General features: G+C 40.9%; 2 protein-coding genes and 1 pseudogene across 3 annotated transcripts; all 3 read left to right on the forward strand.

Moving 5' to 3' along the window:
* Window positions 1-8,040: 8,040 nt before the first annotated feature.
* SGCB (sarcoglycan beta) lies at window positions 8,041-30,832 on the forward strand. The gene is made up of 6 exons (XM_060110027.1): window positions 8,041-8,143; window positions 14,757-14,966; window positions 22,140-22,325; window positions 22,986-23,177; window positions 23,510-23,641; window positions 27,026-30,832. Exons 1-6 carry the CDS (start codon window positions 8,081-8,083, stop codon window positions 27,227-27,229), a joined length of 987 nt encoding a protein of 328 aa, XP_059966010.1. The 5' UTR covers window positions 8,041-8,080; the 3' UTR covers window positions 27,230-30,832.
* A 2,658-nt stretch (window positions 30,833-33,490) lies between these two features.
* On the forward strand, window positions 33,491-54,259 carry LRRC66 (leucine rich repeat containing 66). Of its 2 annotated transcripts, none has more exons than XM_060110038.1 (4): window positions 33,491-34,337; window positions 44,007-44,176; window positions 50,801-50,990; window positions 52,256-54,259. In XM_060110038.1, the coding sequence occupies exons 1-4, from the start codon at window positions 33,842-33,844 to the stop codon at window positions 54,127-54,129; spliced, it is 2,730 nt and encodes a 909-aa protein (XP_059966021.1). In that variant the 5' UTR covers window positions 33,491-33,841; the 3' UTR covers window positions 54,130-54,259. The 2 variants fall into 2 exon arrangements, with proteins under 2 accessions (XP_059966021.1, XP_059966029.1); XM_060110046.1 differs by lacking the exon at window positions 33,491-34,337 and adding an exon at window positions 42,704-42,756.
* Window positions 46,785-47,403, forward strand: LOC132484498 (dr1-associated corepressor-like; annotated as a pseudogene).
* Window positions 54,260-64,230: the final 9,971 nt, after the last annotated feature.

Raw genomic sequence — 64,230 nt, forward strand, 5'->3', positions numbered from 1 at the left:
AACAAAGTTAACCAAAAACTTTACCACCTTCAGAAAAATGTTAGTCAAAATATCAATATTTAAGCCAACTCAAAACAGAACATGCTTTGACCAAATGTTCATATTACTAATTTAATAGACTTATAGATTCTTAGGATAAAATAGGTCTTTGAAATCACTTTACAATATGCTACCTGATGTTATTTATCTCTACAATACTGGAGCCCCACAGCTAGATTCAAGACCCTTCAGGCCTCCAGTCATTTCATACACTTCTTGGTTTCTGTAGAATTCTGGAGCTTGGTTGCCCATAGCAGGAACTTGATGCTTACTAACAACAAGCATAGTTCTTTTTTTTTTTTTTCCCTTTTTGCAGTACGCGGGCCTCTCACCGTTGTGGCCTCTCCCGTTGCAGAGCACAGGCTCCGGACGCACAGGCCCAGCGGCCATGGCTCACGGGCCCAGCTGCTCCACGGCACGTGGGATCTTCCCGGACCGGGGCACGAACCCGTGTCCCCTGCATCAGCAGGCGGACTCTCAACCACTGTGCCACCAGAGAAGCCCAAGCATAGTTCTTAAGGACTCAAAACAAAGGAAATGCATACTTATTCATTATTTATCCCCCCAAAACTTCCAAAAGAGGATCTGAGATGGCTTACAGTAAAAGGCTTGAGGAAAATATCATTGCTAGATTTAGAAATTTTTTAATGGAAAAAATATGCCCCCAATTTAAGCTTATGTACTAAGATTGAGCCTTATTTTACATTTATTTCTGGGCTTTGTAGTAGTCAAGGCAAAAAGGGAAATGGGTGGTATGATTAGTACTATTTGATTTTAGAAGTATACATACTAATTTTCTGAATGAAAACACATTTTTCTGGTACCAGTTCTAAAATATGTATATTCTTTTCCAAAGAGTATAGAACAACATAGATAAGCTGTCCTTAATAAACCTCCCCCCTCTTTTTTAGAAAATATAGAAACAAACTTAATTTGATTGTTTTTTGCAGTCACCTTTGATCAATGCTAAGGGGGTAACACTAGAATACATGCCATCAAACAGAGGGCCAAGCGATTGACACCCCATTTCTTAGCTCTCTGGTGATGTTACTTGATACAAGCTTAGAATTTCCATACATGTAGGAATAAGTGGATATACTCATAAGTGCCCTTAATGATGATCCCCTCCTCAGAGCTTTTTATGGGTGTAGGATGGTAATCAGTTTAAGAGAGAGCTAGAGTCTGGAATGCAAACAGTCGATGTTGCTGATTAAAGAAGAATCCATATGCTTCAAACTACAAGTATGCACTCAACAAGTTTGAGATTCTGCTTTAAAAGTCTATTTTATGTGTATATATGAAAGAAAATATCAGTTAAGTAAAGGTACTATTTGGAGAATCTTTTGATGCTCTAAATTTTGTTCCAATTCGATTATTTTAGGATATTATCAAGTAGGCAATTATTTGGGAAGAAAAAATAAAAATCAAATCTTTCTTTTTGGTACACTATCAGGTATCATGGAGAAGTTGAAAGAACAATGAACTTGGAACATGGATACTCTTGCTTTATCTCACACTCTTCCAGTTAGTGGCTTCTCACGACTTTACATAAGTCTTTAATCATTCTGAGCCTCGTGTTTTTTCCATTCTATATAAGGAAAAACATGGACTAGATGAGCTCTAAGATTGCTTACAGTTCTCACATTCTTTAATGCTATTTTTCCTTTTTTTTTTTCTTTTAACATATTGGTTATGGTTCGGATTGAGCAAATCTTGCCCTTTGTTTCAGTTTTTGGTTCACAGTTCAGTTGAGGTCAAGCCTTGATTCTGAGAGCATTAGCCAATCAGCAAAAGTTGAGCCTCTTTCTTGCATACAATTTAATCTGCAGACTTTCTGGAATAACTAATATACCTAACCTCCAGGAAATAAACAAGGGGGTTCACTATAGTTGCACTTTTAATTAATTTAAATCCAGCTCAAACTGACAAAACCTTCCTAACTCTTCCAACCCCACAAAGCTCATTACTCTCTTCTTTATACTTTCTCTCTCTAACTTTAGACATGTTGATACTGTTAAAGTTATCATACTATATTAAACTTATTTGTCTGCATCCTATATAAGCTTGTGAGCTTCTTAAAGAAAAGGGCAAAGGCTTATTTAGCTTAATATCCTCAGCACAGCAAGTGACACTTTCTAAGCCCTCTATAAATGTTCGTTAAACTGAATTGCTAACAAAAAGATACAGAAGTAAAAGAAAGAAAAGAGGAAAGAAGGTAGGAAGGAGATGATTGGCTGCTTCATATCTGATGTCATAATCCCAATGAGGTAGAAGAAAAGCAAATTTAATAGCCAGTTGGTTGTTCTTAGAGCATCATAATTCTACCACCCAGCCAGGAGCCATTTGATCTAGAGAAGTGTAAGAGTCAAACATCTGGGTGGAATAGGCTTTCTGAAAGTCCTTAATTGTGTCTGGTTCATATTTTACCTATATCAGTTAGATGGAAATATTTTTAATTTGGGATTTTAGGAAGCCAACAAAAGATTGACGGAACCCACCCTCAGTATAGTGAGAGCTGTGTGTGTTTTTCACGCTTGTATGTAAGAAACCTGTATGCAAGAAGCTACAAGGATATACAGTAGGATCCTCATCATAATTTCCAGTGCTCCCTCACTAGGGACAGTTGCAAACCCTTAGCCAATGTGGCTAAAGGCATAATCTGTTCTGCTCTGGCCAGGATTCTTTTTCAGGCACCCCAGTCCTCTTCTGTGTGTGCCATGCTATTCTTATCCTACAGCTGTCTGTGTCAGAATCTCAGTCCTTTGGGTCAGGGCCTATATTACTATTTGAAGAAAATCGTTTAGCCTTTGCTGACCCAATTGCATGAAGTTTCCTTTAAATTCAATTTGTATTGGTAGTATTGCCAAAGCACTTTGTCTCTACTCCTAGGTAGAAAACACTCACTTGTCCATTCACTCAGCATTCTGTAACCTGAATGCTCTGTGTTCTCATACTATCAACTTCATTTGGATCTTTTTGTTCTCTGCCACACTGGAAAGCAGCTTCCCCCTGCTGGACAGAAGCAGGGATGCTGTTTTCTGTGTAATACCAATAAGCATTCCCTACTCAGTGCAACAGTTCAGAATTTTTCTGTAAAATTATTTCATGCCCACTATTGATTAAACTACAAAAACGAGGAAAATTTTAATATATCACAACTGTATCACCTTAGCATGTAAATAAACTATTGATACTATAGAACATTTGTAGCAAATACAGATTAGAATGGGAGGGAAAGTAGATTTGGTGTTATTTTTGAGGGCTACAAGATACCCCTCCTATCTCAACCCAGGATTCCATCATTTTAGTTAGTTCAAAAAAGAAGGCATCCTTGCCCTCAATCTTTTCAGCTTTGCTCACTAGACACATGGCAAATCCTTGGCTCTGAGAAAATGGTCATTGAAGTTATGAGCTTAGGACACATTAAGCTGATGCAAAGGTGCAGTGGGTATAATCTACATTATAAGATACCCTTAAACACCTCAGGAGAGGGACATGGGACAGCATGAGAACAATCTCTAGGATGAAGGATGTTGAAATAGATCTTTTCAACACATTTGATAAGCATTTACTGAATTTCTAGTGTGACAGAAACACCTGCCTTAATCCTAAGGCAAAATTAGACTCAGTCCCTTCTCCCTAGTGTCTCACAATCTATTCAGGAGAGAGAGAAACAATCATAGTTCATTGTGACAAGTTACAATAGGGTAAATATAAAATTGTATGGAAACACTGACCTTCCTCTACTTCCTCCTCCATCCCCCTGAAGAAAGGAAATTGTAATGCATGTGCACATATCAGCAACACTTAGGTGCTAGTAATATTTTTTACCCAATAGAAAAAAATTAATCCAATAGTTACCCATCAAAGTTACTAAGTACATATGATGTACTTGGTTCCTAATATGTCCAGGATTTGGGGCAACACAGAAGTAGTAACACATTATCCCTGCATTTTAATGAGCTTACAGTCTCCCCAGGAGCACAGTCTATGTGCATGAAAAGTAAAATAACACAAGATAATGTGTTACTAAGTATCAAATGGGTGTCATAGCAAATTGGTGCAATACAGTTAAAAATAGAGAGTAAGGGCTACCCCTGGTGGCACATTGGTTAAGAATCTGCCTGCCAATGCAGGGGACACGGGTTTGAGCTCTGGTCTGGGAAGATCCCACACGCCACAGAGAAGCTAAGCCCGTGCGTCACAACTACTGAGCCTGCGTGCTGCAACTACTGAAGCCCGCACGCCTAGAGCCCGTGCTCCGCAGCAAGAGAAGCCACTGCAATGAGAAGCCCACGCACCACAACAAAGAGTAGCCCCACTCACCGCTACTAAAGAAAGCCAGCGCACAGCAATGAAAACCCAATGTAGCCCAAAATTAATTAATTAATTAATTAATTAATTAATTAATTTTTAAAAGAGCATAATAATGATTGGCTGTAATTGTCAGGCAGAGGTGGAACTGAGGTTGGTGCCTAAAGATGACTGGAATTTGGGGAGGTGTGAATTCATAGACCAGAAAGATGGCCAAATAAATAAATTTCAGCTTAGTGGCAGAAATGTGACAATAAAGGCGGGCTTGAGGATCACAGGCAGGGGCACGGAAATCAGCAATTCATGATGGGGAGGAAGATTAAAGAAGTCTTCCCAAAAGAAATATCCCTTGAGCTGAGTTTTAGTGGACAAGCTGAAGAATATCTAGATTAAAAAGAGAAATATCCACATATGCAAAGGCACAGAGACATTAAGAACTTGATATGTTCAGACAAATACTTAGGAACTGCAGATAGTGCACACGGCAGGAGTGAAGGATGAGTTTGTGGAAGGGGCAGGAAAGGAGGCTAAAAAGAGGTAGACAGGAACCAAAAAGTAAAGGACTATATATATATATACATATATATATTACTATAAAGAGTTTGATTTTTATCATGGAAGGTACTGGAGGGTTTTAAGCAACAGGGTGAGGAGAGACATGATCAGGTTTGTACTGTAGAAAGATCACGCTAGAAATAGTATAGAATGACTTTTGAGGTTTCTGACAGGATGGTGGTGTTATTCACTAAGAAAACACAGGAAAAGTAGATTGGGGGGAAGTTTTTGAGTTTAATTTTTGGATGGTTTCCTAAGGGCTGCCATAACAAATGATCACAAACTTGGTGGCTTCAAACAACAGAAACTGATTCTCTCACAGTTCTGAAAGTTAGAAGTTAGCAGGGTTGGTTCCTTCTGGAGCCTCTAAGGGAGAATGTGTCTCAGGCTGCCCTCCTAGTTGTGTTTTTTTTTTTTTTTTTTTTTTTTTTTGCAGTACGCGGGCCTCTCACTGCTGTGGCCTCTCCCGTTGCGGAGCACAGGCTCCAGACGCGCAGGCTCAGCGGCCATGGCTCACGGGCCCAGCCGCTCCGTGGCATGTGGGATCCTCCCGGACCGGGGCACGAACCCGTGTCCCCTGCATCGGCAGGCGGACTCTCAACCACTGCGCCACCAGGGAAGCCCTGCTCTCCTAGTTTTTGGTGACAAGTCTTGGCATCCCTTGCCTTGTAGACACATGGCTCCAATCTCTGCCTCTGTCTTCACATCATCTTCTCCCATGTGTGTGTCTCTGTCCTCACCTCTTCTTATAAGGACATCAGTCATTACATTTACAGCCTACTCTAAATCCAGAGTGATCACATCTTGAGATCCTTAACTTTATTACATCTGCAAAGACACTATTCCCAAAAAATGTCACATTCACAGGTACTGGAAATTAGGACTTGGATATATCTTTTGCGGGGGGAACACTATTTAACCCACTATAATGTGAATGAATGGATAACTGTCTCTATGTTCTGACTAGTACTCTAGCCTTGCGGAGCTCTGCTTTGCACTTCTAAATGCTAATAATATGTAACAGGCAAAAGGAAGTGCAGAATTAAAGGTTATGTGATATGGTAGAAAAAGCAAACACTTTAGTCAAGTGGACTTAGGTTCAATCCTGGCTCTTTAGTAGTTGAAAGCTTGGTTAGGTGTTTAACCTCTATAAGCCTTGATTTCTTCATTTGCAAAATGGGGATAACATGACCTATCTTGTAAGACTGCTGGGAGAATTGGACTTAAAATATTATTTCTGGAAAAAAAAAGCTTGAAGATAATGCATTTGGGACTGACCTACATTAAAGTTGTGGTCTTATGAGCGAATTTAAAGACTATACAGTAATTGGCATCAAGGAGAATAGTGAGGTGTCCTTTCACAGAGCTGGAGATCAGCAAGGAGGAATCCAAGAGAAGGTATTTTTTTTTTCAGATAGCCTAAGGGGAATTTGGCATTAGGAAAATCAGGTATCTCACTACCTAAGTGCCAGAGAGGTTGGCAAAATCAAGGCAGGGCTGCTGGTCTTAGAAACTGGGGTATCAGGCATATTTCTAAGACACTTATTAAGTTTTCTTACTGTGTTAGGCATTGGAGATAAAAGAGTGAGTGAGATACGGGCGTTCCAGATAGAGCTCCCTGTTTTTTAGATGAAATTAGACAGGTGAACAAAATAGAATACAATGCAATCTAAAGTGCATGTAGAAGACCAGGAGCAGAGTTAAGGGACAGACCAGCTAAAACTGCACATACGCCTGGGAAGGCTTTAAAGAGAATGCGACGTTTGAATGGATTTTTGGAGGACGTATAAGAGTGTGCTTGCCAGAAAAAAAGAGAAGGATTTTCCAAGCAGAGGGAAAAAAGGCAAAGCATAGGAAGTAAGGACTACAGGACCAGAATTGGAGACAGGAAATAAGGATCAGTCAAAAGCCCTGTTATCTGAATGGATAATTGGGACCACAGTCAAGACTATTCAAAGAGACTTACTGCTGACTCCTAAAGCATTGGGCTATAACTTATAGTCTTCCTGCCTAAGATGAGGTTTGTCCTAGAGACCCAGGCAGGAGTGAGCCTAGACATGCAAAACAATTGGTTCCAGCATTTGGGAAAGGATAGGCAGAGACTGATGACCAGGTAGGTACTGATATTAGCCAAAACCAGAGGAGAGAAGGGAAAAGATTACGAGAGACTTACCACGTGAGAGAGTGTCTAACTTAAACTTCACGGCAATCCTCCGAAGTAAAGTAGGCAGAGAGCGAAACAACGGCTCCAGTCATCGAAAAGCAAAACTGACCTAGTTCCCAGAGAAAGGAAAACTTGGCCAGCAGGTAGGTCTCTTTGGTGCTTCCTGCTGAGTTAGGCAGGCCTAGGGCCCAAAGGTGCTTAGGAGAACTGGTTTCGGCTTCCTGAGGAACAGTTCTTGGAACGGTTCTTGCACCTTGATTGCCACTGCCCTCTTTTTTTTTTTTTTTTTTTTAAATAAGAGGATTATTGGATTATATTGACTCGACTGGGAACAAGGAATGTGTACTCGAGTTACTTGTGTATCTGAGTGGCTTCCTGGTGTGCAGTAAATATCTGTTAAATCGGGTTCCCCAGGAGATACATCGACACTATCTCCAACCCACCTCCAATACTACAGAAAAAAGCATCAGACTTCACAGGCCCTGCAGAGCTAAGAAGCATCCCTTAAGTGATTGTATGTCTTCTTAAGGGGTCTCGGTTTTCAAGATTTTCGCTACCTAATCGGCAACTTGTTAACTTTTGCCACATTATCACCACCTCCTTCCTCGTCCACGAGTACTCTCCTCTCTCCAGGAAGATCCCGGCCCGTACAGCAAGGAGGACTCGGGATGGCACCAGCCCCTCGTGATGGGGAAGGGAGGGGAAAGGGAGAGGCGTCTTCCGTATTTTGAGGGCGCCCTTTTGGAGGAATCCAGAGGCAGCCCGGGGTCGCGTGCAATCCCGGTGCGTGGGAAAACGCGCCCGGAGGCCACCGCCTGGGCGCCAGGCCCCCGCGGCCGCCGCGGGCTCGGAACCTCCCTGCCCGGGCGGGGCGAGGTTGGAGGTGGGGAGGGGCGGTGAGGGGCTGGGGCCCCTCCCGCCCCTCCAGGGCGCAGGCGCAGGCGCGCGGGGTGCGGCCGCGGCGGGGAGGGCGGTGGCAGCGGCGGCGGCGGTGGCCAGCGGTGGAAGATGGCGGCATCGGCGGCGGCGGCGGCGGCGGCGACTGCTGCGGCGGTGGCGGCAGCCGAGCAGGTCTGTGAGCCCCGCCGCGGCCGGGCTCTGGAGGGCCAGCGGAGGCCGGGGTGCTGCCGGCGGGGCCCGCCTAGGGCCGGCGGGGATGACTCCGCGGGGTGGGGCGGGGCGGGAGGAGCTGTCCGCAGTCCGCGATGCTGGCAAAGGCCGGGCGGGAACCCAGGCAAGGGCCCCGGGGTGGAGAAGGGGGAGCCAGCCCCGGCCCTCGGCCTGGCCTGGCTGTCCGTCGGCGAGGTGAGGAGGGGTCGCTGTCCGGAGGGCCCGGGAGGCAGCCGTGGCAGCCGGGAGCCTGGGCCAGGACGTGCCGGGGACATGCCATGCTCGGTGGCCAGCGAAGATGCAGGCAAAAATAACCCCAGCCAGCGATCCAAGAGCCTCCCCTGACACCAGCCAAGAAACACTCAGCTGTTGCCTGGGTGTCAGCTTGCAGCCCCTTCGTGTGTGCCATCCCCGTATGCTGACATCCACGTTTCTCCTCCCGCTTTGGTTTTTGGAGACAGTCACCAATATAAAACTGTCTCCTATCCAGTTGGTTTAAAATCATTTTTGAAAATACTTTATCAAGTATTTCCTGATCTGCATTGTAAACGGGTAACTTAGAATAATAGTTTAAAAGGCTATTTTCTTACAAAAAGCAAGCTATACATAGGCACACATGCACACACACACATATATACATACCTGTAGTTACTAGGGTCATTTGTTATAATAAAAATAATTTTGATAGTCACTTTTTCCCCTTAATTGTTATTTCCTTTTAAAAAGAAACTGGTATTATAGTTTCTTTGGGAAAGTCTCATTCTTCAACACTGCTGAAAAAATACACAAGTCAAGTAGCCAACATTCTGTTTCCAGAACTGGAAAGATTTTCTTAGGCAATTAACAGCTTTTAGAGACATAGTAGACAGATATCACTGGAACAGTCATTCTGAGGGACATAAAAAATAAAAGACATGACATCTGCCTTCAAAGCTTAAAGTCAAACTGCCAGATAAATGCAGAAAAATCAGCTAAAGATGGTAGGCAAGCTACAGGTCCTAACAATAAAATAAAATCTAAAGGAATGAGTGAAATTGAAAGGAGACAAAGCTTCTTGAAGTTGTTGAGATTAAAATTGTCCCTTGGCGGGCTTACCTGGTGGCGCAGTGGTTGAGAGTCCGCCTGCCGATGCAGGGGACGCGGGTTCGTGCCCTGGTACGGGAAGATCCCACGTGCCGCAGAGCGGCTGGGCCCGTGAGCCACGGCCGCTGAGCCTGCGCGTCCGGAGCCTGTGCTCCGCAATGGGAGAGGCCAGAACAGTGAGAGGCCGCATACCGCAAAAAAAAAAAAAAAAAAAGTGTCCCTTGGCTTTCCTGATTTCCCTCCTGATTTATCAGTGCCCATTTTAGATGGTTCTTTTTTCATCTGCATCACCTGTTGATGCTCTTGAAGTTCCACTGAACTTCTGTTCTTGCTTTACACCTGCACTGGGCAATCTGATCCATTCCTCAATCTCTACTTCAGAGTTAGGCGTTTATGTCTCCAGCCTGAACTTAACTGAATTTTCCACAGGCACCCCAAACTCAAAAATGTTGGATTGGATCATATTCACCATTAAAAGGGTTATAGCCATCCATTCAATTTGGTTCACCTCGCCACAAATTTGGGAGCAGGGCGGGCTCAAGGGAACTGAGAAGGGACCCGCATTTGGTTTAATGCTCTGCTGTCCCAAGCTTGATATTTGAGCAAAGGGCCTCACATTTTCTTTTTGCTCTGGACCCCACAAATTATGCAGTGGGTCCTACTTGGTAGTCATCTTAGATGCCTCTAAGTCACACTCACATCCAGTCAATCACCAGGTCCTTTCAGTTCTACCTCTTAAGGCTTCTCCCCAATCTTCTCTTCATCTGCAGTGCCAAAGCTCAGTCAAGCCTTCATTTGGACTGTTAGAGAAACCTGTTGTTGAAATCTCCATCTCTAAACCCTTCTATTCCAGTTCATCTCTTTTTGGTTTGATTTTGCTATAATGCAGATCTGATTATATCAGTGACCTATTTGAAATCTTCAGTAGTTCCCCATTGCCTTCAGGATAAAATTCATCATTCTTGATGTGATATTTATGTCCACTCATTTTCTAGCCCCTAATGACATCTCACCTCAATTTTTGTCCCATTCCTATACTCATCCTCTTCACCATCCACATAAAGCTACCAAAATTAGTTTGCAGAGATGACTTATACTCAAAGTTCCCATGCTGTTCCCTCTGCCTGGAATGCCTTTCTCTGTACTTTGCTTGGCTAACTCCTGTTTGTCCTTCAAGATTCAGCTGAAGCCCCAACTTTTCTTAAAAACCTTCAACTGATGCCCCTGCTCGCTAAGTCGAGTGGCATTCCTCTTATGCACTCTTTCAGTATTGTGTGCATTGCTGTACGACAGCACTTGCCATGTTGAACTGCAATTGCTAGTGACCCTGTCTGTCTACTCTGCTGGCCTATAAGTAAGTTTGTTGAGGGTAGCTGCTCTGCCTTGCTCATCTTGGTAGTCTGGAGCCTCTGACATATAGTAACTCCAATAAATGGTAAGTGCATCAAATGAAATATAATACTGTACGTGAATTGGCAGAGAAAATTAAAGAATGCATCTCAGGAGGGTAAGTTTTGCCCTGTCTCTCTATTATGTAGACCTGTATTCAAACTCTGGCTAAGATTTTTAAATTGCCCACCTTTCAGCACTGTCATAAACCCATACTGTGTCTGTGAAAATTAGAAGCAAGCACACTTCCCCTAAGGTATTTTACTGCTTTCGGCTGTCGAAATGCATGTTCAACTCTAAAATGTTTGAGTGTCAATGCACCCTCATAGCTGTTGTACCTCATGCAGATATACAACCTACACAACTGTATTCAGCAACTTGTTTTGTGTTAAAGCTGTTGAGTAGATTGAATTATCTTCTACAGAGCCTTTCTTACCGCTTTGTAGAATTTAAACATTTTTGTCTGCCACATTACTCGCCATGATTATTCCTGTCTTTTTCCATTTGCCATAAGCCCTCAACCAGCCTGCTACCCCTGCCACCACAGTAAGATTCCAGCTGCCCTCTCCACTCTTTCTTGGCAGAGGACCTTGCCTTTTACATCCCCAGGGAAAAGAAGAATTTTTTTTTTTTTCTCCTCTTGGTGTGAACCATTTCAATGAGGTGGGAGCCCACCCTTTAAGACTGGTTTCTCCTGTACTATCACTTTTCTTTCCTATCTCCTGAACGATCTTATTTCCCTCATTATTCTGCCCTACTCTGAGATCTTTGACCTTTGCCCTTCTTGGCATCTTTCCCTCTGCCATCAAACATACAAGTCTTCCTGCAAATTGTTGTGAGGAGAGAATGAAGACATACTAACAACAACAAGAACAAGCACAGTTGTCCTCCGACAGTACCTAATTCTTTAGTCTTCTGTCTTAACGCTTCTGTCTTTCTGGGCTCGAAAATAAATGCATACATGCTGGCATCCTTTCAGGACTATTCCTACTTACCAATTTGCTGCTCAAAGTTCGTATTTGAAAGTCACAGAGGCACTTCTTGACAAATTCAGCAACACTGTACATCCGTAGTTTTCTTGTATTTCTCATTTTCCACTGTTCCTGCACATTTAAAGTTTTCCACGGGTACATCCTTGTCTCTTTATTCTCTTCCTCTATACTGTTTTTTACAGCAAACTGATGTGGTCTCATAGATTTAATTTACCTTGAAGGCGAAGACTCACAAATCTGTATTTCTAGTCCTGACCGACCTAATACCCCGTCCCATCCTTCCCATTGCCTTTAAGGCAGGTGGTTATTTCTCAATCAGTTCAAATACAACATGTGTAAAATCTTCTCCCTACTTCATTCCCCATATTTAAATAGTCACCATTCAGTAAACATGAGGGGCTTTTTTTTAACCTGCTACAAATTCACTTAACTCTTCTCTTGAAGTATATTTTAAATCTATTCTTTTTCATCCCACCTTAGTTTAGGCCCTCAATACTTCAGGCCTCCATTACCACAGCATCCCAACAGCCTACTTGCTGGTTTTCCTCTTTCCTGTGTCTCCTACAAATGCCCACACAATGAGCATCCTGAAACATGTGTCATTCATCTTCAGAGACTTCCAGTGACTCCCAAATAAGCAGACATAAAGACTAGAGTTTGTACCCAGATGTCCAAAAATTTTCACAGCCTATCCTCCATTTCCAACTTGATTCTGCCTTCTTTGCCAGATTTGACCCACCTACTCCTCCTGGTTTCCCTGACAACTCCAAGCCCTCCTGTCTCTTCTCCCATGAACTCCACAGGATGTATTGTCTAAACTATTGATTTTGGCATCTGAACATACAGAGCATTTTAATTACATTGCTAACTGTTTTGTGTACCCAAATCACAATTGTAATATCTGGAGGATAAGAATCTTGTCCTATATTTCTTTTGTATTCCTATTTATAGTATTAGTGTTTAAGCATAAAGTGCTTAATAAATGCCTATTCAATAAATTAATTTTCTCAGAGCTCCGAAAAATATGAAAATTGGACAGTATTCCATTCTACTCCTTCCTTTTGTGTTCCTGATATACCAGATTATTATGTAAAATGTCTTTCAACCATAGTCGAAAGTCGGAGGTTCTCAAACTCTTTGGTCTCAGGTTCTCTTTATACTCTTTTTTTTTTAAGATTTTTTTTTTTAGATGTGGACTATTTTTAAAGCTTTATTGAATTTGTTACAATATTGCTTCTCTTTTATGTTTTGGTCTCTTGGCGTGAGGCATGTGGGATCTTAGCTTCCCGACCAGGGAACAAATCCGCACCCCCTGCATTGGAAGGCAAAGTCCTGACCACTGGACCGTCAGGGAAGTCCCCTTCTTGATACTCTTAAAAATGACTGAGAATCCCCAAGAGCTTTTGTTTATGTGGGTTATATCTGTTGATACTTACCATATTAGAAATTAAAACTGAGAAATTTTGTAAACACAGGAATATACAAACACACATTCCGTTAGCTGTTAGAGCAATGGTGTCATCACATATGGTCATGTAGCCTCTGGAAGCTTCACTGTACAGTTGACCCTGGAATGACACAGGGGTTAGAGGCGCTGATCCCCACACAGTCAAAAGTTCATGTATAACTTTTGACTCCCCCAAAACCTAAACTAATAGAATGCTGTTGACCGGAAGCCTTACTGGTTACCTAAACAGTCAATTAACATGTATTTTGTATGTTATATTTGTTATATACTGTATTCTTACAATAAAGTAAGCTAGAGGAAAGAAAGTGTTATTAAGAAAATCATAGGAAGGACAAAATACATTTACAGTACTGTACTGTCTTTATCGATACCATAAATTTATGTCGTCTGTTTACAAGATGAATCATCTATCAGCACCTACATCAATATTGTCTTATAAGGTACAAAACACTGTAGGTGTTATACATATTACTAACACTGGACATCAAAAATGAAAAGATAATGTGGAAAAGAAATTCATATTTATTTATGTGCATAACGATTCATGCTTTGATAACGAAGAAGCAGCAGTATGGTTGCTTTACAGTAGCCTCATGTAATCAGTACAATTTCTTCACAGTAGCCTAACCTATACACTAATGAAAGGATCATAATAAAATTTTTTATGGCATAGAGTATCACAGTCATATTCATAATATCTTTTTTAAAAAACCAGTTACATGGGATGATAGGCTGATACACAATTTCTCCAGTTATGAGAGAGAGAAACTGTACAGTAATGTAATTCTTTGAAAGCAAAGTTATAAAACAGTAAGAAAACTAGCATTATTAATTTTATATTAAATATCACTAAACTTATGTATCTACATATATTTTATGCATTCATGACGCACCTTTTTCTTAATTTTTTTGATATTTCTAGGCTACACAGTTTATCTGCAAGTTTTTTCAAATTGTTGCAAATCTCCAAATTTTTTTCCAGTATATTTACTGAAAAAAATCCACCTATAGGTGGACCCATGCAGTTCAAATCCATGTTGTTCAAGTGTCATCTGCATATTCATGGGAGAAGAAGAGTAAAAAAAGAAAATAACATCTTAGTGTTATTTTGAAAATAATTTGCACCCTCCAGACACTTGAAAGAGTTCAGGGGACCCCTCCAGGGCTTCCCAGCCCGCATTTTGAAAACTGCTAGTCTAGGATAATGTTAACTTTAGCCATTTGGAGTGATAAATAAAGTGTATTAGCCTTTCTAAATTATTTTCATATAAATGAAAAACTATATACAATTAAACAAATCGTTAGAAATCATTAATTAAAACAAGATTACCCACTGTAGAATGTGTATGTTAACTCTTCCCCCAAATGAGCTAGCTGTTCAGTTTACTGACGGTAGGACTATTCAAAGCAGACAGTGGAAATATGTTATCAGATGGTCACACTGAAGGTTCTTCTCTGTGACCCTTCTCAGCACAGTCATGTCCTTACCTGGAGCCTGCAACTCAACATGACTTGAGGTTTATTGGTGGAAAATGTATCACTAACGAATTCAGCTTTCTTTAGTTATGAATTTGCACATAACAAATAAATGCATCAAAAAGAGAGGGTATAGCTGCTCCATTGTGTTGTATTTTGTTTTTAGCAAAGTTCCAATGGTCCTGTAAAGAAGTCCATGCGTGAGAAGGCTGTTGAAAGAAGGAATGTCAATAAAGAGCACAACAGTAACTTTAAAGCCGGGTATATTCCAATTGATGAAGATCGCCTGCATAAAACGGGACTGAGAGGGAGAAAGGGCAATTTAGCCATCTGTGTGATTATCCTCCTGTTTATTATGGCTGTCATCAATTTAATTGTGAGTATTTAGTACAGAATATTCTTTTCTTAGTTACCATGGGGAATTTTTCCTCTGTTTTTCAGTCAAATCATGGGCTCTCTTCCTATCATTTCTTTCAGGACCCTCTTTCTGCTTTTCTATACAGGCATACCTTGTTTTATTGCACTTAGCTTTATTGCACTTTGCAGATACTGCGTTTTTTACAAATTGAAGGTTTGTGGCAACCCTGCATCAAGCATATCTGTCGGTGCCATTTTCCCAACTGCATTTGCTCACTTCAGTCTCCATGTCACAGTTTGGTAATTCTCACAATATTTCAAGCTTTTTCAATATTAATATATTTGTTATGGTGATCTGTGATCCGTGATCTTTAATGTTACTATTGTAATTTTTGGGGGGTTGCCACTAACCACATCCATGTAAGATGGTGAATTTCATTGATAAATGTTGTGTACGTTCTGACTGCTCCATTGATTGGCTGTTCCCCATTTCGCTCCCTCTTCTCAGACCTCCCTATTCCCTGAGATAACCCTACAATGGCCTCTAAGTGTTCAAGTGAAAGGAGGAGTTGCAGTTGTCCCTCACTTTAAATCAAAAGTTAGAAATGTTTAAGCTTAGTGAGGAAGGCACGTGAAAAGCTGAGATCAGCTGAAAGCTAGGCCTCTTACGCCAAATACTTTGCCAAGTTGTGAATGCAAAGGAAAGGTTCTTGAAGGAAATTAAAAATCCTACTCTAGGGAACATATGAATGATAAGAAAGCAAAACAGTTTTATTGCTGATATGGAGAAAGGTTTACTGGTCTGGGTAGAAGATCAAACCAACTACAACATTCCCTTAAGTCAAAGACAAATCCAGAGCAACGCCCTAACTCTCTTCAATTCTGTGAAGGCTGAGAGAGGTGAGGAAGCTACAGAAGAAGTTCGAAGCTAACAGAAGTTGGTTCATGAGGTTTAAGGAAAGAAGCCGTCTCCATAACATCAAAGTACAAGGCGAAGCAGCAAGTGCTGATGTAGAAGCTGCAGCAACTTTTCCAGAAGATCTTGCTAAGATAAGTAATGAAGGTGGCTACACTAAACAACAAATTTTCCATGCAAACAAAACAACCTTCTATTAGAAGAAGATACCATCTTGGACTTTCATAGCTAGAGAGGAGAAGTCGGTGCCTGGCTTCAAAGTTTCAAAGAACAGGGTGACTCTCTGTTAGGGGCTAAGGCAGCCAGTGACTTTAAGTTGAATCCAGTGCTCATTTGCCATTTGGAAAATCCTAGGGCCCTTAAGAATTATGCTAAATCTACTTCTTCCTGGGCTCTATAAACGGAACAACAAAATCTGGATAACTGCACACCTGTTTACAACATAGTTTACTGAATATTTTAAGCCCACTGTTAAGATCTACTGCTCAGGAAAAAAAGATTTCTTTCAAAATATTACACCTCATGGACAATGCATTGGTCACCCAAGAGCTCTGATGGAGATGTACAATGAGATCAGTGGTGTTTTCATGCTTGCTAACACAACATCCGTTCTGCAGCCCACAGATCAAGCAATAATTTTGACTTTCAGGTCTTATTATTTAAGAAATACATTTTTTAAGGCTATAGATGCCATAGATTATGATTCCTCTGATGGACCTAGGTGAAGTAAGTTGAAAAGCCTCTGGAAAGGATTCATCATTCTAAATGCCATTAAGAACATTAGCAGTTCTTGGGAAGGGGTCAAAATATCAAAGTTAACAGGAGTTTGGAAGAAGTTGATTCCAACCCTATGGATGACTTTGAGGGGTTTAAGCCTTCAGTGGAGCAAGTAACTGCAGATGTGATAGAAATAGCAAGATAATTAGAATTAGAAGTGGAGCCTGAAGATGTGACTGAATTGCTACAATCTCATGATAAAACTTTAAAGGATAAGGATGGATCATCTTATGGGTGAGCAAAGAAAGTGGTTTCTTGAGATGGAATCTACTCCTGGTGGAGATGCTGTGAAGGTTATTGAAATGACATAAAGGATTTAGACTATTACATACACTTAGTTGATAAGGCAGTGGCCGGGGCTGCCTGAGCTGCTTCCAAGCCTTAAGAATGTTTGCATCTCGGGGCTTCCCTGGTGGCGCAGTGGTTGAGAGTCCGCCTGCCGATGCAGGGGACACGGGTTCGTGCCCCGGTCCGGGAAGATCCCACATGCCGCGGAGCGGCTGGACCCATGAGCCATGGCTGCTGAGCCTGCACGTCCGGAGCCTGTGCTCCACAACAGGAGAGGCCACAACAGTGAGAGGCCCGCATACCGCAAAAAAAAAAAAAAAAAAAGAATGTTTGCATCTCCATGAAGCCCTGCTATACCTAAGTTTACCAGGAGATTTGGGTCGGAGTGGGGTTGATGGGCTTCTTCGTTTATAAAATCAGGAGTGCTGATAAAAGAAGTAAAGCCTTGAAAGCTTCTAGTCCTACTCCTGCTCATGGTCATCATCAACCAGCTTTACTTGGATGGGACATCAGTCTGGCTGTATTGTGGGAATGTGGGACATCATGCACACTTGTAGCAGTGCCGCTGTCCTCGAGCATGAATAGACATACCTGTGAGATACCCGCAACAAAAAGAAAGAAATTAAATAAAGCAGTGGCAGGATTTGAGAGGATTGACTCCAATTTTGAGGGAAGTTCTACTGTGGCCGAAACACTATCAAACGGCATCACATGCTACAGAGAAACCGTTCATGGAAGGAAGAGTCAGTGCAGCAGACTTCATTGTGGTCTCACTTTAAGAAATGGCCCCAGCCACCTCAGCCTTCAGTGACCACCACCCTGGTCAGTCAGCAGCCGTCAGCATCAAGGGAAGACCCTCCACCAGCAAAGAGATCACAACTTGCTAAACGCTCAGGTGATGGTTAGCATTTTTTAGCAAAAAAGTATTTTCTAATTAAGGTATGTACATTGGTTTTTTGGGGTTTTGGTTTTTTGGCTTTTTCAGCTGCATCGCATGGCTTATACAGGACCTTAGTTCCCGAACCAGGGATCGAACCCCAGGACCCCAGCAGTGAGAGCGCCGAGTCCTAACCACTGGACTGCCAGGGAATTCCCTATACATAGTTTTTTTAGACATAATCCTGTTGCACACGTAATAGACTACAGTATAGTGTAGCCATAAGTTTTATATGCACTTGGAAACCAAAAAAGTTTGTGTGGACTTGCTGTATTGCAATATTCGCTTTATTGCTCTTATCTGGAACCAAACCCACAATTTCTCTGAAGTATGCCTGTATATGTTTTATCTCTTATTGAATTTTGATGAATATTTTCTATATGAAAACCTAGTATGTTAATATTGCCATGCACTAATTTTATTTAGAAAAAATGTTCATAGACTCTTTCCTTTAAAAGACTTAAATTTTAGGGCTTCCCCCAATGCAGGGGACACAGGTTCGAGCCCTGGTCCGGGAAGATCCCACATGCCGCGGAGCAACTAAGCTCGTGCGCCACAACTACTGAGCCTGCGCTCTAGAGCCCGTGCTCCACAACAAGAGAAGCCACCTCAATGAGAAACCTGCACATCGCAACAAAGAGTAGCCCCCACTTGCAAGCAACAAAGACCCGATGCAACCAAAAATAGTTGATTAATTAATTAATTTTAAAAAATAAAAATAAAAGACTTAACTTTTAAAAGGTTAGAGTCAACTCAATAGAAGAGACCTTTGCCAAGATGATTTTACTGCCTTCATCTCTCCTAAAAATATACTCCTTCCTGTTTTCATTCAACTTTTCCAAAATTTGCTCTTGCCTCCTCAGCTAGATTTTAAAATTGTAAACCTTGGATGGCAGTAAAGGGTTATATTTTGTAGTCCTAAATCTCTGTTATAAAAGAATGAAAGGATCTGAGGTAGACTGGTTTACACTAAGGTGTGAGAAACTGGTGTGTTGCCTTTTCCAAAGATATTTGCTTTCTTAAAGAAAGGGGTTAAATTTGAACCCCTCTGGCATGTGTGTGGATAGGTATTTTCAGAGAGTGATTATTGGTATCCCTGAGACCAATCATGAACGTGGATGCAGCAGTTCTAACGTAATTTCACTTACTGCTGTATTTTTTTACTTCTAATACTCTCAAACCAGTCCATTGTATTTTATGTACATCCAAAACATTTGTATCTAATTCTTCACTTAAATCAAAAAGAGCTGATACTGTAAATAGCTTTACTAGGAGCACACGTTCTGAATTTATTTTATTTTAGAAATTTTTTTTGGAAAGTTATGGTTAAGATGGCAAAAAAAAAAAAAAAAAAAAAAAGACACTTTCATCCCCTTCTGCTTTAAAAGCTCATCCTAAGGTGACAATGTTAAGAACCAGAAATACCTTGGAAGAAAGTGGGAGGCAACTGAAATCCTGAACCGTAATATATGAAGACAAAAAGGAGGAGGAGTGGCAAATAACTTACCAGAGAAGAGAAACTGCATGTTGCAGGGGGCATTGGTGAAAGTGTCTTGCAGAATCGTGAAAAGCCTCAGGAATTGGAAGTACAAGTGCCTTGAAAAGTGAAGGGGGAACTGAAAACAGAGAGCTTGTTTGAAAAGTCCATAGAAGGAGGCATGCGATCCCCAGCCTCCCTCTCCTTCCAGGCAGCAGTTAGGCAGCCAGCCCTCCTAACCCCACACTGAACCAGAGGGGATTCTTTCTGCCTGAGGATATTGCCAAGAGGAGAGTAAGGATGGGTTTCCACACTGAAGGCAGAAAAGTCTGTATCCTGAGCACTGAGGCTCCCTTATCCTCATCCTTCACCTCCAGCTCCCTGTACCAGGCTTACATCCCCCAGCAAGAGATAGAATAGCCTGCTCTGGAGAAACTGAAGAACATAGAGAAAAGACCTGAAGATACACTTGGCAGGTCCCTGTGAAAAAGCCACCTAATCTCCCTACTGTGAAGCCTGTCAGTCACAAGTGCCACCCCACCCAGAGAACTTTCCCTGAACTTTTTATAACTGCTCTGTGAACTATGAACACAGAGCCACCAGGGATCAGTAGGCTTTTATAGAAAGCTCCCAGAATTGAGAAATGATTGAGACCAACAGCACCCAAACCATGGGGGAAGTGGGAATTCAGGGAAATGGAGAAAATGCAACAAATGACAGGAAACTTAAAAAAATTAAAACAGGGGCCTCCCTGGTGGCGCAAGTGGTTGAGAGTCCGCCTGCCGATGCAGGGGATACGGGTTCGTGCCCCGGTCTGGGAGGATCCCATATGCCGTGGAGCGGCTGGGCCCGTGAGCCATGGCCGCTGAGCCTGCGCGTCCGGAGCCTGCGCGTCCGGAGCCTGTGCTCCGCAACGGGGGAGGCCACAACAGTGAGAGGCCCGCATACCGGAAAAAAAAAAAAAAAAAATTAAAACACACAATCAGTAGCTTCAGAGAAGTCAGAGGATATTGCATCCATTAAACAAGGATACCATGCCATTAAAAAGAAGCAGTTAAAGAATATGGAAGAACTCATAGAAATACACATACACGGATGGATGGATGGATAGATAGATAGACAGACATTGGAAGATAAAAGAAAATCTTCCACAAAGTTCAACTAAATTAAAGAATGAATCCAGGAACATTCTGTTAATTGGAGTTGTAGAAAGAGAGAAGAAAAAACACAATGGGAAGAAAGTTATCAAATAAATCAAGAAAGATTCCTAGGACAGGTTGAACACTACCATTCTGGATCCAAAATATGTATTAAAAAAAAAGGCTCACACCTTGGCTATTACTGTGAAATTTAAGAAGACCAGGAATAAACAGATGATCCTAAAATCTTCCAGAGAATTAAAAAAACGGGTTTTGTATAAAGAACACAAAATCAGAGTGGCATCAGACCTGTCAAAAGCAGTTCTGGAAACTAGAAGGCAAGAAAGCAAGGACCTTCAAGATTCAGAGAGAACATAATTTCAAATCTAGAAATGCATACCAAGCTAAACTCTCAGTCAAATGTGAGGAATTATAGAGACATTGTTTTAGCCATGCACACTCTCAAAAAATATTTACTTCACGTACATTCTTTCTAAGGAAGCCACGGGACAATGTGCTCTACCAAAAGAAGGTACTAAACCGAGAATGTTGAAGACAAGGATACCGGAAACTGGGTATCCTGCATGAGAGAAAGATGAAAGGAAGTTCCAGCATGAAAGTGAAGGGAAAGCTCATGATTACAGCCGTGCGACAGACCCAGAGGGCAGGAGCTCAGACTGGAGCAAGAAGATGAGGGCTCGTTCCAGAAAGATTTCCTGGGAGAGGAAAATAGAGCTAATACATTTTCTGGGAGGTATGGACTTTTAGAACATTTTATTGAGAGACATTTTACAGAAATGTTGGAGAGTTTGAAAAAACTTAGTCTGATTTTCAAAGAAACTAAGCAAATGAAAGAAGGACAAATATTAAACTCTGAAAGACACAAAGTACAAGAAGGGAACTGCCATCATAGTACAGTATTTGACTTAGCAGTGAACAATATTTACATTGTTGTAATACTGAAAATACTGAACATGGATTTAACCAAAACTTGAGATTGGAGTTGGAGGAGAAGAAATATAAATTCTCATCTGCTAAAAGAGGAAATTGATAGATACAACCTAAAATTGATCAGTAAAGAAATAACATATACTTATTATTTAGAAATATGGAGATAAATTCTAGACAAAATGGCTAAGATTGTTGAAAGTGGTTGTTCTGGGACGAGGTATAGGGGAGGTAGAAGAAATAAACTGCTCTTTTTTTATTATTATTATAGAACCTTTAGCACTTTTTTTTTTTTTTTTTTTTGTGGTACGCGGGCCTCTCACTGTTGTGGCCTCTCCCGTTGCGGAGCACAGGCTCCGGACGCACAGGCTCAGCGGCCATGGCTCACAGGCCTAGCCTCTCCGCGGCATGTGGGATCTTCCCGGACCGGGGCACGAACCTGCGTCCCCTGCATCGGCAGGTGGGCTCTCAACCACTGCGCCACCAGGGAAGCCCACCTTTGGCACTTTTTGACTTTTAGTTATTGGTATGTAATACCTTGATAAAAATAAAATTGGTTTTGTTTGTAAGTGGAAACCCAATTGATGTGTTCATCTCATTGATGAAACATTTTAGGAAGTTTAATCCTTTAGCAACTATCTTTCCTATTTGTTTACTGATTATGTTAAATGTATGCTACCTATTAACAGTGGGCTTGATTTCTTTTTTAGGTAACACTTGTTATCTGGGCTGTGATTCGCATTGGGCCAAATGGCTGTGACAGCATGGAGTTTCATGAAAGTGGTCTGCTTCGATTTAAGCAAGTGTCTGACATGGGAGTTATACATCCTCTTTATAAGAGCACAGTAGGAGGAAGGCGAAATGAAAATTTAGTCATCACTGGCAACAACCAACCTGTAAGTAACCACATTAATTGAGGAACATTAGAGAAAAATTCTTCGTAAAAACCTAGAGTTGATTACTGGAAATGGATATTTTCCTTTAAAGAAAATTCATAATATATTTAATAATATTGTTGGTCTTCTCATCCATCTATTAATGTTAGTTACTTTCTTAATATTCTAGATTTTGTCCCATGGTAGCATTTTCTGGGATAGATATAATTACTGTAAGAATACATAGTTTACTCTTTTCTCCTCCATATGTGGAAACCATTTAAAAAGCACCTTCCCAGGTTAGAATACCCTCTACTCTCTGGGAGTCTGGAAGAGAATATGCCAGTCTAGTCAGTGGCAACCCCTGTCAAGTGGCTACTATAACGTAGGTTTTCAACTGACCAGAACCTCAAGGAGGCATCCTTACTGCCCCTGCCCGTCTTAGCTCTGGGTCCCTGTGCTCTGCGACCACCTGTGTCTGCCAAGCATTACAGCAAATAAGCATGTTAAGCCCCCGTTTTAAAGGACTCTTCTCCCAAGTGGGTGGAGGGAGTCAGAGAGAGGCAGTTAAAATTATTAGGAGTTAAGCCTGCTATTGTAGAGTTCTTTTAGAATGTTCTTGATGAATTTTGGATGCAGTCTTGTTCGAAAACATATTCATGATAAAGTGTTTTTCTGAAGATTGTTTTTCAGCAAGGGACAACAAAGCTCAGTGTAGAAAAGAACAAAACTTCTATTATAAGTGACATTGGTGTGCAGTTTTTCGACCCAAGGACTCAAAATATCTTATTCAGCACAGACTATGAAACTCATGAGTTTCGTTTGCCAAGTGGAGTGAAAAGTTTGAATGTTCAAAAAGCATCTACTGAAAGGGTATGATTTATTTTCCTTGCTTTATTAATGGAAGAGAATTATTATCTAAAGTTACAAAGTGTGTGAGGTGGGGGGCAGGGGCAGCTTTACTGATAAAATGCTATGAACGAAGTGACTCCACAACAGCGGAAAAGATTAGTTCTAGATTTGTCATCAACTAGTTTATGTGACCATTATCAAATCATCTCTCTTTATCTCTACATGTGTGAAATGTGAATTAAAACACTTGCCTTTAATATTTTGTCATTGAAACGCCTCCTCCTCTATCTCTAATAATAATCCTCACTTTAATTTAGAAACTCTTCATCACTACTTTTTTTTTTAATCTTCAGATTACCAGCAATGCTACTAGTGATTTAAATATAAAAGTTGATGGGCGTGCTATTGTGCGTGGAAATGAAGGAGTATTCATTATGGGCAAAACCATTGAATTTCACATGGGTGGTAATATGGAGTTAAAGGCTGTGAGTATTTTTTGATTTTAAGAGAATTATTAGATTCTTGGGTACATAAGTCCTTATGTGGAAAAAGAGTTACGAAAAATGATAATGTAGTTGTATTTTTCGTACATGGAAAGATGTTCAAAATGGATTATGAAAGAAAGAAAGAAAGAAGTGAAAGAAAGTTATAAAACAATCTGTGAAATATCTCATTTTTATTTTTCAGATTATGTGTATGTTTATAGAAACCTAGAAGGGTATGCCAAAATGTTAACAATGGTTAGTTATGGATAGCAGGGTAACAGATGATTTTCATTTTATTTCTGCTTGCCTGTTATTTTCTAAATTTTTTTTTTGCATAATGATGCCTGTGTTATTTTAAAAGGCAAACAAACAAACAAGCAAAAAACTTCCAAAAGAGAATTCTCAGTATGCATGCCCTGAAGTTGATAGAATTTTTTTCAGTTAAAAATTTTTCACATCTCTTCATGGGTTTTGTGTCTAGTGATGTGAAAATCAATTAGCAAATATATTAAATGTATTTTTATTTATACATCTATTATTAATTGTAAAGGAAAAAGATTTTGCCTTTATTACACCTGTTGAAAAGTAAACTTTTCTTTGTGCCTCACAGATTATATCTGAACTTTAATAAGTAACATATACATTTCATTTAAGGGAGCTATAAGTTCAAAAACATTTTACGTGCTCACAATTCTGGTCAAAGTATATTTATTCAAAATGTCTTTGGGCATCTGATCTATGCTACCTAATTAAAGCTAATTAAATTTGCTCTACTAAGCATTAAATGACAAAAGTTAAACCTAAGGACTTATAAAATAGTTCTTTGCTTTTAAAAAATTTAATCATAGTTCTTGAGGGAAAAAACTTTAAAAAATTAAGTTCTTTCACTTTCATAAATATCTTTTCCCCCTGAAGAATATGTTCCAATCTCTAAATAATAAATATGAACATAAAATGTGATTCTTGCTAGAAACTCAATAGTAGTGCTGAGTATTGTTTACATACATTGTAGAAAGAAGCCATTCCTCTGAGAGAATAATAGTGTTGAAGAATGGTTACAGTCGGGCTGTTGTTCTCTGCATCAGAAACTCAAAGCAGCAAGAGATGTGACTGATTTGTTTATAGCCATTAGCAAGTCACCTAAACCTTTTAAGTTTTTCTACCTGAAAATTCTACCTGTTGTTAATATGACATACTTTGAAATACATATACACACATATCAGTTTCTCCACAGTTAAAAAAAAATAAGCCAGTATTGAAAAGATAATTAGCTTTATAATTCAGTTAATATCAGAGGTTAGTTTTTTTTTTTTTTTCCAGAGGTTAGTTTTTAAGTGTATGGCTAGTCATTAGAAAGAATTTTATCAATCAAACTGCTTTTTTAAAAAAAACTGCTAAGACAAATATTATATCACTTATATGTGGGCTCTAAGAAACAGTACAAATGAATCTATATACAAAATAGAAACAGACTCACAGACGTTAAAAACAAATTTATGGTTACCAAAGGGGAAAGGAAGTCAGAGAGGGATAAATTAGGAGAATGGGATTAACAGATACAAACTACTATATATAAAACAGATAAGCAACAAGAATTTAATAACCTATAATGGAAAATAACCTGAAAAAAATATATATATGACTGAATCACCTTGATGTACACCTGAAACTAACCCAATATTGTAAATTAACTATACTTCAATTTAAAAAAAAAAAAAAACTACTTTAGCAGTTTAAAGAAAGTAAAATTAAATAACCACAAGATGGCAGCGTTGGAACAAAATTTGTAAATTCCATATACTATCACTACATAGTCAATTAGCCACTTCCATTACTTCATAATCAACTTTCATTGCTTTAAATACCCTCTATAAGCTGATGAGTCTCAACTTTGGAACTCCTTCTTTCTCCTCTGAACTAAGTAAGATTCACATATCCAGCTGCCTTCTTACCTCTCCACTTCAATATCTAATAGGCATCTCAAACTCAACAAGTCTAAATTCTTCATATCCTCCTTCCCTCCCCAAACATGCATTTCTTTCAGTGTTCCCATCTTGTTAAATGGTACCCATTATTTCATCAGCAAAGCCTTTGGGCTCTACCTTCAGAAGATGTACAGAGTCTGGCTGATTCTCACCACCACCACCATAGTGTAAACCAGCATCATTTCCTGCCTGCACTGCTAGAATAGCCTCCAAAGTGGTCTCCCTGCTTCGTCTTTCACCCCGGTATTCAGTTCTCTGTACAGCAGCCAGAGCGATCCTTTTTAAAAGATCATCACTTCTCTGTTCAGAACCTTCCAAATGGCTTCCCATCTGATTCAGAATAAAATCCAAAGTCCATTCCCTGGCCTTATGTGTCTGGCCCCTAGTTATTTCTTTGACTCATCTCCTACCTACCAGTCGACTCCCTCTCTCTGTCCTTCAACCACTCTGGCCTCCTCTCTGTTCCTAGAACACAAGGCACATCCTCACCTTGGGGCCTTTGCATATGTGCTTTCCTCTGCCCAGTTACCCACATGCCCTACTCCCTCGTGTCATCCAGTTTCCGTCAGACTGTGACCTTATCAGAGAGGCCTTCCCTGACCATCCTCTGGTCACTCTCTCTCTACTTACCCTGACTTGTTTTTCTCAGATGATGTCCTGTTTGTTTTACCTCTTCAGGTGTTTGTTGTCTGCCCCTCCCCAGTAAATGGGGACTTGGACTTTGCCTGTCTGTTGACTGCTGCATCCCCAGCACCTAGAACAGTATCTGACACAAAGGAGACCTTTAATAATTATTTGTTGAATGAATGAAAAGAAGAAAAGAGAAGAAGGGAGAGAGAGGGTTAGGAGTTCCGAAAAAGAGAGAGTCTACAATACAAGAATGTTCCTGGGATAGTGGGCTTGAAGAAGAGAACTTCCAGGCAGTTTTCTTTGAGTGCCTGGGCTTCAAAATTGTATGGTTTGAATCTTCATTTATGGTGTTACAAAAAAACATTGGAAATTAAAATTACTTTTCTCTAGGAGAAAAACAGTCTTTTTCTTCTTATCGTCAGAAATTTATCAATCAGTAACTTGGTTAAAACTGTCTTAGGAAATAATAAATGAAAATGACCTGAGACTTTATCAGTATTAGTCTTATTGTGCACTTAGGAATTTTGATATAATTTTTAACTAACTGGGAAATAAATTGTGTTAACAAGTGTACTGATATACATTGTGAACAATTACTAAGAGGTCACTAGGTGAATTTTGATTGGTTTTGGTTTTTTGTTGTTGTTTTGGTCATGACTTTTTCTTGCTGCCTTCTATTCTTGCTAATATTTCAGTGAGTTTTGTTTATTAATTTTGTCCTCTCCCTACTTGTGGATGCAAACAAGCCATATGAGTTTTCTCCTGACAGGAAAACAGCATCATCCTGAATGGAACTGTGGTGGTCAGCACAACTCGCCTCCCTAGTTCCTCCAGCGGAGACCAGTTTGGTGGTGGTGACTGGGTGCGCTACAAGCTCTGTATGTGCGCTGACGGAACCCTCTTCAAAGTACAGGTGACAGGCCAGAACATGGGCTGCCAGACCTCAGATAACCCCTGTGGAGACACTCATTAGAAGAACCCGAGAGGGCGTCAGTAGGTTCATATTGTGACTTGACTTTTTTTTTTTCAGAGTAGGCATGCAAATCATGTTTTTACAGAGTTTGTGATAACTCGTTATTATTTTATCTGCAGAGCACTACTGTATCTATTATATAGTCTCCATGTTTAAAATAGTCTCAGAGAGCCTAAGTTCTAACACATTTCATTAAGTTGCACTGATCTTCAATTTACAGTTCTCTAAAACAATTAAGAGAAGTGAATGCAATCAATATGAATCTTTAAAGAAGTGTTTTTAAAATGCCACTGTTCCTTGTCTAAAGGCTAAAGGTCTGAAGCAACTGTTTAGACTCACTATAAGTAAGCTTTTGGTAACTAACGGGGATAGACCCACTTAAGATGTTTAAAGGTACACCATCAGTAAATGTTACATGCTCTGCCTTTTGGCTTCTAAGAGGAAAGACAGATTGTTAGTGCATTGACTTTCAGCCATATTCTCACATGCAAGTGAGGTCATTAAAGAACTTCACATATGGGAGTTAGTAAGAAACTATGGTTCCTTAGTTTTGCACTAGGAAGAAAATACTCTAATAGAATGTATACTCATTAAATATTGGTAAATATTATGCTCACAGTGTGGTAGAAATTAAAGCACCATCTCAGCTTTAACTGTTAAATGATGATAGCTGTCATGTATTGAGCATCTTACAGTTCTAGGCATTGTCCTAGGCATTGCACATGGAATGTCTCGAATTCACACCACAACTCTATAAGCAGGTGTTGTTATCCCAGTTTACCCATTAGGAAACTGAGGTTCAAAGAAATTAAGAAACTTGCCTAATGTTACAGAGGAAATAGCAGAGTTGGGATTAGAATTGGGGTGTGATTCAAACCTAGATGGACCTGTTTCTAAATACCGCATTCTTTTCACTATCTGCGCTGGAGTTTTAATTATTTAAAACTCTGCAAAGATGAACAAAGACTAATTCAGACTTACCTAGGCAGATAAGAATCAAACAAAACAGGTATGCTTACTCTAATTAAAAGAAAATAAATCAATCTCAGTCCAAAAACTGACCAATCACTGTCAGATTTTAAATTTTCTTAAGCCAATTCCAAAATATACTATAGAGAGATCAAATTGGCCTAGTTGTGGGTTACCCCCATTTCCCAACTGGGGTACCTGAATGGGTAAAAGGGTTGCCAAGATATGTATACCCTCAGCCCTCGGGGCAACACATTGGGAAATGGGGATGCCATGCCCCAGACGAGTCCTGCTGGCCCAGAATGGCTGGTGGATTTACCTCAGCAAGCCAGACAAATATTACCCTTTTTAATATGTGCCATACCTTGAAAAAAGTCAGGAAGCACTGGACTAAAGGGTACTAATGCAGGAAATAATATAAGTAATTTTTACGTAAGTATGAGATTGATCTCTGCTTCTAACATCACCACCCGTTATAAAGTTTTACAACCCTCAAGCCAGTTGATTTTTAAGGTGTTTTATATTTGACTTGAAAGGAACTCTCTGGTATTATTAAGATACACACAACATCAGGAAGAGAGACCTCAAAGTAGTGTGCTGCCCCAGAAGCCCCATTGTGCTCCCTCCCTGTCACTATGCCCTCACAACCACCCACTACCTGCCAAGACTAGTTTTACCAGTGTATGGTCTCTTGTGTCTGGGTTCTCTCACTCAGCATTTCATTTGTAAGATTCAATATATCAGTCATTTCAATATAGTGTCCTACTGTGTGACTCTCACACCATTTATTTATCCTACTGTTGATGGGCATTTGGGTAGTTTCCATTTGGAAGCTATTAAAATTATGTCTTTTGGTAGAATCCTATATTCTTTAACAAGACTTGGGCAAGGAAGTGGAAGCCATCTGGTCTTATAAGATTTAGGTTAAATTCTAGGTATTTTCATTCTTGTTACTTTGGAACAGTATTACAAATTTCATTTCTAAAACAGTATGTATGAGTAAATAATGCTTTCTATGAATATAAGCTCCATACTTCTAACGTGCCCCATGTTTTCCTGCCTGATGCTTAGAATATGCTTCCATATCACCCTTCCTATCCTTCAAGGCCCGGCTTAAAGAACATCTCCTCCATGAAGCCTTGCCTGATCCTACAAGAAGTGACCTCTCTTAAAAAAAAAAAAAAAAAGTAGCGTGCTGTAAAATAGGCAGAAGAGATAAATCACAGGCCCCGTTCTGCATTCAAGTATAATATTCTGTCCTTGCCAGTTTGAACTATATAGATAGGAAAATCAATACAAAAAAAAATTTGCATTCAGTATTGTCACAGTTCTCTCTGATAGAAAAACCAAATACGTTAGAGATTATGAGTAGTCATTAAAGTATACTAAAGTAGAGATTGACTTACTACCTACTACTGAGTGAAGTTTTTTTTTAAGTGAAGAAAAAAAGAGAGAGAGTGAAATTTATGACCTCTGGGTGTTATTTGTTGTAGTGATATTCAGAACCCATATGAATATATTCAGTATCATTTAATATCTGAATAATGTTCAGAAAAACTCCATCGGAATATTCGTTCAGATGCTCAGTGTATTTGTAAATTTTACATTCATTACTTGTCTGCTCTATTTAGATTTGTTTTGAAAGTTTAGATAAATATTTTTACAAAAACCACAGAACACTATGTTACAAAGTATTATTTATTGAATGTAATTCATGAAATAATCTATTTTTACTCCTCTTTGAGAAATACTTGTTTTTGATACATCTCCATTAAGTGCTTTGGACATGAGAGAATATTTTGACGTTTTTACAGAACTGATTGTTAAGGTAACAGGTATAGTAATTTAGGACACTTCACAGGTAGCTTTTGCTTTTTCATTGAAATGTAGACCTGGGAAATTCCCTGGGAAGCAGAACAAGAACAAACTGTCCATTTTACCTGTGACCTGTTTAGCATAACAGTAAAGCCTCAGCTACTCATTCTCACCATCAGATGCTATTTTTCTATAAACTAAACTGAATTGTTAACTTTGCCTATTCCGCTGTCATTCCTCCCCTCCATCAAGCGCTGATATGACAAGCAACAGACCTGGGGGAGGTAGAGGACAAAGACAGGATCCCCGGGGATGGGGCAGACACATGCTTGTTTAAATAACTACAGTCCTTCAGAGGTGGATTATAATGACATGGGGGACAAATGAAATGAAAGCAAGGTATTTTAGGGGCTCTCTAATGGGCAGGTAGGAAGAATGCAAAACTATACACAGTAGGGACTGTATGTGTGCTCTGTAATATTTAAAAATATACTTATATGTATTCTTTTTGCATTGAAAAAACAAATTGTGTGTGATAGTTTTGAATGAAAAGTGGAAGTTCTGCCCAGTTTTTGAGTGAGTTTTTTTAAAGATCATGAGAATGTTACGGTGCTAAACTTGACAAAAAAAAAAAAGAGAACATTGAAATGCTGATAATTTTAGTAATCTTTTTTAAAGCACTGAGGGGGCAAAGATTACAAATTATGCCATACAAAAGTAAACCTATAAATGTGTCGAGTTACCAATTTGACTTTCAGTTGATTCAGTTTGTAATAACTATTAATGACCTCTGTTTACAATAAAGATTCTGTAAAATTGTTTGCTGTTAATTTTTTAATTGTTAAAATATTAGCAGGGTTCTACTTACTCATATAAACGTGCTGAATGTAAATACAGCTTGAGAATTGGACGCCACCAGTATTTATGTAATCTCTCTGGAATCCTGGAGCTCAAAGTTAGAAGTTGTACAGACCCAGTCTGGAAAGTCCTACCCTCTGCATTGCAGAAGGCCGCTCTCTGTTGACTTTTCCCCCAGTATCCCAGGGGAATGTGCACCACGCTGTCTGTTGCTGTCACCTCTGCAAGAGGCCAGAGCTTGGAGATGAAAGGGTTGAAGGTTTGCCACAGGGCAGGCTCCAGGGCAGATGGGTGGAGCCTCAAAGGCTCAAGTCTAAAATTCCTACCTGGCTTGATTCAGAGAGAGACCCATTTGAAAAATCCCTAAGGATCAAAGGTATGCCTTAGAAACAGTGTTACTGTTGTGTTCTTTCTACATCTTAGCAAAACTAGCCTCTCCTGCTTTTTTTCTTCTAACTGTTGTAACTTCTCTTTCTTTTATATAGGAATGAACTCTTCATTTCCTTTCTACTTTTTTTCTACTGCCTTCTCCCCGTCTCACTGTCTGACACACCCAGTATTTCTGCTTCCTCATACTTCAGCTTGAATATGTCCATTTAAAGATTTACATTCCACGTAATTGTCTCCAATATCCTCAGAAAATTTTTCTGGAGTTCTCAGGTGTTCCTTACCTAATACATATAAGTTTGTTTTATATATATATAATATTTTTTAAAATTTACAAATGAATACCTTTCACTTTATGATATAAGATTATCCTTATCTAGCTGTTTTGAACTCAAAACTATTAGTTATAGATAAATCTCTTCAACTTAGAAAGAATCAGGTCAGTGAAAATCTTACTTAAGTCCCCTTAAGAAGAAGTTTTTTCCAACCACGTTTCTCTTCAGTATTGTAGTGTGCCTATGAATGATGGATCTTTTTTTGTTGCTGATGTTGTTACATTAGCTTGCTATATAATTACGTATGTAATGATTGCAGCTTTGAATATGGTAACAAATATCTTTCTGACTCTACAAATTAATTGAATTTCTGGTATTGCATAAGAGGCACACTTTAAAAATAAATCACTCCTCCATGCTGTAGGGCACCTTTGCAGTTCATAGCCATGTGTACCGGAACTTAGGTGCCTTTCAAAATATGGCAGATTTGACCTTGTATGAAACCAAAGTTTAAAAAGTTACATGGTAAATTTCATCCATTGCATGCACTTATCCAAGCAGAGCATGACAGACTGCAGACTATTAAAAATATAAAACATGGGGGAAAATATATAGATACATAGATGAGATAAATAGATGATAGATAGGTAGATAATACAGATATAGCCCTATATATAGATAGCATAGTCCTATGACAGACTAAAGACTATTAAAAATATAAAACATGGGGGGAAGTTATATATATATGTATGTATGTATGTATGTATGAAAACATGGCCCTTACCATCTGGGAGCTTATAGTCTTTTGGGCTGTTTAAAACAGATGCAATGCAATGCAAAGCAATAGCAATATAGGACAGTACTGATATTCTTTCAAACTGAATGTTACTAACATGCATTCATTCATTCAATAAATATTTACTGAAAGATTTCTGAACAAAATAGAGGCCAAAGCAGGAAGAAGGGTCTTCAGGTCATAGGATTTGTGATGGATCTGGAAGGGCATATGTAGGATTTGGACTGAGGAGAGGAAAAGGCATTGGGCTTGGAATTGGAGTGAACTAAAAGCTAATTTTTGCATGAGATCTACATATATACTGAGGTGCACAAGCCCCATCTTGTAGTTGCTCCACATGTACTTTTAAAACTAGTTCATAAACTTAGGTAAATAATACAAAGCCTGGGAAGCCAACCTGAGGGATTTGGACTGTACGCACTGCAGAGCCCTTTAAGGATGCTGAATGAGGATATGATATGGGAAAACAGTACTGTGGGGAAGTAACCCTCTGGAATTTCATTGGATGAAGCAAGAAGGAAAATTGAAAGGCAGTGACAGGAAAACCAGTTAGCCCATTCTAGCATTGCAGATTAGTGATGAGAACTAGAGTGGTGCCATTTGCCATTGGAACAGAATGGAAGGGACGATTTGTTGTAAACCTACGTGCCAAGTAATGTGGTTATTTGTACACACACTGATCTTTTAATGGAATTTAGTAATTAAAACAAGTCACAAAAAAGTTATTCATCTACTCTTAAAATTGTTTTTTGTGTATACATTCAGGCATTGTGATTTGTAGATACTTCTTTTAAAGCTTTCAATTGCTTCTCAAGAATCTTTGGTGAAAAAGATACTTGAGTTTCTGTATCTAATTATATCTTCATGGGTCCTAGGGAGAGCATCCTTTTTATAACCCTTTTTTTTTTTTAACGTAGATATCTAAATGGTTTCAAGTGGATTTGAAAAACCACAAAAGCCGCAAAGACAAAGCTTGTAGTTCTTCTGGTCATTAAAAAAAATCGAGTCTCCTTCATGAGTTGATCTTTCCACCTATACAGTTCCACAGTTTGGTGTAACTATATGGCTTGTCACTCATGTGATAAAGCACATGGCTGATTACCGTGCTGTAAAATAAGGATAATAGACTTCGCTCAGTACTAAAGACCAGGAAGGAAGCAGAAAAGTTTTTAATCTTGGTAGGTTTCCCTCATTCCAAAGCAGACTGCAGGGTGAGTAATCCTGGAAAAGCAGACACAGGTGAGGCCCAAGTGAGTACATATTTTTTGACAAATCAGGAGATGTTCTTTCTTTAAAATTGTGGCATAAATGTAATTTTACACTAAAGCTGTTTACCATTTTGGTACCTACATTTTGCCCCACTGTCTAAGAAATCAAACATCCGTGTAAATTGGCGATCAAGGCAAGATAACTTTCCTAAATCTTAAATTGAAAGTTAAAATTTCTGCTTATTTGCTATTAGTTTTTACATAAGTTACTTTGAATAAGTCAATTTTTCTTTCTCCAGGCATTATGAAAAACCTACGTTTCAGAGTCATTACCATGGTTATAGGTCTTTATTTTACTGGCACAATGACAAACCCATCAAGAAAAAGCAGTATTTTATTCAATTCCGAGTGCCAATGGAACGGATATCTTCTGACAAATTGTTCTTTTGCTGGAAAGCATGAAATACCTGTGGACATATCACAGACAGCAGCCACAGTGGATGTAAGTTCCAGTTTCTTTAGGGTTCTCTTACAAACTCACATGAAAAAAGAAGAATGGAATATAAAACACCTGGACCTCAGTAACAACCTCATATCGAAAATAACCTTAAGCTCTCTTGCACATTTTCATGCTTTGGAAATATTAAACCTCAGCAACAATGCCATTCACTCTGTGTCATTGGATCTACTCAGTTTTAAGTCCTTGTGGGTGAAACGCCACAGAGGCAGCTTGAGAAATGGGCTTCCATTTCTAAAGTTGCTCAATCTTCAAAGAAATAAACTCAGTGACATTCCCAAGGGTAAGTACAACTTTAAAAGATGGACTAGACCAAGAACAGTGAGTATGTGGAGAGCTAATTTTTATGTCAATAAGAATTCCAAGTTGGTTTTCAGTTTCAAGAAAACAGCTGAAAGTAAAGCAATTGGATCAGAGCAAATATAATAAAAGGAGTTTCTTAGTGGAATTTTAAGTTATAATATGTGGAATTTAAAGTCAATGTAATTTAATCTCCCATTGCTATAACTTACATTAATCTTATATGGATTTGTCAAGAGATACTAGGAAGTACTTAAGTACTAAATAATAATGTGTGATTTTAAATTACCTACTTTGATTTATGTATTTTTTTTTACTAATTACAGAAAAGCACTGAGAAATAAGTATTTCAGATACTTTTAATATGTAACAATGCAAATTAAGTGTTACCATATTTATAATTTTTATTTTTACCGAATACATTTTACATCTTCTTATCTAGTTTTCCTCCAAATGTAGACTACATATATGCTAATATTATATATAAACTTCCTTATTATCAAATCAAAGTAGGACTCCTTATCAGAACTGCACATACCCTCCTATTATAATAAATTCTCATCCATTCCAATACTCAATAATCTACATTTTGGAGTTCCTTAACTAATCCACCAATGTTTTATTTAGAAAATGTATCAGATTCATAAACCAGAGCTTCCTTTTTATATTCAGGAGTGCTAGACAGTTTCCTTTCCCTGTCTGTTTTCAGTCTTGGTCACTATTTGCTAAGTACTTACTTTATATAAGATCTTATGCTAAAAAAAGAAAGTGTAAGGATATTGTCATTTTTCTCCATCTCAAATTATGCATATTTAGTTTTTCTCATTTTCAGTTCTTTCATTTCATGCTTTTATTTTTTTATGTATTCATTTATTTTTTGCTTTCTCCAGTATCTTGTTTTAAGCATAATTTTCACTATAATAGCCTGGCAGGTGAAGGGACTACCATTTCAGTCACCACAGCAGCAGAATTGTGTGAGAAGGACAGGAGTCTTCTCTCCCTGAACTTACCCATAAAAGGAGTGTAATGTATTTTCAGTGCAAAGTGTAAACTAATTGCGTTTTATTTTATGATTTTTATCATATTGCTCTTATTACAAAAGGAATGCCTGTTTTTTGTAAAACATTAGGAATTAAAGAAAAATTTAAAGGGAAACATTAAAGTCCCTCATGTAATATGTATTCTTCAAGTTTATTCTTTATGCCTACATATATATTTTTCTTTCAAAATTGGATTTACTGTCCAAAATATTTCATAACATAATTTTATATCACAGAATATTTTGAACATCTTTACATAATTAAGCAATCTCATATTAATATATACATATATTATAATCTGTTCAATCAAACAGCATTTAGATTATTTCCATTTTGTTTGCTATAACTCTGACGAACATCATTAAAGCTACACATATCCACATGATATAACTGTGTTTTCTAACTAGTATGGTAGATGTGAATCTCAACCCACAAATTCAAGTGTACTAGAGATATAACCTTCTGCTGTTTATAACTCAGCACAGTTTCTGATTCTGAGCCCCCATTTTGCTAGCGTCAGTTGTGATGGGATGTAGGGGTACTTACACTTAACATCAGTTTTTCATGGGCTTTCCTTTATCTTTTCCTAGATTTATACCGCAGCTCTAGAATCTTATACCCTGACAAGGCATCAAAGTGTGTGTGTGTGTGTGTGTGTGTGTGTGTCCCTTACCCCCTCTGGCCAGAGAATGTTTCTTTTCAGTCTTTCAGTTTGGAGAAAATTCTTACCTGCTTTTGTTTCTTCAAAACTCTCTATCTAGATCTAGAAATTCCTTTCCTCTAAAGATTCAGGCCTTTGGAAAACAAAAGCCAAAAAGACTTGTAGTCACCTCTGCTTGCCTCTGCTTTCTGCCTTGCGATGTGCCTCCCCTGGAACAATTAACACAGAGCTTTTACTTTCTGCTTGAACAGAGAGAAAGGACACAAGGAAAATAGAGACAGGTAAAAGCTTAATATGTCAAAATATTATCCCACCATAACAGTAGATAGAGAAATGCTGACTATATCTCCTTAAGGCAGATGAATTCTCCAGAGCTACCTGGAGGTTAGGATGAATACATTTCATTTAAGGACCAAATATCCCTATAAAATGCAGATGCAGTCCCATCCTCCTTTCCCAAGTTAAACTTCTGCCTCCCAGAATATCAGGAAATATGTTAAGCTTGCAAAGGAGGGGATAAAAAGATGTGAAATGAGTAAATCCTTTATCTGAAATTCTAATGGAATTCTAGCAAATAAAACCATGGAGAGATGAATGAAACAGATTCATGATGGAGGTCCACTGTAAGCCCGGAATCTAATTGGATGTAATTCAGAGTTCTTTTCTCCATAGCATTTTGCAGTTTGTTTTCCTGTAATCATCATACACTTTCAGTTCTTATTAGGGACTAGAGTCCCCTCTGGCATCCCGTCCCATTTTATGATTCTGTGACTATGGCTGGGTAACTCTGATGTTGAAATCCCATTTTTGAGGGAAAAAGCTGGTAAGAGAGGTGCTCCCTGAGGTGCCATCCTATTCCTGACCTTTGTTCTTTTTTGATTCCTTTATCCTACGCCTTTTTAAAGGAAATGTCTAGATAATGTAATATTTACTCAGAACTGTGAGGTTTAAAGGAAAGATGTATCTTAAGAACCTAACTTAACACAGTATTTGGCATCATAAACAGTAGCTATTAAAATGTGAAAAGTACTTCATAAACTTCTAAAGTACTTTGCAAATATTAGTTATTATTACTCTCGGCACAAATTGAGAATAACAGTCTTTTAGAAACAAATGATAAATTTGTTTTTGTCTGAATCTCAAGTTATCTTTTACAATGTTAACTAATTATTGCAGTAGATACGACTCCTAGCCCACTATAATTCATAAGCAGAGAATCATTTGTATCTATTTACATAGGTGTTTGCACTCATCTAAAGATAATGATTAATTAGAGATTTCTCAGAAAGCAGCAATCAAACAATTGGCCTATAGCACCTTTATAAATCATGTTTCACATGTCTTAATATGGTGACAGTTTATAGAGCCAGTGAAAAGTTGCTTTGACTGTGGAAAGCCCTTTTTTTTTTTTTTTTTTTTTGCGGTATGCGGGCCTCTCACTGTTGTGGCTTCTCCCATTGCGGAGCACAGGCTCCGGACGCGCAGGCTCAGCGGCCATGGCTCATGGGCCTAGCCACTCTGCGGCATGTGGGATCTTCCCGGATCGGGGCACGAACCCACGTCCCCTGCATAGGCAGGCGGACTCTCAACCACTGCGCCACCAGGGAAGCCCGAAAGCCCATTTTTGTAAGGGTGCAAGATCACATTGACTAACCAGCCCAGTGTCAGCTGATTTCCTTTCTTGATGCTGATCATCTGTGATGTTACCAATAAGCTTCATGTTGGGAAAACACCCAGAGGAGGTACTGGCCAATGCAATTCACAAAACAGAAGCCAGCCATGAATTTAACCTTCATGATCATTCCACCTTCCTCCCATATTCTTGGAGTACAGCATTAATAATGGAAAAATCAGTTTAAAAAAATTGAGAACAAGGGGATTGGTCTCCAGTTAAACTATCCCACTTTCATCAAACAGTATTTCTGGAGTGCCCACAAAGTGCCTGAAAATGTATCAGCACCAACATCTTACTGAGTTTCCAGTGAGGTTGAAAGACCAGATGTGACAGCCTCACATTAACATACTAAATTCCAGAATCCAAGAGATAAATATGTTATCAATGAGATGAAATAATACCTGATTTTTGAAACTGGTGGAGGAGAAAAAAACATAACCAGCGTATTGTTGGAAAAAAAAGTATATTGTATTCTTTTCATTTGTAGGGAATTAAACCTTTCATCCTGATTACTATTTGGATTATGGAAATACCAATAACCAATGTTCTCCAAACCAATTCAGGTTCTAAAGTAACAAAATGAATGTATATCATTAAGCTAAGAGGTCAAGGTCTTTGGCTCACCTATATAAATTTGACCACATTAAGGGGCTGATTTTATGACCCAAATATCTTATCCAGGATCATTCCAGACTCTATTCCAATTCCTAATACTCTTTGAACTTGAAGCCATAACCCTTGAATATCATCATTTTATGTTATCAGATTATCGAATTTGGGAGACCCCTTAAGAAGTTCAGAGTCCAAAGGAATGTTTCTAAGGTGGTGTAATGTCTGGGCATGCCCTCTGTGGCCTTTTTTCTCATAGACACTGAGATAATTTCTTGGAAATAATGAAACTGCCTCTGGCGTTTTAAATGCAAAGGCTTATCAAATTCCTGCCTATGTGATCATCAGAAAGCAGTTCAATAAATAATCCCATCTCCACAAAAGTGCCTCCATATGCCTCTCCCAACATTTGACTCTCTCAAAACATAAAATGTACTCTCTGATGTCCAAGCCCCAGCTCTTAATGCACCTCACAGCCTCTTTCACTCACCTGAATACTCCTCAACATTGATTCGCCATGCAAAATATGTAAAAGAACATATTCTCTTATTGAGAAACACAGCCAAGTGTCATAGAAGAGTTTACCCCAATTTTCCAACTCCATCTTGAGAGACCTCCAAACAAAAAGGTCATTTGGGCTTCCCTGGTGGCGCAGTGGTTGAGAGTCCGCCTGCCGATGCAGGGGACACAGGTTCGTGCCCCAGTCCGGGAGGATCCCACATGCCACGGAGCGGCTGGGCCTGTGAGCCATGGCCGCTGAGCCTGCACGTTCGGAGCCTGTGCTCCGCAACGGGAGAGGCCCCAACAGTGAGAGGCCCGTGTACCGCAAAAAAAAAAAAAAAGGTCATTTGCAGGACTCCACCAGTTCTCTTAATAACATTGAACCTTAATTCTCTAAAATTGGAAGTAAAAGGAAAATCTTCATGTGGGAGGAGTAACTGAACTTCACAGTCTTAATTCCCATGTGCAGAAGTTTCCCTTCTTGGGGATCTTAGCTTGATATTAAGAAGGGAATCAAATAAGAGGGTATTCTTATAACTCTCCATGTTCAAAATCACCCCCCCATGTTTGGGCATGTTCTGGTCCCACTCTTCCTATTCACTCTTTTACTTTATCTTTCATACTTTTATATGCCTTGTATTACTCTATTTGCTTGTTTATTGACCTTAAGCAAGTCACTTAACCTATAAAAGCTTCCTGGTCCTTATCTTTAACTGGAGATAGTGATATATACAGGGTTGATGTGAGGGTTAGAGATAGCATTTGTAAAAGCTATAACACACAGAGTGATGATATATGTAAAACATCTCTCATTGTACCTTGTACATAACAGGTGCTCAAAAAGTGTTAGTTCTCCTTTAGGGCCATTTGATGAGCCTGAGTATCTAATTCTGTTTCCCATCCTAGTCTTTGCTATAATAGTCATTACCTCCTTGATTTCTGGTACAATGAGTAACTGAAGGTGATTTTCATTCTCTTTCTACAACTGTTCAGAGTTTGTATAAAGTTCAGAGTACTCACCAACAATCTTGCACTACAGTTCATACTTCTGTAGGCCTGTATAATGTTGGAGGCCCCTGATTCTCCATGTTCTGAGTGCTCTGGTCTGTCCTCTGGCTCTCTGAACCACAGTGACTTGTGAGACCATCACCACTATCAAGATAACTATCCATCACCCCCCAGAATTTCCTCATGCCTCTCTGCAATCTATCTTTCCCACCCATCATCTCTCCCCTGCCCAAGTAGCCACTGATCTTCTTTCTGTCACTATCAATTCATTTGCATTTTCTATAATTTTATATAAATGCAATCGTTCAACACATTCTTTTATTTTTGATGTATCTTCTTTCATTCAGTGTAATTATTTTGAGATTCATCCATGTTGTTGTATGTATTAAAAGTGCATTCCTTTTTATTTCTGAGTAGAATTTCATGGTGTGGATAATCTCATTTACCTGTCAGCAGACACTTGGGCTGTCTTTTTTGGTATTACAAATAAAACCGCTAGCTAAAGGGATGGAGAAAGATATGCCATTAGAGAAACAGTAATCTAAGGAAAGGTGGAGTAGCCATATTAATTTCAGACAAAGGAGACTTCAGGGATAAAGAAAGCACCACTTAATGATAAAGGGATCAGTTCTTGAAGGGGATATAATAATTCTAACGTGAATACACCTAACAATAGATTGTCAAAATATGTGAGGAAAAACCTAACAGAACTGTAAAGAGAAGTGAGCAAATCTGTTACCAAACCTAACTTGTGTCTGCTGGCCCAATGTGCAACAAAGCCGATCTACTGACACCGGGTTGTGGTGAAGGAAAGCACATTTACCTCAGGGTGCCGAGGAAGGAGAACAGGCAGCTCATGCTCACATGGCCTGAACTCCTCGATGGTTTTCAGAGAAGAGTTTTTAAAGACAGGGTGAGGGAGAGGGTCACAGGGTGTGATCCACTCATGTGCAATTCTCTGATTGGTTGATGGCAAAGAAACAGGGTGATGTTTCAGGAATCATCAACCTTCTGGTTCCAACCATGGGGTCTATTTGCTCATGGGGTCAGCATGCAGTTAACTCCCTCCACCTGGTAGGGTCTTAGTATCTGCAAAACAGCTCAAGGCTATGACTCAGGATATTATCTATACCCTTGAGGAGGAACTAAAGGTCATTGACTTTTTTTTATAGCTATTGTTTTTTTAATTGAAGTATAGTTGACTTACAATGTTGTTCCAATCTCTGCTGCACAGCAAAGTGACTCAGTTATACACTTATATACATTCTTTTCTTATATTCTTTTCCATTATGGTTTATCACAGGATACTGAATATAGTTCCCTGTGCGATACAGTAGGACCTTGTTTTTTATCCATTCTAAAGGTAATAATTTGCATCTACCAATCCCTAACTCCCCCAGTCCGTCCCTCTCCCTCCCCCCCGTCCCTTGGCAATGACAACTCTGTTTCTGTTTTGTAGATAGGTTCATTTGTGCCATGTTTTAGATTCCACGTATAAGTGATATCACATGGTATTTGTCTTTCTCTTTCTGACTTACTTCACTTAGTATGATAATCTCTAGTTGCATCCATGTTGCTGCAAATGGCATTATTTCATTCTTTTTTATGGCTGAGTAGTATTCCATTGTATATATGTACCACATCTTCTTTATCCATTCATCTGTCAATGGACATTTAGGTTGTTTCCATGTTTTGGCTCTTGTGAACAGTGCTTCTATGAACACAGTGGGGCATGTATCTTTTTGAATTATAGTTTTGTCTGCGTATATTCTCAGGAGTTGGATTGCTGGACCATATGGTCATTCTATTTTTATAAACTATTATTATTTTGTCTTGCTTGACTGTTTTCCTTTGTTTCTACATTTTCTCACTTCTGTGATTGAATTTTCTCTTTGGAACTTGAGGAAGCCCTAGGAGGCTAAAGCTTTTCTACAAATGAGAGGCCAGGGACACAGGGGTCTGTCCCTGAGAAGGCCCTGCAAGGTCCAGCTCCATTTCAAATCCACTGTTACAGTTGGAGATTTCAACACACCCCTGTCCATTGATAGAGACCAAACTAGACATGGTCTCCCTCTCCACTGAACTCCTGGGGTACTTATTCAATTCAATTAAGTACTAGATATGATAGGGACCATGAGCTCACATCCCTGTACAGGTCAGGCAATTATCATGAAAATGTTAAGAAACTTCTTTCATATCAGCTTCTGTGTTGCATTTTTTTCTCAAGACCCATACATTTGCATATTAAAACACGTAGGAATATTCTTCACTCCAGAAAGAAATGTATTTTCTCCAGAGCTTATATTCAAAATATTTAACAAGAGGCCTTTAGCCTGGGTTCCCAAGTTGGATGCCTCCTGGCTGTAATGATGAAGCAGAATCCTGCTCTGGGTGAGAGGTGGAAGGGAGAATAGACTAAAGTGCCTAGAGCAGCGGGGCAACACACAGTGGCTCAGCAGTGGCTATTTATGAACCAATATGGAAGTATTCTCACCAGCGTATGCCAGCTGAATCTCAGCCTTGGCTCTCTCTCATTTTTTTAAACATGCAGGCTTCTTGGCCTATCCTTTGTCTTTCTGTTTTTTGATAGAGACATCATATTCTTCTATAAGTGCATGCCCCATCCATAGCAGGCAGCCCTCATTCAGCTCCAGCCAAAAGTCTTGTGCCAGTTGAGACTTATTTTTCAAGAGAAGCTAGAAATGTACGTTTGTATTGAATCTTTGATGTTGGCTCAACAACTTTTAAATCTCTGTGCAGGTCAAACACTGTGACTTCTAGCCTATTGAATGTATATTATATATTGGGCATTACAAGTGTTCACAAAGGTGTGAATTCTGCCCTGAAAGGACTAATCATCTGATGGAGAGGCTGACAAATAACAATTGTTTTACAGTCAATAGTGGGGGTAAAACTGCTTTATATAACTAATAACTTTTTCTTGTGTGTGTGTCTTATCACGCAACCAGACACAAAGTTTCTCTGCTGTCTTTGTCCTCAGCACTAAGTGCCATGCTCATAATATTTTGACTGAGTTGTCGTCCTTGTGGTCTCTTGCTTAGTCTGTACAGCTGAAATGAGCAAATGAGAACATAGATGTGCAGCCATTTCATTTAGGTCATCATCTCTCTGCATAATTAGTCTTACAGTAAGTACTGATATTTTGCAGATAGTAGACAAGGAATAAACCCTTCTGGAATTGAACCAACCTGATCTGCTATGTAGTAGTTTGTTAAAGACACAGACTATGTGTGAGAACAGAGCAGAAGGAAATGTAAAAATGCAGGGCTTCCATGTGAGACTCATATGGGAACTCAAATTTGGAAGACTGCTGTGGCTGGCACATCATTCTCAACCTTTATCTTCAGTGCCAAATGGGCCTCATGGTTACTTCTGGAATCAAGTGAAATACAAAGGCAGAGACCAAAACTCAATTATATTATTTTGCCAGAAAATAAAACCTCTAGCTATAACATATTACCTTTGAAAAGTATAAAAAATAGTTATAATATCAACAATAAGTAGTTAAAGGATACAGCTACAAAATAGAATAAGAACATCTTAAAAGGGGAAGAATTCATCCATGTAAATAAAGCATCAAAACAACTTTTTCCTCTATAACCATAGCAAGATCATCCAGTTTTACCCATAGTTCAATCAAATAAGCAAGTATCATATTTACCGTTTCATTCAATCAAGGTTAGATTTTTGATTGATGCTTTTATTATAACATTATCACATGTTCATTCAAAGGAAGAATTCAAAAGTGTATAAAATAGAAGCATAGTTTCACCTCCCTCCCCCATCCTACTTCTAAGTGTAGCTACCACTGGTAGCTTAGTTCATCTGCTTCCAGGCCTTCTTCTCTGCTCTCTTGAAACATATGTGTATGTTTGCATGTGGCCTTTTTTTCCCAAGAACATTGGAATTATACTCTACTTTCCTGCAACTTAACTTTTCCTTCCTGTTCAGTTATTTCATGTTGATCTATCCCATTCTCTTTTAAGACTACACAGTATTTTGTAGTATTGATATACCATCCTTTGCCCATTTCTCTGTCGTGAACCATTTAAGTTGTGTCCAGTTTTCCACCATTACAAACAATGCTGCGGTAAATACCACCAATTTATATTTCAATTTGCTTTTTAATTTTAACAGGGCTATGGAAACTGAAGTCATTACAGAGTTTGGATCTGTCATTCAATGGGATAACGCAAATTGGTTTGTCTGAGTTTCATAACTGCCTGCAACTAGAAAACCTCCATTTAAAGAGTAACAAGATATTCAGAATTCATCCAGAAGCCTTCAAGGACCTAAAAAATTTACAGGTTAGAAAATAGTGTTTATAGTATTTCTAATATGCAGAACTATAGGCAATTACATTAGAAGAATATTTCCATTGAAGAGTTTCTTCATGCCCAGTAGTACTGGCTACCAATCAAAAAATATAAGTCTATTTTAAGATTCCCCTAAAAGAGCTGAAGTCTCTCTCTTACCTCAAAAATCCAAGGCCTCAGTAGTGGACATGAATATGGACATTTTATTTGAACATGTATGCTCAGCAGCAAGAATTGGTACATTATTTTTCCTAAATCTAGTTAAACCCAACTCCAAGCTTCCACTTACCAGTTGGCAAGAAATTAAATCTCGGTTATTAGCAAGACTCCCTCCCTGAACTACAAGGTCAGTCAAAGGTCCCTGGGGTTTTATGCAATTTGGGACTATATGGGCCTAAATGGGCTCTACACCCCATATAGCCCAGGACCACATGGGCCTCTGAAGGCCAGTGACCCTGGTGCTTCCACATCAAAATTGGGCACAGAATAATACAAATCATAATGATATCAACTCATCCTTGCATCCCACTTACCACGTGCCACATGCAGTTCTAAACATCAGAGCCACGTTGGGGGGATCGACGTCACATTTTGGAGGCATGCTGCCTGTCTCTCGGGCACCTTGCAGTGAATCTCACCGAGGTCCTGACAGCTGGGAGTGTGAGTAACACCTACAGCCCTGCTCTAACTTTGGCAGCTTCAGCCCCTTCTCCTCCTAGCCCCTTCCTCCTCTCTCCTCCTCTTTGGAGAGATATTGTAAAATCTCCCCTCAGTGCTCCTTTAGAAACACCAGGACCTAGAGATGGCTTAGGAGAAACTTGAATCCCCCGTCCCCATACCCTGCACCACACACCCCCATTCTTTATATAGGCCAGTATCGTCCAATAGAGCATAATGTGGGCCACATATGTAACTTTAGATGTTCTCGGCAACTAGATTTAAGAAGTAAAAATAAGCAGGTGAATTTAATTTTACTAATATGTTTTGTAACCCAATATATCCAGATATTCTCTTTTACAATGTAGTCAATATAAAAATTATTAATGAGATATTTTCCATTCTCTTTTTTCATACTGAGTCTTCAAAGCCCTGTGTGTATAGCTGATGCTTGGTGTCCAAGGGGATTGGTTCCAGGACCCCCATGGATACCAAAATCCGTGGATGCTCAAGTCCCTTATATAAAATAGCATAGTACTTGCGTATAACCTAAACACATCCTCCCATATACTTTAAATCATCTCTAGATTACTTACAATAATACAATGTAAATGCTATGTAAATACAATGTAAGTGCTATGTAAATAGTTGCCTGCGCAGGACAAATTCAAGTTTTGCTTTTTGGAACACTCAGAATTTTTTTTTTTAACTATTTTCTGTCCATGGTTGGTTGAATCCGAGAATGAAGAAACCACAGATATGGAGGGCAGACTGTATCTTAACCTTACTGCACACCCCAGTTTGGACTAGCCATATGTCAATGATCGATAGCCATATGTGGCCAATGGCTGTCACCTTAGAGAGCATCAATGCAGACAGCTGGCGTTTTCCCAGTTTTATGTAAGGTGCTCTTCAAGCTTAGCTGCAAGACAAATGCCCAACCTCGCCCCCGCCCCTTTCAACCAGAATGGCCCTCCAAGCCCGTCCTCTCTCGGAGACTAGTGACCCAGTGGTGAGGGAGGTCGACTCTGCAGCCAGCTGCCTGAGTTTAAACCTAGGCTCTGCTGTTTGCCAGCCACACGATCTTGGGTAAGTTACCGAATCACTCTGTGCCTCCGTTTTCTCAACTGTAAAAGAGAGGTAAGTTGCTTCCTTTTTCATAGAGTTTTGTGAGAATTAAATGTTTTAATCCATAGACTGTGCTTTGAACAGTAGTTGGAATACAGTAAGCCCTTTATAAATGCAGACTACATATAGAAATGCTAAAGTGGCTGCGTCGCCCTACTCTTTTAACGTACAAATCTGATTGTAAGCTTTCACGACACGGGCCTGGTCCGTGCTTGCCCCTCCAGCCTCATTTCAAGCCACCCTCCCCTGCTGACTGCATCCCTGCCTAGTTTTCACCCCAAGCCCTCCCCTATTGCTGATCATTTTGCCTGGAAGAGCTAACTCTTACTACTCCTCAAGGAAGCCTTCCCTGGGTCTCCAGATTGAATTAGTTTCCCTTTATACACAGGTATAGTAGACTATGCTTTTTCCATATTGCATGTATGGAAACTGCAATTATTTCATTTTAGGTATGGTTTAGCCATTAATGCCTATATCCCCATAACCCTTCTACCAGATGGTGAGCTTTTTGAGGACATACATCATGTCTATTTTGTTTTCTAATGCTTAACATATGTCCAGTACATACCATGTATTTACAAACACTTGTTGAATAAACAAAGGAATGAATGGCTAGATGATGATCATGGATAGGTGTATTAGTTATCTATTGCTGATGTCAGCAATCCAGGCAAGGCTTGCCTGGGGCCTCTGCTGAAGGTGTCTCACGAGGCTGCAGTCAAACCACGGAGGACAGGTGGGCGACGAGCAGGCCCAGGGCCCGGGAGGCTGTGGGCAGTGGCGCTGGGCCCGGCGCAGCAAGAGAGGCCCCGAGATGCCGAGCAAGAGGAGGTACAACGTGTGGCTCCCACCGGCCCGGATCAAGAAGATCGTGTAGACGGATGAAGAGATTGGGAAGGTGGTGGCGGCCGCGCCTGTCATCCTCTCTTGGGCGCTCGAGCTTTTCCTGGAGCCACTGTGGAAGAAGGCCTGCCAGTAACCCAGTCCTGAAACGCCAATCCCGTGACCACATCCCACCGGAAGCAGTGCATTGAGCTGGAGCAGCAGTTTGACTTCTTGAAGGATCTGGTGGCATCCGTGCCTGACATGTAGGGGGATGAGGAAGACAGCCACATGGATGGGAACAAGGGTCCCCGCAGGGGCCGGAAGCTGGGCAGCAGCAGCCGGAAGAATGGTGGGATGCGAAGCAAAGGCAAGGACAAGAAGCTGTCAGGGACAGACTCACAGCAGGAGGACGTCTGAGGACACAGATACTGACGGAGAAGAAGAGACACCACTGGCCCCATCCCAGCCCAGCCAGCCCCCTGCCCACTTTCAGAGCCCCCCTGACACCCTTCATGCCCTTCACCTCGACTCTGCCTCTGCCCCCAGCACCCCACCCCCGGGGCCCCTCAGCACCTGAGGCAGAGGATGAAGAGGATTATGACTCCTAGCGCCCTCTGCACCCCAGGCCACACCCGCTTTTAGCTGGGTTTACTTGCTCTGGGGGAAAGAGAGAAGTTAGAGCTGTTCTTAAGTTTATTATCAGATGAATGGATAAAGAAGATGTGGCACATATATACAATGGAATATTACTCAGCCATAAAAAGAAACGAAACTGAGCTATTTGTAATGAGGTGGATGGACCTAGAGACTGTCATACAGAGTGAAGTAAGTCAGAAAGAGAAAGACAAATACTGTATGCTGACACATATATATGGAATTTAAGAAAAAAATGTCATGAAGAACCTAGGGGCAAGACGGGAATAAAGACACAGACCTACTAGAGAATGGACTTGAGGACACGGGGAGGGGGAAGGGTAAGATGTGACAAAGTGAGAGAGTGGTACGGACATGTATACACTACCAAACGTAAGGTAGATAGCTAGTGGGAAGCAGCCGCATAGTGCTTTGTGACCACATAGAGGGGTGGGATAGGGAGGGTGGGAGGGAGGGAGACGCAAGAGGGAAGAGATATGGGAACATATGTATATGTATAACTGATTCACTTTGTTATAAAGGAGAAACTAACACACCATTGTAAAGCAATTATACTCCAATAAAGATGTTAAAAAAAGTTTATTAATAAAATAATAATAAAAGGGGTTGGGGGGAAGGCTACAATCAAGGTGTTGGCCAGGGCTGGAGTCTCACCTGAAGACCCAGCTGAAGAAGGATCCACTTCCAAGCCCACGTGGTTGTTGGCAGGATTCAGTTCCACTTGGGCTACTGGGCTTCGGGCGCCATTCCTTACTGGCTGGCAGCCTAAGCCTGCCCTCAGTTCTGTGCTGTGTGGACCTCCCCACAGGGCAGTTCACAGCATGGCAGCTCGCTTCAGAGCCCAAAGGAGAGAGCCTGCTAGCAAGAACATCACAGTCTTGTGGAATGTAATCGTGGAAGGGACATCCATAGCTCTTGCCATGGTCTGTCGGTTAGAAGAGAGGCACAGGTCTTGCCTATACTCAAGGGGAGGAGATTACCCAGATGGTGTGAATATGGGTGCAGGTTATTGGGGACCTGTCTGCCGTCGTAGTTATAAGAGCAGACGAGAAAGTCCACTTAACGTGGCAGTGCTCCCGGTTCACCACAAACAGGCTGTCAGATTGCCGGGGAACCTCATTTAGTATATTGTATACTGATTATATTTGTATGTGTAATTTCCCTGTGCCTGTTTCATTTCCTGTGCATTTTTATTGTGCTTTATAAGTATTCTGCAGCTCACAGGTAATAGATGCTCCAGGCAAACTAAAAAACAAGCCCAAGAATGTTCTGAATCATCTGTAATTCTAAATTACCTGAGCTGCCCAGAATTATACAATTTCTCCTTCTCTATTAACCCTTCTGCCTGTTCAGCAATAACTCTAAAAACTTCTTTGGGAACATGATGAGCATATTTGGTACCAGAAAGTCGAATATTAAAATGGATGTAGTTGGGTTTTTTTCCAGGAGACGTATTTAATACTTGCATTATATATTACGTGTCTTTCCACGTGGGAATCTTTTCAGAAACCAGATAGATTTCTCAAAGCATAAATTCATCATCGTGTGGAGGTAGAATGAAATGTTTCATTGGCATTTCAAATAAGCATTCCTTTTCTTCTGCCATTCTTCTTAGAGCAGTGATTTGTTAGCAACATTATATGCTTCTCCCAATCCTTCTATAATGTACACTCTTTTCAAATGACAGTGGATGGCCACTTCTTTAGCCAAATTGGACTATTCTGTTTTAATCTTTTCTCAGAAATTATTCCTCCTGAATCATTTGATTAGCTTTCTGTCCTCTCTTCTGTTTTGCTTTTAGTTTCGTGATTTATAATATAATAGCTGCTAGGATGAAAAAAAAAATGCAGACGTGCACTAAGAAGAAAATACCCCCCAAAACATTAGAATATTTCATCCTTTTGTTGAGGGGGTACATAGAAAACTACTGATACTAGTCAAGGCCAGGCCAAAGCAAAGTTTTGTTGTGATTTTTTTTTCCTTCCTGGTCCCAGTCTCCTACTTCCTATTTTTGACAGCCTTCCCTTGGGAGTCAAGAGTGCTTGGTTACTCAACAGTGCAAAGGTCCCCCTCACTACTGAGTCTTGGTTATGGTTCTGTTTGAGTGTTTGTCTGAGTAAGCTCTTCTCAGGAATTTATATAACCCAAGATGCCAGTGCTGCTTTTTCCCTGATGTTTATTAAACAATTGGCCTGAATTACATTCAGCCTCCATGGTTTTCATCCATGGCCCTCTTTTCTACTTTTCAGCGAGGTTTGCATTTATGATTTTCTCCCAAACCCCATGACCCCACTCTGGTGGCTCATGCTTCAGGCCTCCTCTGCGCATCCCTTCACTCCAGTGCAGTGGGAGCTCAGGCTCTGAGAGGCTGTGTTCTGGAGTGGAAGGCACACAGCTACAGAGCCAGATCAGATCTCAACTCTGCCATTCACTCATTCATTCATTCATTCATTCATTCCTCCATTATTTTCTGAGCACCTGGTACCAGGCCTTAGGAGTAGGGATTATATGGGATATACTGTGACCTAGCCCAGTTTCCTCCTCTGTAAAAAGGGGGAAATGACAAAGTTGTTGGGAGGAATAGACATAATGCATGTAAAGCACCCAGTAGGATGGCTGGTACACAGCAATGCTCTGCAAATGGTAGCTAGAGCTACACCTAACTATGCTGTCCTGGCCACATCACACCACTGCCATATCCAGCTTCACAGATCCTACTCTGTGTTTTTAGAGTCACTGAATCCTTTTTGTTCCCCAGTTCCCTCTTCATTTCTGATGAGACTAGGAAAATTAGTCATTTTGGTTATACTGAGTAGCCATAGATGCAGAGAAATGTACTATTACCTTTAAGATAATACTTGATGCAAAAGAACTCTCTTTGCTACCTTTAGTCAACCACAGTTCTTCTGGGCTGTATGTCCTCATCATCCAGTATCTCCTGCCACTTTCAAGATCACAGTGCTTCTAGACATTCGAGACCTGATCTCTAATTCCAGACCTTCATAACAACTGGGAATCTAGGTTATATCGAACAGTACAAATCACAATTCATAGGAAAGAAGGAAGGGAAAGTGATTGGGCATCTAATACAGGCACCATACTTAACGTTTTCACATACATTTAATCCTCAGAACAACGCGGGGATGTAGGCTCATTGAGAGTCAACAATTTGCCGAGTCTCACAGAGTTCTTAGGGACAGAGCAGAGAATTAAACCCAGTATTCTGCCTCTGAAATCAGTGCTAAATTCATATTGCTTCCATAGAGATATAGACAGTAACTGTAACTAGTTTATTTTGTCTCCAAATGTCTTTATTCACAGACTGTCCTCAATTTGTTTCTTCTCGAGCAGGTTGTAGACCTCAGCAACAATGCTCTGACCGCCATCCTGCCGATGATGATCATGGCTCTAGAGCTTCCCCACCTGGAGGCTGACTTGGCTGCTAACCAGTGGCAGTGTGACTATGACGTGGCAGTCTTCCAAAATGTTATTTCTGCATCTTGGAGAAAAAAGTGGAATGCAATTTGCAACAAGTCGATTGGTAAGTCTCTTCTCTCAGAAATGGTTCCATTTAAACAGAAAAGAGACATGGAAAATTTAGTTTCATTTGAAACAATGACAGTCCCTCCAGAAGCAAGAGTGCCGATCTATGACATTAGTCATCCTTGGGCTGTATCACAGAAAAATCATTGGTACCTAACTGTTCTCCTCAGTTCATGAACGAGTTTCTTCACGTGGTCACAGAAACCTAGTTCAGCTAGCTCAGAAACCACTGGATTTGGTCAAAACCAGAAATTTCACAAAGAGAGAATTTTTCCCTAAAGCCCCAAAATGTCATATTTTTATCCCAAATATTAATAAAATAACTGATCAAAGAAAGGACTTCTAAAATTTGAAACATAATTATTTAAAATGCTAGCTAACCCTCTGAAAGTATAATCCTACACATACACAAAACACACATATTTCAAAAGTATATTTTTCTTTGATTTGTTCCCTGCCACTCTCCCAAACTGCTAGAATATGTTACTGCAACTGAATATTTTGGAAAGGTTTCCCCTGCCCCCCCCCCCACTATTAACTATCTTGGCTAATTCTCAAACTCTTAACTGGGGTGGGGGTGGGGGCGGGGAAAGAGTCATTTTTTAAAGAATGGGTCCTGGCCTCTGTTCTATTCAGGACTGCTATTAAGTAGAGACATGGCCATGCTTACCATGTTTAGGTTTAGGAGAAATCCATGAAGATTAGAGAGAAGTCTTAGTGGTGTCAGCCACACTTGTTTCATCGCCCTGTAAGAGCCACACTGGCATTCTGAGTGTGGAGGGCAGAATATCAGGAACCAGCAGAGAAACCTGAATATTTTTGCTGTTTGCCAGCACTGAGGAATGGTGAGGAAATGATATAGCAAACACAGGTGTGGCCAAGGCAGATTTTGCAGAGGGTTGATGGAATGTTCTCGTAAACGTGCAGTAAGTAGGGAAGGCTGTGGAGAAAGGAGGAACAATGTGGCTGTCCCTACAGACTGGCTTCCTTTCTCCTGTGGGCAGTAGTCAGTCAGGAAGCCTAAGAAACACAGTCTCCTGGGCCTGGGAGCAGCAGACCCGAGCCTGAGAGCCTTGTGTAAGTGTGCACAGAGCCTGACACATGCTGTCGGCATCGACAACCAATCAGCCAGTAAAGTTGCTAATCGTGTAATACCCACTTTAAATCTAGCTAGACGAGGACTGAGGACCCACAGACGCTTTTTAAACCACTGGAATCTCATTCCCGTGTCAACTCAGCATGTGCTTTTACCCCCACTCTCAGGGAACGAGGAGGCATACTGGTGGACGCCCACAAGGCGCGTGTCCAGAGAGACCCACCTTCCTCGCACTAATCTGAATCATACGAAAAGCCTCACGACGAGCAAAGCTGAGAGGCCCTGGGATGTGCGCTTTTCCACTCTGCGCAAGAAGGACCCTGCGGGCTCCAACACCAGTGACAGGGAGAGGCGGCTGCCAGGAAGGGTTAGGAGCACCGGGGACGCGCAAGCTGCTGGCAGGAGGGAGGACGCTTCCCAGGACCTGGCCCTGGCCGTCTGCCTGTCAGTGTCCATCACGTTCTTCGTGGCTTTCTGCCTGGGGGCTTTTGCGAGGCCTTATGTGGATAGAGTGTGGCAACAGAGATGCCAGAAAAAAAGTCCAGGTTCAGGGAACGTGTGTTCAAACCAGGGCTTCTACGATGAAATCGAAGCTGTAGGGAACATGCAGCAGCCAAGGATGGATCTGCGCCAAACTTTCCACGATCCAAACCTCTGTGAGAACCAAGCCCCATATGCGGCTGTCACTCCTGCGAGAACGCTGGCACCGAGCAGAAAGGAGGCTGGCGGTGGGCAGGGCGGAGAACGATGCGGGGACCACAATGGGGCAGGAAGCGGGAAGGATAACGCGCTCCCAAATCACGGTGCGGCCCGGCCCGTTCTCCGCGGACGGCCGCATGCTGATGATACCCAACTAATGCCGGCGGGACAGGACTGCATCTACAGGTATGATATTCCTGGAGAAGTAAATTATGACACTGTGGCTGGGGAAGATTCCCTCAGTGAGCGTTCAGTGGGCATCCCTGCCGTGGCTGCCAGATTACAGACAAGCCCTGGCTCAGTCCGTAAGGATTCCAACGAATTCGGCCCACCCCTCCCCAGGGAGATGACCACGCCTCTCTCCCAAATGGTGGCGCGTACAAAAGCGCTGAGGACTGGAGAGAAGGAGGGTAGAGGGGGCACTCCACACTTCCCTTCGGAGTTTTCTAAGGAGAATGTGCTGAGCGCACGGCAGCAGAGGCTCGAGGGCGCCGGTGACGAGGAAGAGCCCCTCGCCCACTACGGAGCGGCCACGCTCAGTGACTCAGGAGCCACGGACACGTCCCCACCCGTCTTCGCTCCGGGGTGGGGTCATGACCTGCATGTGACTCCTGCTAACAAGGAACTAGTACAAAAGGACACGCCTGACGCTCGGTACGAGTTGGACACCGATTCTGACGAAGGGTCTTTATTTACTCTAAGTTCAACAAGTTCAGAAGACTGGAGAAATGTGGCTGAAGCAGAGGCACATGGTGAGGAGAGCTGCAGAGCCAACGAGCCCCTGGGGGACGAGGACTCAGGGGAGAGGAGGGACAATGTCGTGTCATTAGAGAGTCTTGAGGACAGCATCGCCTTCCAGAAGATTCTGGGGAAATGTGAGAATCAGGAAGATCGTTCTGGAAAAACTCTCATTTCTGATCCAGACTACGGTTTGTACGAGACTCATCCGGAAAGTGGCTCTGACACCAATAAATTTGAGGATCCACTGACCTTGCCCAGGTCACTGGGCAACAGTCCTTGCAGTGATGAGATCCCAGGCATGTCCATTTACGACTATGTCACAGCTCTTCAATCCAAGGCAGTAGCGTGGCAATGCTCACTTAGAGACTTGGAGTTTTCAAATGTGGATCTTTTACCACAAACACCAACATGTTGTTCTGAAGTTCCCTCAGATCCTGATGAGAGTGCCTGTGGTGAAGGAGATGCAGACATTTGCAAATATGAACCTTACGTTCAGGGAGTAGACACAGCTCAAAGCACTATTCCTTCCAAGATCGCTGTGGGGAAGAACTTAAGACCCTCACGACAAGATTCTGAAGAGGACAACATGAATGGACACTGATGAGGGGTTTGTACGTCCTCTTGAGGACAGTGATTCCAGAAAGGTTATAAGCCAAACACAATTGTTACACTCCTGTGGTGATGAACTAGATCTTCAGTGTGAAAGGGGGTGGGGTGGTGGGAGGGGTATTTTGAAGATGGTGTCAAGAGCCAGGTACCACTATTACAGATACTTCCAAATGAAACCAGTTCACTAAGAACACGGGAGCACTTCAGTGACAGAGACTGGGGTCAACATTCAGAGCCGAATCAATGAATTTGATTCTCTAAATTCTTCCCTATGTTTAGTTAATTCTAATAGAAAACTACCATTCACAAGACATAGATCATTTAGGTAGGAAAGCACTGAGATATTTGAACATCAAAGGTTCCAATTAATAAATTTTACATTAAAACTTAACACTGATGATGTTGCAGTTAGGAAAAGATGATCCTAGGGGTTTTTTTGTTTTTTTTTTTTTATGGTACGCGGGCCTCTCACTGCTGTGGCCTCTCCCGTTGCGGAGCACAGGCTCCAGACGCACAGGCCCAGCAGCCATGGCTCATGGGCCCAGCCACTCCACGGCATGTGGGATCTTCCCGGACCGGGGCACGAACCCGTGTCCCCTGCATCGGCAGGTGGACTCTCAACCACTGCGCCACCAGGGAAGCCCTGGTTCTAATTTTTATACTCAAATGCAGACCCAGAGAAACCTGCTGGTTGTTGGCTGTCTATGTGAGGACCAGATCTACTATGACAAAGACAAGGACGTTCACCTTGAAAATCAAAGGGAATTCAAGTAACATTTTTAGTGCATATTGAAGCACTTACACGGAGCTGCTGAAGAGATTTTAACAAGTTCTGCACAAAGAACAGCACAGCCTTTTGGAGTTTGATGAGGAAACTAAAAAATTGGAGGGATTCAGAGCAATTCTAAATATTTGTTAAAAGCAATGTTAAAGGAGGGACCATTTTGTAGAACAAAGTGTAAATTAAAAATCAATTTTCAAGAAGGGAAGTGACGTTTCTTGTAAAAGAAAAAGGCACTCCACCATTACCCTTGAGTAGGCCTTCCTTGGAGTGACTCTCCAATTGGGGATCTCAGGAGCTGTGTTCTTCTGTTTATCTTCCTACTTCTCTGACAATTTCTCCTTTTCCTTCCTGACACTTCTCCTCTGCTTTCTCTTCTTTTTTTTTTTTTTTTTTTTTTTTTTTTGTGGTATGCGGGCCTCTCACTGTTGTGGCCTCCCCCGTTGCGGAGCACAGGCTCCGGATGTGCAGGCTCCGGATGCGCAGGCCCAGCGGCCATGGCTCACGGGCCCAGCCGCTCCGCGGCATATGGGATCCTCCCAGACCGGGGCACGAACCCGTATCCCCTGCATCAGCAGGCGGACTCTCAACCACTGCGCCACCAGGGAGGCCCTGCTTTCTCTTCTTGAAGAGCATTCCTCACGGATCTGTTCCCAGTCTTTGCCACTCTCCTTGGACCCCACTGCTTCACAGCCAGCTCTATACAGGTGACGCCCAGGTCTGCATGACAAGACCCAACCTTCCTCCCAAGCTCCAGACTCCCATTCTCCACCCCAATTGCCCAAATCCATGTAGATCCTCCGGGGGCCAAAATCTATCATTTTCCCTCATGATCATGACCTCCCACATCCTCTTCCTTGGTCAATAGTGTCATGACACTCGCCCAGGAAAGCCAGTTAAAGTTTCTGACTCCTCTCTCATTTCCTAAATCTGAGTAGCCTCTAAGCTCTATACAGTGGACATTTGTCTCTGCAAGGAGACATTCAGGCTTGAAAATCTGGATGTATGTTGAACCAGTGTTTGCGTAGAAAGCACCCTCTTTTTACTTAGACTGAATATTTAGGATAGACTAAGATGGAACGTGATGGAGTTTGGGGGGAATGACCTTAAGGACCTCCCAATCCAACTGTGGGCATCACCACTAGTCTTACAGGATCCAACTCCTGAGTAGCTCTTAACTTTGTGATCTCAACTCTCAATGCCCAAATAAGGCACATCCCTTATCTATCACCTAGATTATTTTGAGGCCTCTTTGTGACCTTTAGTATCTCTCCTCGACTCCACTCACCCCCAAACAATCTCATACCGTATCCATCTGTCCACTATGCAAAAACCTTTGATAGCTCTCCAATGTCTATATAAAGACCAAACTCCATAATCTAGACATATCCTCCCTTTCCAGCTTCATCTCACAACATTCTCACCTCATCTCACATTCTATATTCTTGTTTATATCATTTACATCAATAATTTATTCATTTATTTCAGCAAACTTTTGAAGTCTTCACTGGTCCCTGATCAATTTCTCCCTCCTTGTCCATGTTCATAATTGCTATTTTGAAATTTCCTTGTCCTTGAATTTTCACTGAGGAAATTTAGGCTATCAGGAGGAAACTCCTTCACGCCCCTACCCCATGCAGTAAACATTTTTATAACCATATCTACACTCACGCCTTTCCTCCAGTCTAACAAGTCTGCATTCTTTTGGTCAATGTCAATCCCTCTGCTCTTGCTGTGGTCCTGGGGTGTGGATCCACTCATGTTTCCCCTTCCTGCACTTCCAAGCTTTCCCTGTCTAATGGCTTTTACTCACGGGCAATAAGCATGCTCAAGTCCCTTCAACATTCACATTGAAGAACGGAAACACCACCCTGCTACTCCCTCAAAATACCACCTTCTTTTCTCCTTTATAGCTAGGCTCTTCCAAGGAATGGTCAGCAACTGTCTGTTGACACACCAGCGTACCGTGGTCAGGTTTCAGCTCACTGTTCCTTTAACCCATGCCAGTAGAGGTCACCAACAACCTCCAACGGGACATGCATGGACTCTTCACTCTCATCAGGTAAAACCTCTGGAGCTTTGGACACTGTCGGCCACTCCCAACTTGACATTCTTTCTCTGTGGTTTTGTGACACAACTCTGTAAAGGTGAGGATCCCAGCAGGACCCAGACGGCAAGAAACAGGGATGACTAGAGAGAGTTTAGTGAAAGAACCATTTGGAAAGAACTGGACAGGATGAAGGGAAATTAGTAAGGGAAGGTGAAGGACCTAAAGGCTAGTAATAAATAGGAGAAAGCCTTTCCCACACTTAGGCCTGAAGAGACAAGGGGAATTGCAGCTACGGGTGCACAGCAGGAGCTGTGACCTTTGGTAGAGGAACACAGCCACCAAGAATCCATTGTCCAGTAGGAGGAAGCCAAGAGGATCACCACCTGAACTCTCTCTCTCCTCACCCTCCAGCCTCCCAGTGGCTGACCTCTGGAAGCCAGAGGGCAAGACAGCCTGTTGATGCAGTCCACAGAGGTCAGCCTTCCAGGCCACAGAGCAGGACAGAGAGGGGGAGAAAGTCAATTTGGAGAATAGATTTGGACAAATAGGGACCATACAGCACGTACTTCCTTTTGATTCTTCTACGATTCTGGTCACTCTCAGGCTCTTTCTACCTCCTCTTTCTATGTTTGCCTGGTAAATATCTATGTTTCCCAGGGTTTGATCCCAGACCTCCTTGTCTTCTCACTCAATGTCCTTTCCCCGTGTGAGGTGTCACTTGTCATGGCTTCCACCATCACCTAATTGCTGATATTTCCTGCTTCTGTATCTCCAGCTCTGAAATCTTTCTGGAACTTTACACTCACATCCAGCTGCCTGTTGGATATCCCCATAGGCACTTCTAACTAAGCAATGCCTACGCCTACAGTGAAACTCAGTAGCAACCCCTAATCCTCTCCATCCACCCAGTCTGATCCCCCGAGTTCCATTTCACTATCTGCTCCGTTGCTCCATTCAGAAACCCAGGAGTCTTCACTGCCCACATCTAATCATTGCCCACTGAGTGCAGCCACTTCTGGCCCCTCAACATCTGTCAAGTCCATTCCATCCTCTCGGTCCACACAGTCCCAGCTTCAGCTCTCACCTTGACACTCCCCCCAGATCTGTGATGACAACACACCAACTGGTTTCTTTACCTCCAGTCCTACGTGCCTTTATTATCCCCATGCTACAGCCAGGGGGTGGTTCCTAAAACCCAAGTATGATCATGTGGCTCCCCTGAGTAGGGTCTACATGGCTGCAGGCTTTTCTGTTTTTCTAAAGCACCGCATAACTCCCTGTCTCCAGACCTTTGCCCACTTCACATCTGCCTGAAACGCTCTTAACAACCCTACCCAACAAGCCCACCCAAACAAGCCCCCCTTTAGCTCAGCAGATCCTACCTGGGTCCCAGCCTTAAGGGTCACTTCCTTGTGGAAACCTTCCCAGACCCCTAGACTAAGTTAGACTTCCCTGTTGCAAACTCTTTCCTTACACAGGCATTGTCCTTCTCAGAGGAGAGCTTATCACAAACAAAGTTAAATAATTGCTTGTGTGATTATTGATTTAATGTCTGTCTGCCCCTTCTATACCCCTACCTCCGTGAGAGCAACAACAACAAAAATGTGTCTTGTCTTCTAAAGGCCTGGCATTTAATAGGTTGTCGATATATGGATTCATTAAATAAATGAAAGAAAACAAACTCTTTAGTGTGATACACAAGGATGTCAGTGACCTGGCCCGGCTTTCCATTCAACTTTCCATGTGGCTCTCCATTTGTCTCTCTGTGCCCTACCTCCTTCCTGAAAGCCACAGTTACAGACACACCAGACTATGCCACCCCACCACGCCTTGCCCACCTGCTCCCCACATCTGGGGGCACATCTGGCCTCTCCGCTAAGCCCTGTCTCATCTGCCTGGCAAATATCTCTGCTGTTTTCAAGACACTGTTTAAGGTCACCTCCTCCATGAGCCTTTCTTGGCTCATTCCACCCAAGTAGAACAGACCACTTCCTTCCTTCCTTCGGCCCCCACTGCACTGCTGTGCATTATGGAGAAAACAAGTTTTCACGTGGTTTGATTGAGATCTACTAGAGACTCTTCTATGGGCCAACATCCAACTTCTGGGTGAAGTTCAGTGCCAGCATAGAGTCTACGAAGCCGAAAAATCATCTCAGAGTTAGCAGTTACTTTATAAAGTGAAAAAATACTATTTCAGCAGCACTGAGAAAAAAGTATATACAGTTCTGACTATTTTTGTTTGTTTTTGTTCACACTTGCAAAAAAAAAAGCTTCTGGTAATGTGGCATAAACATCACAGGCATTGCAATTTAGTAGCTCCGTGTCTCAGCAAACATTCATAAAAACAAAACTTTAAAACCCCTCTCAATACCTCTTGCTGTAGGCTTGGCTAACACTGCTTGATGTGAGTGAGATTTGAGGCCTGCTACTTCCAGATTTCCAAAATGTCTCACCTTTGGGGTCTGCCCCCAAATTGACTCAAACTTTAAACTACCTAAGTTCCATAGATCTCCTTTACCCCAATTTCCCCCTCTGTTTTAGTTTCACTTATTTGGATTATGTCTCTAGTTCTATTTTTACACAAATGACCTTTAAAACATCACACTTTTCATTAAGATAAGTCTTTTTGCATTTCTTTAGCAGAGTAACTCAATTTTTTATCAGCCTAACAATTCCATAATAGCATATTTTCATCTAAGAAACATTCAAAAAATCCCTGGCATAATTTACCTTTACACGTTGCTAAAACTATTAAATACAACTTAGACTAATGGCTGCAAACCCAACTTACGAAACGTTAAAATCTTTTCTTTTTTGAAGCGCAACTAGTGCCACATTTAATTATCTTTTTAATGTTATTTTCTACCCTTCAGGTTCAATAAAGTCAGTTTTGGTTCATGTTGACAAAATTTTCCCCTAACCCTCTAGAATGGTTCAATATGTAAGGCCTCAGGCCTCTCCCTCACTCCTCAGGAAAGATTCATCCAGTTCTTTTCAGTGGCCATGCAGGGCAAAGGAGAAAATCCAGGGAGTAACAACCAGGAATAACCGCTAGAACCACCAAACAGCAAATAAATGCAAGCAAAGAGATATCGCCATATTTCCAGTCTATTTGAAAGACAAAATCCATTCAGCTCAAAGCGACAAGTTTTCTTTGAAGTACCTTCAGACCCAAGGGAGATGCAGATGAGGGAGGAGAAGGGGTTCCTATAGCCTGTGAATTTCACTAGTGCTTTATACTAGATTACTATGTCATCAAATAAAGTTAAGTGGCAGGCCACAGACTTAACAGCAGGAGGGCTCACGAGCCTATCCACTAATAAGTAAAGGGGAGAGAGTGCCATCTTTCTGTTGCCTGAAAAATCTTATATGCATGAGAACTTGAGGGCAAGAACTGTGGCTATCTGAACATTGTTTCTGCATAAACTTCAGCCAGTTTATATTTTTCAAATGTTTTACTACTATCTGAAAATTCTAGGTGATGTGGGCAATGAAAGTGTTAATGAGTTTTAAGCTCTGTGGACTCTATAATTTAACATATAACAAATGTACTTCGGTCGCCAGAATGAACAAGGACATCCCGAACCTGGGCCAGAAATCTTTTCAGTCTTTTGCTGATGAGTATTTCATCTGCCTTTGTGTGTCTATGTATCTGCAATCCTGAAGCAATTCGTACACTTAAACATAATAACATCTTTGCTCCTTTGAATAAATACAACCCAAATATAACACGTTACTTGAAAAGAAAATTCTCATTATTTTTCTTTGAATATCGTTATTGACTCTGGCTTTTCATGACTCAATATATTGTAATTACCATAATGTTTTTGTTTTATTTTTATTTTTTGATACTCAAATTGTGGCAATTTGGTCAATGCATCCCCCTTTAAGCTGGTTCCTGTGTCCTTCTTCAGAATTTCTAAAGCATCATTACTTTCTGGCTATAAATGTTCCAAGTCAGCCTAGACTATTACCCCAAGAATGGAATTAGCTTCTCTCCAAGGAGACCTGCCTTCATTTAGTGGAGAATAAATAGTTCTGGTTTGTCTGCTATAAGGTGAAATGTGCATTACTGAAAAACCTCTCATTCTACAAAATCGCACATTAAAAGTCATGGGGCTTATGGGATAAATAAAGTTGGGGAGGGCTTCCCTGGTGGCGCAGTGGTTAAGAATCCACCTGGCAATGTAGGGAACACGGGTTCGAGCCCTGGTCCGGGAAGATCCCACATGCCGTGGAGCAACTAAGCCCGTGAGCCACTACTGAGCCTGCACTCTAGAGCCCACAAGCCACAACTACTGAAGCCCACATGCCTAGAGCCCGTGCTCCGCAACAAGAGAAGCCACCGCAATGAGAAGCCTGCGCACCGCAACAAAGAGTATCCCCCGCTCATCGCAACTAGAGAAAGCCCGTGTGCAGCAATGAAGACCCAATGCAGCCAAAGATAAATTAAATAAATAAAATTTAAAATAATAATAATAAAGTTGGGGAGACCACTCAAAATAGGCACCCTTGTAACCAAAGTACTAAGAAAAACAATCACTGGTACCTTGGAAATCACCTTGGACCACCCAGGCAGGCAGCTAGACATGGCTAGAGGCTACAACAGTAAACATTAAAAATTCACATAAACATTGAGTGGCAATGCTGGCCACAGTTTAGTTAGAGCAGAGCTTGGGGGGTGCTGGGACAATCCAGCCCAAACCAGCTCCAAGCCAGGAACTTCCCAGACACAGGAGCCAAAAGTGGCACAAGGCTGGGGTGCACCTCTCTGGGCCTGCCCAGAGAGCCTGATGCAGGTGCTCATTTTCAATTTTCACAAAACACAGCTAAAGGATTCTTACTCCCAGTACAGCACTGAATTGTGGGATTGTTTTCTTTCCTGCTGAAGGTTACAATTCTACTCCTCCCCTTCTGGCTCCCCTTGCCTAGAAAAAAATCTGATATGATCAAACTTGACTTCTAGGTTAGACTGACATCATTCATTAATTGCACATGAACTAATTCATATGGTAGGAACCTGCTTTGTGAAACCGTCAATTTCTTCTCTCTTCATATATGCAGGGTACATTGAGAGGTGGAGACTATTCTCCCACCTCCTCGAATCTGAGCTGACTTGTGACTGCTTTAACCAATAGAGTACAGCAGAAGTGACACTGTAGGACTTCCCAGATTGTCATAAGAACTTTTGCAGTTTCTGCCTGGGTGCCTTGGAATGCTCACTCTGGGTGAAGCCAGCTACTACATAAGAAGTTCAGTTACCCTAAGGCCACCATACTGTAAGGAAGCTCAAGCTAGCCGCATGGCGAGAGAGATGCCCAACCAGCTCCCCACTGTTCCAGAAATCCCATCGGATGTCAGATATTTAAAGATGATGACTTCAGGGAGTTCCCTGGTGGTCTAGTTGTTAGGACTCAGCGCTTTCACTGCTGTGGCCCAGGCTCAATCCCTGGAGGGGGAACTGAGATCCTTCAAGCCTCGTGGCACAGCCAAATTAAAAAAAAAAAAGATATATAATAAAGATATATATACTTCAGCCACAGGCCACACCTGACTGCACCCTATAAGACCCAAAGTAAGAACAACTCAGCTGAACCTGTCAACCTCCAGAAATGTGAGAGATAATAGTATCAACAGATTGTTGCTTTAAGCCACTAAGTTTTAGGGTGGTCTGTTATGTAGTTGACCAGAACATGGAGGAATATACTATACTAGCATATGAAAATTAGGCATAAGGATGGAGAATAGATTATCTGTGTTGAGTGTAGTATTAGGGTAACTGTAGCTGGGCTATTTAGAGGCAGAGTTAGAAAAGGTCTCCTTTGTATACATGAGTTAACATGAACACTTTTTTTTTTTTTTTTTTGCGGTACGCGGGCCTCTCACTCTTGTAGCCTCTCCCGTTGCGGAGCACAGGCTCCGGATGCGCAGGCTCAGAGGCCATGGCTCAAGGGCCCAGCCGCTCCGCAGCATGTGTGATCTTCCCGGACCGGGGCACGAACCCGTGTCCCCTGCATCGGCAGGCGGACTCTCAACCACTGCGCCACCAGGGAAGCCCCACATGAACACTTCTAAGGTTTAGTTTTTACATTTGCTCTGTGACATGCCTGCTAAAACTTTAGCTTCTCTTCCTAACTTTAATTTTAACTCCTTTTCTTTCATAATTTGCTGTCATAGCTTTATTTATAACTTAAAATCAAATAATATAACTACTTGTTTTATCCTTCCACACAAAATAAGTCTAAAGTAAAAATGTTAATATTAACACAGATAATAAGGCTACTGGATGACTAATAAGGTTTAATATTGCAGTGTTTGGCAGCTATATTTGTACATATCCCATTACTGATTGCTACTCAGATTCCTTTGTTTTGATTTATTGGGGTTGAAACATAAACAAAGCTTCCTGTTGTGTTTAGGTTTTGAGACTGTTGAAAGCCTTATCTTTACCATGCTACTGTTTCTAATACCAGAAATTATAATGTACTTCCTAAAGTATTAGTAGAAACAGAAACAGCTTTTAGTAGAGAAAGGAGAAAACATAACTTGTTTTAAGTTTATTTACATTTGCAGTCATTAACAAGTACCATTTTTTTCTATTTACTATCTCTTACCTGTATTTTGTGACTTTTTAAACTTCTCTAAAATCTGTTTCATGATTATTGACATCCAAATGAACAATAGAGGTTTACATTTCACGTGGGTCAAAAGAAACTTTTATCATAAAACAATCTGATAACAAGAGAGTTCTGATGGCTTTACACTGAGTGGCTGGGAAACAGCCAAAAGCAATTATCACCAGAGGCAGTCTCATTCACCTGAGACTTTGTCTCAACCCTATCATTTAGCAAATATGTACTGGTGGCAACACCTTCTCTTTTCAACAAAGGTATTATTTGCATATGATGCCCAATTAAACAAATGTACATTTAGGTGCAAGAGCATCTGCTCACAGTTCCCTTTTTTTGAGAGAAAAAATTTTAAACACATCTGGTAAAGGACTTGTATCAACAATATATAAGAAACTCTTATAACTCAACAATAAAACAACAAACATCCTGATTTAAAAATAGGCAAAAGATCCAAACAGGTACCTCACCAAAGAAGATACAGAGGTGGCAAATATGCATATGAAAAGATGATCAGGATCATTTGTCATTAGGGAAATGGAAATTTAAAATGACATGCAACTACACACATATTAGAATGGTTATACTTCAAAAACATGAATGATGTCTATGTGAGTGGATGACATCCCCGTC

Source organism: Mesoplodon densirostris, chromosome 1 (genome assembly GCF_025265405.1).
Source record: "Mesoplodon densirostris isolate mMesDen1 chromosome 1, mMesDen1 primary haplotype, whole genome shotgun sequence".
In the NCBI taxonomy this organism is placed as follows: Eukaryota; Metazoa; Chordata; class Mammalia; order Artiodactyla; family Ziphiidae; genus Mesoplodon; species Mesoplodon densirostris.

Excerpts from the sequence above, each read along its gene's own strand:
- SGCB (XM_060110027.1), top strand. The coding sequence starts at position 8,081 with ATGGCGGCATCGGCGGCGGCGGCGGCGGCGGCGACTGCTGCGGCGGTG. Across the intron at positions 8,144-14,756 it reads CGGTGGCGGCAGCCGAGCAG|CAAAGTTCCAATGGTCCTGT; the intron begins GTCTGTGAGCCC and ends TTTTGTTTTTAG. Across the intron at positions 14,967-22,139 it reads TGGCTGTCATCAATTTAATT|GTAACACTTGTTATCTGGGC; the intron begins GTGAGTATTTAG and ends TTTCTTTTTTAG.
- LRRC66 (XM_060110038.1), top strand. The coding sequence starts at position 33,842 with ATGAAAAACCTACGTTTCAGAGTCATTACCATGGTTATAGGTCTTTAT. Across the intron at positions 34,338-44,006 it reads ACTCAGTGACATTCCCAAGG|GGCTATGGAAACTGAAGTCA; the intron begins GTAAGTACAACT and ends TAATTTTAACAG. Across the intron at positions 44,177-50,800 it reads AGGACCTAAAAAATTTACAG|GTTGTAGACCTCAGCAACAA; the intron begins GTTAGAAAATAG and ends CTTCTCGAGCAG.